Source organism: Lupinus angustifolius, chromosome LG06 (genome assembly GCF_001865875.1).
Source record: "Lupinus angustifolius cultivar Tanjil chromosome LG06, LupAngTanjil_v1.0, whole genome shotgun sequence".
NCBI classification, from domain to species: domain Eukaryota; kingdom Viridiplantae; phylum Streptophyta; class Magnoliopsida; order Fabales; family Fabaceae; genus Lupinus; species Lupinus angustifolius.
This window is the reverse complement of record NC_032014.1, coordinates 10,768,127-10,840,215: the sequence shown is the minus strand read 5'-3', so window position 1 is coordinate 10,840,215 and position 72,089 is coordinate 10,768,127. Positions and strand designations below refer to the sequence as shown.

Genomic DNA, 72,089 nt, shown 5'->3' with positions numbered 1-72,089 from the left:
TGAAAGTCATTTTAGTCTGCTTGACCCCTCCCTGAGTTTCAAATATCGCATAATTTAGTGAATGAATCAAATGGCTCTGACAAAACGGGATCATTTAATAAAGAATGTATCTTAAAAGCATGAACCAGACAAATATACGCATTGACTTAACAGAAGACTACAGACTATACTAAACAAAAATCTAATTGGCACTGGATCAAAGAATGATACGCATATCAACTTAAACTCACATAATTTTTATAGATGTCTGAATTATTGATATCAAAGGGATAGTTGAGGATAATTGTAGGTTATAGACTTATAGTTAATGTAGTTAACTCGTCAGACGAATTTCTAAGATCACATGAGAAAAAAGATAAATAATTCACAATACCATGACCGATATATCTTCAACACTTTTACTTCTCATGAGGGCTCCCTTCTGTCTGCTATCCATGATGATCAAAAGACTTTATCAGATTCGTAGAATTCTATCTTCGCTGCTTCTGAAAGCCTCAACAAACTACCCTTCTACCCTGCCCAGAATTAGATCCTGGCTATAAGACACAACAAGATAGTTAGCTTTTATCCCGGCATCATAACGAGATACCCCGTCCTCGATTTTCTATCAAGACTACATTCAGAGAATTAACAAGAGAAAGCTAGCATCAACTACCATATTTAAAGAATATAGTGATCAACAAAAATAACTGACGCATTAGTCCAGAAATGACTAAACACTAAAGTAATGTTGGACAAGATGAAGATTAGTCATAGAAAGGCTATGTAGTTGGTCAATAGAGACTGCAATTGATATATAGTACTGAATGCATCTACCCTTCTACTGTTAAAGCACCACAGCAAGGAGAATCTGTGCTTAGTGTGTACTTTTACATGTTCAAGGGCAAATCTAAATTGGTATAAGAAAATTGAACAATCATACCACAAAATCAATACACAAACTCATAAATCTTCCACAAGTCATATTAGCTCTAGAAATCTTCATCTTATAAATAAGCAACAACAACAACCAAGTCTTAAACCCACTAGGTGAGGTCGGCTTAATCTTATAAATAATCCTTTTTTTAATAAGCAAATGAATTAAAAAAGCACAAGGGTTGCCAACCCGTTTACAACTTGGGTTAATACAAGTAATAGGATGAATGCACCATTGTGCAAAAGAGAACAAATTACAACTAACAAAATTTGAAAACCAAACCCAAGATCTAATCTGAATCATATCCATAATCTGGATATAACTAAAACTTTCCCCCCTAAAATTTGCATTATTGCTTATATTCCAAATACACTGTATACAATAACATATTCCAAATACACTGTATACAATGATTTGGGACTTTCATGCTATATCATTAAACCAAACTGTAAAAACAGGAACCAAGTTTAAATCCCAACATGAATATCTAAGTGTGATAGTTATAATCAACATCAAAAGCAAACTATAGTGTTTACTGTATCTTCCAAACTTTATGACATTCTTGTAAGTTACCAAGTTCTTTTGAAACACATAAGTTAAGTTGAGGAGAAGTACCTCAGTTGAGAAGTTGAGCATATTTAAAAGAGTTATGCATGTAACTGGAGTGAATCCTAGAGAGAAGAACCAAGTTTAAGTGTGTTGTAGTTTAGTGGATTGTGTGTATGTGGATTCTTATCCACAAATATTTATCATAATAAGATTTCCGAGTACTTTTTTGAGGCTATCATAAAAAGGACAAATAGATGAGAAGATTACTTGATGAATGGATAGGCTAATGTTAAATTTAACAAAATATATGTATCGATAGTGTATGAGTTTTATACATTGTTATTATATTATTCATCATTCATGTTTTATTATCATCGATTCTTTAAAAAACAAAACAAAGTGAATGATGTATTGATTGTACATAAATCTTTACATTGATATTATACCTCAATGTATAATGTATCTACAAAAACATATAATTTTCATATCATATGACTTTATTCATCTTCATGAGATTATTACATTTCTCAAATCATTTTGAGGGAATGATTTCTTCTCCAGTGAAAAGAACTTTAGAACTGATTAAGAGAAAGAAAAATATTCCTTTTCGTTTAATTTAGACTATATTTCTTAAGTAAAAATGTTAGCGAAGTGTATACCAAAAATAATATATTTTTACTTTTCATATAAAAATACAGTACTAAACTGTTAACCAGTGTTCCATTATATAGTGATTTTTTCGTTTTCTTTTTCTTATTCAAATTCATCTTAACACTGATTCTACTCACTCTTGTCAATGACATTTTTCTACTATTTCTTGTGAATTTTTAAGCAGTTATAATCTAGATGTTTAATAATCATTTTATTTTTCTATACGAATTTGACAGAATTGTCACTTTCAATGTTTGATTATATAATGATTGAATTTAATATATATACATTGCTTTTACACTATCATCAACTCATCTAAAATCTATATGTTAACTATTGACTCTCAAATAAAAGTAATACAAACCAATTGGGGATAATACGTCGATAATGTAAAATACTTTATACTAACGTACATAGATTTTAAATTCATGTTAACATTTAGGACAAATTTTTATGAATTGATGATTGAATGCATCAATATTTGAGTGATATATTTTTTAAATGAATGTTAGAATAATATACTTTTTTAGATGAATGTTTGAATGATGCATTTTTTAATAAATGAATGTATGAATGATATACATGAATATGATATCTAATGATGTTAATGCATTTTGAAAGCCTATATGATCGGGAAATTTATTTCAGGGGTAATATAGTCTTAGTTACATATAGTAAAATGTCATAGTGAATTTAACATCAATTATATTGTTAAGGATAACTTGGGATTAAACGGTATAACACTTAGCTTACTAAGATGATGGAAAATTTATTCCTTGGGCATTAACCCCATCGACAAGTATGGCATGACTGCAAATCAATTATATCTTACAATTAAATAGTATAACTTCAGGCTTAATATTATGATATAAAATTTATTCCTAGAGCATTGAGCTTTCGAAGGGTATGCTATAGATGAAATTTATTCCTAGAGTGTTGAGTCTTCGAAGGGTATGCTATAAATGAAATTTATCCTATTAACGAAAATTATCCCTAGGGCATTTAGTCTATCATTGCTTATGCTATGGAAATTAGCTGTCATGTTGGCACATAGACATTAGAGTGCCATGACATCCTTATATAGCTTAAGCATAGTCACTTTTTAGGGACAAAAATCCCAATTTATGAATAATGATGAATATAATTTAGGTTATGCTTCTCATATCCTAAATAAGGTACATTTACAAGGTTTTTGATAGTGTAATTGTCACAATCCTATGGCGAAGAATAATTTCTTGTTTATAGTGAATTCAATAAAAATTCTAGACTTATAGGTTACCAAATTGTATTCAATCTTAAAATAAAGAGAGAAAAAATGGTAGGTTAGAAACAAGAAGATATTGATCATTAAAGTGACTAACTCACAATATTAGGATCAATTGGAGTGGTCCCTCACGTCAATACAAGAATTGACATTAGGCTAACACTAGTAAAACATGTACAAGGATATGTGTGCTAACTCAAGTATACAAAATTAGTGCATGAGAAAGTGTGTAAACTTTTATTAAAAAATAATTCCCACACCAAAAAAGAATCAACAAAAATAATGGTAAATGTGTGTATACAAATATTTAATTAAAAAAAATTAAAATTAGATCACTATTTTTTTTTAAAAGAAGGTTATTCAAATGATGCATCTAATGACTTTGGGTCTATCTCTCTTATGAAAAATATATTTCCAATAGAGTTGTTACTTGTTGTGACCCAATTTTTGGTTGAACATTGACTATGCGACTTAAGAAAAGGCTAAACCTAACTTTGACATTTCCCAAAATATTTAGGGTCGCCACTACGTTTTTGCAGTTTAAACAGAGAAAATTCTCTTTTAAGGCCAACTTTTATAATATGGTATTTTAACCCGAGTTCTGATCTCGAGTGTCGATTATATATCAGGTAAGTATTAACACCATATTCACCCCTATTAAAATGGAAACCTCACTAATTATATGGACTCTATTATTGTTATTTTTTAAGGGAAAATGCATAAAACCCCCTAAACTTTATGCCTTTTACAAGTAGACACCATGAACTTTGTTTCTTCCTAATTACCCCTTAAACTTTATTATTTAATAAAATTGATCCATGTATAAATATATTATTTAATTAGTCATAGATAATAAGGAAATTACTTTAAATGCAAATTAATATTAGGAAGAGATACTAAGGGTGTTGGGTATACTCATGAGTTCTTGTAAAATTGTAAAAAATAATGTGATACAAGGGATAACATGTGTAACAATTAATTTTAATAATAGCTCCTCTTTGTTTGTTTTTGTTTCAACTTTGAGTCAACAATTTCTTACTGGTTAGCACTTTTATTTTTCTTTCTGACGTTCATTCAATAGTTTAGAATTTAATGATTTATTCTTCAAATTAGAGGGAGGATACTTGCTATATTGATGTCCAATTAGTGAAGAAATTTATATAACGATAATCCTTCCTTTTCTATTTTACTTATACATTCTTATTTTTCTATTTTTTCCATATAATCGAAGAACACTCATACATTATAACTATTATGTATAAAATCATTAATCAGGTTTCAGCCATGCATGATGCACCTAACCCGAAGAAAATGAAAATAATTTCTCTACTTCAAGACAATATGGATTCTTAATCGTCCTAATTTATTTCTTCAAAATTTGTTATTATTACAATGACCATAAAGGTTGTATGATTAAACATCAGAACAACACTCAAAGTAACTTCCTTGTTATCTATCACTAATAATTTAACAATATGTTTATACATGATCAATTTCACAAAATAATAAAATTTAAGGAGTAATTAGAAATAAATTTGATTCCCAATTCAACAATCTTTATGTATGGTATACAAAGCAATATTACCATTAGTGATAAGTTTAATTATTGAATTACTAATCTATTGTGAAATCTGTTTAATAAGGTATATATGAGGATGAATTAGTTTTACATCAATAAATAGTTTTTCAGTTACATCAAATTGTAAATCGTTCTTATTATATTTAATATAGTAATAATTTATTTTATATTATGACCATCTCCTAATGGTATATAATAATTTTTTTTATAGATACATAATTTCTTTTACCTCATTCATATTTCATTATGGTTTTTTAAATTTGATTAGAATATAGATCGAGTTGATAATTTTTAAAAAATAATATTTTATGCAAAAGGAATACCTCACTTAAGCGGTAAAAATATAAATTCATAAATGGAAAATGAAGAAGAGTATAGAATTAAATTGATAGTTTTTTAAGTAGATTAGTATAATGTCTTTAAATGGGCTGATGATTCGGCCCATAATTTTCAATACAAATATATGAAAACCTAACAAATCGTTGCTCCTCACTTTGTGATCACAGAACACAACAATGTCCAAAAACCTACAATTTGTTCATGAACAATTTGTTATACTTCTTGCTCTATGAAGACACAACTTCTCACAAGGACAACAAAAATCAAGTTGATGGCAATGTATCTATTTACATGATGTCAACTTCCTTTTCTTTCTTTCAATATTTAAATTGATGAATTGATTCACCTCCAACCAACTTGCTATATCCCAAACCAAATTGAATCATAGAGCTTTATATTGACTTGATTTAACTCTGCTTTGATTGGATTCCTAATCTTGTGACTGAGCAATTTCAACAGTTGATTTAGCTAGTCTAGTCCTGGTTACAACACTGGTAAGAAGAATGAAATACAGTCCATTTTTATTTGAATTTAATAATTATATCACAAACAAGAAATGAACCATACCTTTATTTGCGAATGTAATTAGATCACTCTTCCTTGTATATATTTCAATTGAATTGAACTTGACCCTTTCATTTATAAACACAAGGCTCTCATTGTTACATATCACACCACATCATAGAATTGTATTATAGAAGTCAACAAAATCTAGAAGAGAATACAATGTCTACTTATGCAACCATCATGAGTACCCGCAAGAGACAACACTCGATTATTAAGCCACCTTGCCAAAATGTTGCACCCCCAAGTGTCTTATCACCATTACTAGTGGAGGAACTCATTGTGGATATCATGTCGATGCTTCCTGTGAAATCATTAAATCAATTCACTTATGTAGCCAAGCAATGGAATATTTTTCTATCAAGCTCCTATTTTATCAGGTACCACATCCAACGCTCAACCATTAGCTCTTGTCTCAATAATCACCAATTATTGGATGGTGGTTCATATGGTTCTATTTTCAGGTTGTCCGACCCTCTGTTATCCATAATCGACAATCCATCACCATATCCAACCTTATTTGGCCGCATATTGTAAGAGATAGGGCACGACCCTTTGATTGTGGGATCTTGCAATGGCTTGATATGTTAGATTGATCATCGTGAAAATGGTAATTATATTTTTTATTTAAACCCTGCAATAGGAACAAAGTCTAGGTCCCCATACTTACGTTACCCTTCCGGTGTAGACTCTTATAATTTGTTTGGTTTCGGCTACAACCATATCCATGATAGCTACAAGACTGTTGCTATCAACTCTGATCCTAAGGGTGATATAATTGACAAAAAGGCTTTAGTCAAGGTTTATGAATTAGGTGTTCCAACAACTTGGAGGAAGATACAAAGTTTTCCATATGTTCATAAGAAGTATGGTTTTTCTAACGAGCCTTGTGGTGTATTCATTAAGGGCACTCTTAATTGGTTGTGCACTCGCCCTAATGATTCTCTAGTGGTTGTTTCTGTTGATCTTGTGAATGATACTTGCAAAGAGGTTTTACTGCCTGGGTTTGTTGATACAAATAGATATGGCGCTGTTGTAAGACCTAACTTGTGGGTGTTAGAGGGTTGCCTTTGTTTCTCTTATGAAAACCATCGAACTCACTTTGTGTTGTGGCAAATGAAAGTGTATGGAGATGCAAGCTCTTGGAATGTATTGTTCAGTATTTCTTATAAGGTTATTGGGATACACCGTAATATTCCTAATTATCCTAAACCTCTCTTAATGTTGAACAATGGCGATTTCTTGATACAAATTACTGAATCTGGTGGTTTCCTTCTCTATAACCCGATGCATAATTCATTCAAATATTTCGAGTTTCAGAGTGGTATGTCTTTGTTTGAAAGTATTGTTCACATTGACAACTTAGTGTCACCATGCCCAACCCGTCTTCACAGAATTCGAGGTTTGCCTTGTCTTTATACATTTACCTAAGTTCATTTATCTATATTTATACATGCTAGACTCATGTTTTTTTTTAATTTAAGTCTTATTGTCATTTTGAGAACAAATGTCATAAAGATAGTTTATGCATTTCAACATTACACTTACTTCATCCATTATGTTTTAATGACAACTATGTGCCCATCAAATTTATCTTGTACACTGACTGAATTGATCATCAATATCTAAATGTTGTATAAGAAAATGAGAAATGTCTTCCTCCATCATTTTCCTCTCTTTTACCAACACTAATGTTTGTTTTCTAGTGTTGTTGTAACTAATTGTTATCATTTCTATACAGGACGTGAAAGTGCAAAGTGTCAAGGATAGCACTAGCAATGCTTTGCCTATATTTTGATGAAAATAAAGTTCAATTAAAGCTTGAAGATGACTCAACAATCAACATACCTAGAGCTCATTTGGTCATATCTAGACTAGGATATAAATAGAGTCATTATTTTTAAGTAGTCTGGGATGTGTGTCGTAGTAAGTGAGTATAAGTGAGGTGAACGTAGGTGCAAGTCTCTCAAGCCATCATAATTGTCATATCATTTCCATGAGACATATCATCTAGTTAATTGTATGTTCATGCATTAATCATACATATTATATGTGCATATTAGGCATAATATAATTGCTAAAACATGTGTAGAAGTTGTGCATAACATATAAGAAGTTTACCTTTTGAACCATGTATTTTAATATGCTAGTTAATCGATTAACGTGATGACTTAATCGATTAACACAGCTGCTTTTCTGTTAAATCAGTGTTTCTGTTACAACTCGTTTTTGTTTGAGTTCTGTTGCACTGGTTAATCGATTAACGAATTGCCTTAATCGGTTAACAAGCCTGTTTTGTGTTATAACTGATTTCCATTTTAACCGCTTAACTGTTTGCAACGAATCCAACTGTAAAAACTGCCTAGTATAAATAGAGGCAACTTCCAGAAATTGTAGTGTTGCATTCCATTGTATAGGATTGATTTTAGAGAGCATATTTCGTTTTGTATTTTGTTTTTGCAAGAGAGTTGCATGTGTGAGAAAGAGAGTTACCATTCTTCATTGAGTTTTGATTTGTATGCTGTTTTTCACATTCTTATGCTCATTCTTATATTGCTCACATGTTCATGCATTATTTGTAAAGATTGTTAGAGAGATATAATTGATTACTGTTTTTTATTAACTCACATGTTCTTGATGGCTTGAGTGATTTGTGAGTGAGTTAGTCTTAAGGTCTTTTACTTGTAATATTTCAAGCATTATTGTACTTATAATACCTTGCTGTTTTAATATGTTTTTTGTGTACTTTGGATTGATCTCTTGGTGTTGTACCACCATAGAGATTGGGATTCTTCACCGAGACTAGGAGGTCTTGATTTGAGAACAAAAATCTTGGTTGGGGCTGTTTCGCGAGAAAGGTTTTCTCAGGCTATAGGTAGAGTCAAACCAAGGGTTTAGGTGTTCTAGATTTCAAGAAAGAAGCGTCCTATGTTTTTGTAAGTTAAATTGATGTGTGTGATCATACGTATATTGAATATTGTGAAGAAGAAAATCCATCTTTGCATGTACCGCAAACGATGTAGTTTGCAGTGGACCGCAAACGAACCAGGATAAAAATCCATCTTTGCATGTTGTTCTCTCCTTAAATCTTCTTTACTTTTCTTGCTGTTTCAATTTGAATTAATAGCTGATATTTTGCATAATTGTTCACTGCCATATGCTTTTAAATAGCGCTTAATAATATATGATTTATCTATGTTCAATTGATTTTAAATAACTGTGCAATTTGCTTATCTGATCATTATGTTCTGTGCATGTGTTAACCGATTAAGACTAGGTGTTAATTGATTAATCGGGTTGTTTCCAGAACTGGGTTTTGGTGTGAAAAGCGGTGATTGAGAACCGCTACACCTATTCAACCCCCCTTCTAAGTGCTCCTAGGCCACTGATACCTAACAAGTGGTATCAGAGCTAGTACGACGTGCTAGCTCAACCGTATCCGCGTGATCTTTAGGGAATTTAAATGGGTTCCACCAACCCCTTTGGCGGTGATGGCGAATCCATTAATCGCCATCCTGTATTCAGTAGCAAGGGATACGCCTACTGGAAAGTCCGAATGAAGGTATTCATAGAGGCTATTGATTCAGACATTTGGGAATCCGTAATCAGTGGTCCTTTCGTCCCACTTCACTTAGTGGATGGTGAACCGAAAGAAAAGCCCAAAAGCTTATGGACCAATGACGAGTGCAAGAAGGTTCACTTCAACCTTCGTGCCAAAAATATAATTACCTCAACCCTATCTTACGATGAATTCTTTCGGGTGTCTCACTGTCAAAGTGCCAAGGAAATGTAGGACACTTTACAAGTGAGTCACGAAGGCACTAGCGAGGTCAAGCGTGCCAGGCTGAACACACTTACACATGAATACGAACTATTTCGTATGTTACCGAGTGAATCAATTGGCGACATGCAAAAGCGATTCACTCACATTATTAATCATCTTATTGCTCTAGATAAAATGTTTACTAGAGGAGAACTCACTAATAAAGTTTTATGCTGTCTTGATAGAAGACGGCAACCTAAAGTGACGACAATCATGGTGTCCAAGGATCTAGAGTCCATGCCTTTGGCAACACTGTTCGGAAAGCTTCAAGAGGATGAGATGGAGCCTAGGCGTCTGACCATGCATGAGGAGTCTGATCAAAAAAAGAAAGGAGTGTCTCTTAAAGCTACAACATCATAACCCACTGAAGAGATGGACAATGACAACTCTGACTCAGACATTGATGAAGAAACGCTAAACCTTCTTGTGCAAAAATTTGGAAAGTTTCTAAAGAAGAAAGGATGATTTAGGTTGTTTCAAAAGAAAGAAGCGCGAGAATCAACTAAGAAAGGCAATAATAAGGAGCGCTTCACTTGCCATGAATGTGGTAAGCCAGGTCACATGACATTTCAGTGTCCCGCTTACTTGAAGAAAGTTGATTCAGAGAAGAGCACTCCCGGGACTTCAAATCAATAAAAGCATACATTGTTTGGGATGTACCGGAGGAAAAACAACATCAAGAACCTCATATGAAGAGGAGACCGCAAAGCTTTTCCTACTGACCATAACAGATGATGCTTGCAGATCAGGTAGTAAGGATGCTACAAATGAGGTATATTCTGACACATCATCCTCTTCTTATGATTCTCCCTCATATGATGTTTTATATGATGCTTATGTTGAGATGCATGAAGAAAAGTAGAGATCCTACATGTTTCTATTGTGGCACACATGGCCACACCTCTCATTCCTGCTACATAAGGAGATATGGGATACCCAATGATGTTTATGTTTGGGTAAGAAATGGAGATAACTCCCTTGTTACTAACATAAAATGACCCAATATAATTTGGGTACCTGAAACTAGTAGGTGATCTATTTTGCAGGTATGTCTTCGAACACATGTGCAAAATTGGTATCTTGATAGCGGCTGTTCGAGACATATGACTGGAGACAAGTCGAAATTCCTAGACTTGTCACTAAAAGAAAAAGGTTTCGTCACTTATAGAGACAACAACAAAGGAAGAATCTTAGGCACCGGAAAGATTGACAACTCAACCCATGCTATAATCGAGAATGTTCTATACGTAGAAGGTTTGGAGCATAATCTGTTGAGCATCAACCAACTATGCGACAAAGGTAACCATGTGTCATTTGATTTTGGTTGTTGTATAATTCGTGACGTATTATCTAATAATGTAAAAAAATTCGGATATGGCGTAAATAATATTTATATGGTTAATCTGGAGGATGTCACTTCTTTGTTTTCAAAATTATTTATTTCAAAAGAAGATGACATATGGCTTTGGCGTAGACGAGTCGCTCACATTCATGTGAAGCATTTAGAAAAAATTATCTAAAAAGAAATTGGTTATCGGCCTTCTAAAACTCGATTTTAAAACTCAGGATTCTTGTGACATGTGTCAGAAATGTAAACAAGTAAAGAATTGTTTTAATAAAAAGAATGCAATATCCACTATTAGACCATTGGAGCTTCTCCATATGGACTTGTTTAGACCGTCGTAAATTATGAGTTTTGGTGGAAGTTATTACGCTTTGGTAATTGTTGATGATTTTTCTAGATTCACATGGACTTTGTTTTTAGCATCAAAAATCGATGCTTATAAATCTTTTAAATGTCTAGCTAAACAAATCCAAAACTAGTCTAACCTGAAAATTATTTACATACGCTGATCATGACGGAGAATTTGAAAATCATAAATTCAATAAGTTTTGTAATAAACATGACATCATGCATCAGTTCCCAGCTCCCCGTACCCCTCAACAAAATGGAGTTGTTGAGAGGAAAAATAGAGTTCTAGAGGAACTCGCGAAGACTATGCTAAATGAGAGCAAGACTCCAAAATATTTCTGGGCTGATGCAGTTCACACTGCATGTTATGTTATTAATAGAATACTACTCAGACCCACTTTTTCGAAAACACCTTATGAAATTCTTAAAGGTCGAAAACTGAATATTGCTCATCTTCATGCATTCGGGTGCAAATGTTTTATTTTAAATAATGGAAAAAGATCTTTTGGAAAATTTGACTTGAAGGTTGATGATGACATATTCTTAGGGTATTTCATTACATAGTAAGGCTATTCGCGTGTTCAATAAATATACCATGCAAGTAGAAGAATTTATTCATGTTCATTTTGACGAATCTTCTCCAAAAGAGAAGATAAAGGTCTTTTCTGATGACATTTCAGGTACACTAGAAGAAATGCAATCAAAGGACATGAATCAAATCCAACAAGAAGATGCTAAGAAAATAGTAGAAGAAGAACATCAGGACATGCCTATTTCATGGAAAACCAAAAAGGATCATCCACTCGATAAGGTGTTAGGTGACATATCTATGGGGGTGGTAACCCGTAGTTCTTTATGTAATTTCTGTAATTTTGTTGCATTCATATCTCAAATAGAGCCAAAGACCATCGATGAAGCCATCGAGGATGTACACTAGGGTATAGCTATGCAAGAAGAGCTAAACCAGTTCGAGAAAAATAATGTGTGGGACTTGCTCCCTAGACCAAAAGATCATCCCGTGATTGGCACCAGATGGGTCTTTCGTAATAAGCTAGATGAATCTGGCTTAATAATCAGAAATAAGGCTCGTTTAGTGGCCAAAGGCTACAACAAGGAGGATGACATCGATTATGATGAGACCTACGCTCATATAGCCAGACTTGAGGCCATTAGGATGCTCTTGACTTTTGCATCAATCATGAATTTTAAACTTTTCCAAATGGATGTTAAAAGTGCATTTTTAAATGGATATATTCAAGAAGAGGTGTATGTAGACCAACCACCAGGGTTTGAAAACTTCAATTACCCGAACCATGTGTATAAAATCAAGAAGGTCCTCTACGGCCTAAAACAGGCTCCCAGAGCCTCGTACGATAGGTTGAGTTCGTTCCTACTTGAAAAAGGGTTCAAAAGAGGCTTGGTCGACACCAATCTCTTTATCCGTAGATTAGATAATCATGTTTTACTTGTTCAAATATATGTTGATGATATTATCTTTGGATCTACTAATGACGTCCTTTGTAAGGAATTTTCTGAGTTGATGTAGGGGGAGTTTGAGATGTCAATGATGGGTGAGTTGACTTTCTTTCTTGGGTTTCAAATCAAACAAATGGAAAATGACATCTTCATTCATCAATCGAAGTATTGCAAAGAATTACTGGGAAAATTCGATATGGAGCAGTGCAAAGAAACATCTACACCTATGGCATCTGCATGCTATCTGGACAAAGATGAAAAGGCAAAAGCGATCGAGGTAACCAAATATCGTGGGATAATTGGCTCATTATTGTACTTAACTTCTAGCCACCCTGATATTATGTTTAGCCTTTGTATGTGTGCTAGATTTCAAGCTTTGCCAAAAGAATCGCATGATATTGCTGTAAAACATATCATGAGATATCTAAAGGGAACTATAAATATGAGATTATGGTATCCTAGGGATGTTTCCCTATCCTTGGTAGGTTACTCCGATTCCGACTTTGCTGGGTGTAAGTTGGATCGTAAAAGCACTAGTGGGACTTGTCACCTATTAGACAGCTCCCTAGTTGCATGGCATAGTAAAAAGCAAGCGTGCGTTGCTTTCTCCACCACTGAAGCGGAATATATTGCCGCTAGAGTGTGTTGCGCTCAAATCCTTTGGATGAAGCAGCAACTTAAGGACTTTGTGCTCATATTAGAAAAGATCTCTATTAAGTGTGATAACACGAGTGTCATTAACCTTTCCAAGAATCCCGTCTTGCATTCAAGAACCAAGCATATTGAAATAAGGCATCAGTTTTTGCATGATCATGTTCAAAAAGGTGATTGTATATTGGAATTTGTTGAAACATTTGAACAATTAGCATACATTTTCACCAAGCCCCTCTCATGAGATACTTTCTATGTTCTTCGAAGAGAACTAGGAATCATTGATGAAAAATATCTTGATTGATAATTTGTGATTGCCTTTAATGGGTACCTCTTGAACGCTTTATAAATAATGTTGAATGCTTAAGATTCCTTGTATAATCCATGATTCTGTGCTCAAAAGCTTTAAAATATATGTGATAGCTTAAAATTCATTTTCCAATAAGGTTGAAATCCATGCATACTTAAAAAAAAAACATCCAAAACGATGTGTCTGATGCATTTAATCGATTAAGTCAATCAGTTAATCGATTACCTGTGCCAACATTTTTAAACCTGACATTTTTAACTCAGGTTAATCGATTAAGGGATGCTGTTAATCGATTAACGACATCAGTATATCAGAAACAGAAACGTTTCTGGGCATTTTTCAAAACCACATTCATCCCCTTTTCTCTCAAATCTCAGAGGAACAAGTCCAACATTATCCCTAAGCTTCAACCTAGCCCCAAACAGAATCACCCCACTACATTTCCACTCCATAAACTGGCTTCCTCATCTCCCATTTCCAAGAAATTCGTTTTCCCCAAATTGAAAACCCTACCCTAGGCTTCCCTCAACCCTCCTCTAAACCTTCATCACAGTTTAGTGTTTGATTGCTATGGACATAGGACATGGTAAGAGAATCAAGACAACCGTGCAACGTCCACCGCGTGCTCCAAAAACCGTGCCACCTCAACAACCAAGGTAGGACCGTGGGGACCCATACTATTCACTAATTCTACAAGAAACCTGGTTGCTGAAATTTTAGGGAAGAAAACCTACATATATTCGGTTTATGAATTTGACTTGGCTAGCGGAACATAATTTCGATTTTCTGCATGGTTTGCAAGCTCAAGGGGCTGTCCCCTTCTTGGAATTGAAAGGTAACATTTACCCTGCTATAGTTAGGGAATACTATGCCAACTTTAGATATAAAGATGTGAAATATTGGTCGATGATTGCTGGAAAATTATTCGAGATTAATGAAGAAATTTTTATGAACGTGGGTGGTTTAGCTTGTTCTGGTGCTAGTTTAAGCGATTGTGGCTGGGCAAACAACAAATCATTTGATGTTGTTGAAATGTATAAGTCGTGTTTGCGTAGACCTCAACTATATGTTCAAGGCGAATTGACCAAAGTTGGGTCACTGTCCATGGAAAAAAGACTCCTACACTACTTGATTGCCTACATATTGATTCAGAGAAACACAAATCATGCACAACCTATCGTGAATGATTTGAGGTTTGTGTTTGCGGTGAAGTAGAACATCATGATAAATTGGCCTGACGAGATTCTGAAGGTCATGTATAGCGTCTTCACCTCTCAATCAAGACTACTTCCTTATAGTATCTTCATATCCCGAGTTATTGACTATCTACATATTGATGTTTTAGATACTATAGTGATGGACTGCTCAGACAAGGATCACTTGATTGGTGAAAGTCTGATTCACAAAATGGACATTTACAAGTATGGCAACTCATGGCACTATCAAGAGGACTTCAACAATGTGAACCTTGACCCTTCCGGTGAAGATGATCAAGATAATAACCAAGAGCCATTTGCTGCAACTCAGGGAGAGTATTTAGGACATGCATCACAGAAACCTGCTTTTGGACAAGATTACGTGGATGCTATAGAACAATGTCTCAACAATATGATGGATCTTCACTTTCAGTCTCTTAAGGAGTCATATCATACGGATTTGGAGCATTTTGAGGAGCGCCATAATGCATACATTGACAACCATTACCAATCCTTGTGGAACTATATTCAGACCACTACTGACTCGCATACTATAAGAATGTGTGCTGAGTTCAACAAGTTGAGTGTCTTCATCAAGGGTGGTAGTAGCTCGTCGATTCTTGACAACCAGAATCCTCCATCTCATCCTTAGATAGGAACCCTTAGAGTCTTAGTTTAGCCTTCCTAATTAATGGACCTTGTTGATCCTTGTTCCATCTTGAGAATTTATCTTTTATATTGCATATCTGCTCTTATTTGGATTGTAATAACTCTATAACTTCTGTTGAACTACTGCTTTACAACTTAACCTTTTGTGTTAAAATGATTTCGAATTATCGTGTTCATACTTGATCTTTAATTATGTTACATATAGCACTTTACTTTGTTTTAAATGGATCTTGATCATGATTGGTATATGTAATTATATTGAATGATTATGCCTATTGCTAACTGCTCCAATATATCCAATGTTTAATCATTCCATACTTAATTTGATTCTGCATAACCCTTCATGACATTCAAACCGTTCTGTCGGCTATCTGCTATCAATTTAATTGATTAAGATCTTCATTTAATCGATTAAATGATGTAAAAAACTGTGAATTTGTTCAAGCTTCTTACAGCTGGTTAATTAGTTACTTACCTAAAATTTAATTGATTAATTACAGTCTCTTATAACCATCATAACTCACCTAACTTTTGACTAGAATTGTATACTTTTATCTTTTTGATAATGTCAAAATGGGGAGAAAGGTTGCTTGTTGTGTTACATACATTTGCAGGTTGTATAATAAGTTTTGCATGTTGTTTTACCAAGCTTCTGTATAATGTTTTCTTACCTACAAGGAAGTAAATGCACTTCAACTTTGTTCATTGAAAAACAGCCATTAACAACCATTCTGCAAATTTGTCATCAAGCTAATCCATCAACAATTGAAGAATTCTTATGTAGTGTTTGTCATCATCAAAAATGGGGAGATTGAAAGTGCAAAGTGTCAAGGATAGCACTTTCTTTGCCAATGTTTTGATGAAGACAAGGTTCTATTAAATCTTGAAGATGGCTCAACAATCAACATTATTTATGCTCATTTGGTCATATCTAGACTATGACATAATTTGAGTCTACATTCTAAGTAGTATGGGATGTGTGTCGTAGTAAGTGAGTATAGGTTAGGTGAACCTAGGTGCTAGTCTCTCAAGCCATCTTAATTTTCATATCATATCCATGAGACATATTATCTAGTTAATTGTATGTTCATACATTAATCATACATGTTATATGTGCATATTAGGCATAATATAATTGCTAGAACATGTATATATGTTGTGCATAATATATGAGAAGTTTACCTTTTGAAACATTAATGTTCCAGTTAATCGATTCACGTGCTAACTTAATCGATTAACTCAACTGTTTTTCTATTAAATCAGTTTTTTCTGTTTGAACTGTTTTCTGTGTCATTCTGTTGCATGGTTAATCGATTAACAGGTAGTCTTAATCTATTAACTGGTCTGTTATTTGTTATAACCGATTTCTGGTTCAACCGTTTAACTGTTTGCAACGAATGTAACCCCCTAAACACCATGCTATAAATAAGAGGCAACGTTCAGAAAACCATAGCATTGCATTCTATTGTATAGGGCTGTTTAGAGAGCATATTGTATATATTGTTTTACTGATTTTACAAGAGAGATTGCATGTGAGAGAAGAGAGATATTATGCTATTCTGATTTCTGTCATTTGCCTACTGTTTTGCATAATTTTGTGCTCATTCTTATCTTGCTCACATGTTCATGCATTAAATAGATTGTTAGAGAGATTATCTGAATTCTGCTTTTGATTAACTCACATAAATTTTGATGGCTTAAATGATTAGTGAGTTGGTTAGTCTTTGAGTCTTTTTCTTTGTTATATTCCAAGCATTATTGTGCTTAGTATACCTTGTTGTTTAACGTGTTTTTTGTGTATTTCTGGATTAGTCTCTTAGTGTGAGATCACCATAGAGATTGAGATTCTTCACCAAGGCTAGAAGGTCTTGATTTGAGGACAAGAATCTTGGTTGGGGCTGTTTCGCGAGAAAGTTTCCTTAAGCGAAGGGTAGAGTCAAATCAAGAATTTATGGGTCCAAGATTTCAAGAAAGAAGCGTCATATGTGCTTGTAATTGAATTGGTGTGTGTATTCATACTGTATCTCAATATTGTGAAGAATAAAATCTCCCTAGATCAGAAAGGGAGGCTTGGATGTAGTTTGCAGTGAACCGCAAACGAACCAGGATAAAAATCCGTTTTGCACTCTTTTTCTCTCTTAATCTTCTTTAAGTTTCTTGCTGTTATAAATAGAATCTGCAACTAATCTTCTTGATATTTGTTTACTGCCATATGCTTAATATTTGTGCATAAAAATATCTATATTATATCTATTCAATTGTGTTTAAATAATTGTGCAATTTTTCTGTCTGATCATTCTGTTATGTGCAATAGTTAATCGATTAAAGCATGATGTTAATCGATAAACTGGGCTATTTCCAGCAGTTGGGTTTTGGTTCAAGAAGCGGTGATCGATAACCGCTACACCTATTCAACCCCCTTCTAGGTGTTCCTAGGCCACTAATACCTAACCAATATTCCTATTAATATGAGTGAAGTACAACCCAGTGTCTAATATTGCGCCTCATATTGGGGATTAGTCCAGATTTTATAAGCTTTATTTAAAATGGTTTAGATAAAAAAAAAACGTTGTTACAATTAGTCCTAAGTTTTAAGAAAGTGAATTGCAACCCTTATGTCTGATACATCATCATACTTTAAAATTATAGTGAATGATATATTTTTATTTCTACATTTTATTAATTTTATGGGGGAATTTCTAACATGTTAACATGCATTGAATGGACGCCTGAGATGTAGGTGATCAAATCGCATAGTCCAAAATTCTTCATCTGCTTCCATGTAGGCATGTGGTATTATAGAGCAGTGGAGAGATTCTCCAGATCATGGCTCATTGGGTGGCAAAGATTCTAATATATTGCTTGTGCTGTGTTTTCTGTTTTTTCTAGCTCTTTTGTGTGAAGATTTTTAGGTAGTGGAGATTGTGTTGAAAGTTGCTTTCTGATATAGTTTGTTTGATGGGAAATGTTTAAGTATTGTGAATTTTTTGTTTGAGAAGATAAAACTCTCAGTATATTTTACTATTTTTCAGGAGGCCTCTGTTTGAGAGAGGTCCCCCTTTTGAGAGAGTTTTATTTAGAGATCTTTTTGAGATAGCCTTTTTTTATGCTTTTGGAATTGATTTGTCATATGCTTTTTGGAGTTGTTGGAATCCATTTATGAAACCTAATACCCTCTATTTATAGTATAATCAACACAACCTAAACCCTAAAAATAATAGACTCAAAATATTTTTGGATTAAGTTGGTAGCATTTTTAAGGGATCCTAATTAACAAAACAAATTTGACTTCTTATTTTACTATAAGCATAGCCCAAAGAATATTCTACTTGATTATTATTTATTATTTATTTTCTGAAAAATCATTTTTCGGGAATTAAGTTACTTTAAATTTGAATTTTTTGTTAACCTAATCATTTAGATCGAGGAACATTAACATAACTGGTTTGACGTTTTTATTTTGGCTTTGTTATTTTGGTTAACATAATCACCTAGACTTAGGAACCTTAAAAACTGATTTAGTTTTATTATTTTTAGAAAACCATTTTTGAAATTCTATTATTTTTTATTTAAAAATGTTTTGGACTTTTTCTTGGACGCACATAAATGAGTGTTCACAAATAATATGGTCTTTTAACCTGAGTTCTAATCTCGAGTGTCGATTATATATCAGGTAAGATAATAACACCATATTCGCCCCTTTTAAAATGGAAACCTCACTAATTACATGGACTCTATTACTGTTATTTTTAAGGGAAAATTTCATAAAATCACCTAAACATTATGTATTTTGCAAGTAGACATCGTGAACTTTTTTTCTTTCTAATTACCCCTTAAACTTTATTATTTGATAAAATTGGTCAATGTATAAATATATTATTTAATTAGTCATAGATAATAAGGAAATTACTTTGAATGCAAATTAATAATAGGGAGAGATACTAAGAGTGTTGGATTTACAGATGAGTTCTTTATGTAAAATTGTAAAAAATGATGTGATATGGGGGATAACATGTGTAACAATTAATTTTCATAATTGCACCTCTTTGTTTGTTTTTGTTTCAACTTTGATTTAACAATTTCTTACTGCTTAGCACTTTTATTTTTTTCTTTCTGAAGTTCATTCGATAGTTTAGAATTCAATGATTTATTCTTCAAATTAAAGGGAAGGTACTTGCTATATTGATGTCCAAGTACTGAAAATTTTTATATGACGATAATCCTTCCTTTTCTATTTTACTTACACATTCTTCTTTTTCTATTTTTTTTCATGTAATCGAAGAACACTCATAACATTATGACTATTATGTATAAAATCATTAATCAGGTTTCAGCCATGCATGATGCACCTAACCCAAAGAAAATGAAATAATTTCTCTATACAAGACAATATGGATCCTTTATCGTTCTAATTTATTTCTTCAAAAAAATTTATTATTACAATGACCATAAAGGTTGTATGATTGAACATCAGAACACAATTCAATGTAAATTGCTTGTTATTTATCATTAATAATTTAACAATATATTTATGGAGGGACCAATTTCACAAAATGATAAAGTTTAAGAGGTAATTAGGAAGAAAAAAAGTAATGGTGCCTACTTGCAAAAGACATAAAGTTTAGGGAGTTTTATGTACTTTTTTAAAATTTAATTACTAAAAGAAATTATACTTTTTTATGTCTCACTAAAGTTTATTTTGCTCATATATATCTCTAGGTGCAATAGTGATGTCAAGACCATATAGTTCTATGTTTAAAAAGTTAGACCCTGTCAATATTTAGGGTCGAGTTCGGACCAACCATGATCTGACCTGACCCCTCCCGACTCGTGCCATGGTGACTCACTCATCTTGATTGTATGTGTCTCTATTCAAATGTATGTAGAGTAATAACATATTTTTGGTCGAAAGTATAATTGATTCTCTAATTTTTTTTATCATATATACATGATTAATAATATATATACATATATCATTTGATGTCAAATTATATATTCATGATAATAAATAATATTGCGAAAATTTTATCTAAAATGACTATACATTATATTTATTCGAGTCTATGGCTAAGTTTAGGTTTAAAAAATGACTTGGTCGATATTTAAAGTCGGGTAAGCTTTGGGTCTATGGTTGAGTCTGGGTTCAAAAAATGAATCGACCAACATTTAGGATCGGGTAGGAGACTAGCTTAACTCGTCCCAACCCGACCCATCAACACTCCTAGTTGCCATATATATTTTAAAAGATTGTGAATGAACAAAAGTGGCATGTTTTCACTTTTTTATTATATAATTATTAATCAAAATAATAAAATTGTGGGAAACTCACAAATTTTCTAACTAACGGTTAAAAACCAAACTGTAAAAGAAAATAAAATTGATTCTGCGACATCTAAATATTTCTAACTAGTAGTGAAATAAGTTTTCATAGAATAATTATATGAAATCTTCGATAGTGTAAAAATAATATATTTTGCTTCGAGAATTACTAAATAAAATCCCAAAAATTACTAAAATGTCCATAAATAGGTAAAAATAATTATTTGGTTCTATAAAACCAATGACCAAAATTCTCTTTTTTGCTATTTTCTGTTATATTGAAATTCATAATATTTTTCTTCTAAAAATAGGTGAAATAAAGTTTAGTGCTCACAATAATATTAAAAGAATTAGAAATAAAATTGATTCCCAATTCAAGAATCTTTATGTATGATATACAAAGCAATGTTACCATTAGTGATAAGTTCAATCATTAAATTACTAACCTATTGTGAAATCTGTTTAATAAGGTATATACGAGGATGAATTAATTTACATCAATAAATAGTTTTTTCAATTACATAAAATTGTAAATTGTTCTTATTATTTTCAATATAGTAATAATTTATTTTATATTATGACAATCTCTTAATGGTATATAATAAACATTTATTTATTTATTGATAAGTAATTCCTTTTGTCTCATTCATATTTCATTATGGTTTTTTAAATTTAATTAGAATATAGATCGAGTTGATAATTTTAAAAAAATAATATTTTACGCAAAAGGAATACCCCACTTAAGCGGTAAAAATATAAATTCATAAATGGAAAAGGAAGACGGGTATAGAATTAAATTATAGTTTTTGTAAGTAGATTAGTATAATGTTTTTAAATGGGCCGATGACCCGACCCATAATTTTCAATACAAATATATGAAAACCTAACAGATTGTTGCTCCTCACTTTGTGATCATAGAACGACAACAATGTCCAAATATCTACAATTCACTCTTGAACAATTTATTATACTTCTTGTTCTGTGATGATACAACTTCTCACAAGGACAACAAAAATCAAGTTGATGGAAATGTATTTGTTTACATGATGTGAACTTCCTTTTCTTTCTTTCAATATTTAAATTGATCAATCAATTCACCTCCAACCAACTCGATATATCCCAAACCAAATTGAATCACGAAGCTTCATATTGACCTGATTCAACTCCGCTCTGATTGGATTCCTAATCTAGTGACTTGGCAATTTCAACAGTCGATCTAGCTAGTCCAGCCCTGGTTACAACACTGGTAAGAAGAATGAAATATAGACCATTTTTATTTGAATTTAATAATTATATCACAAACAAGAAATGAACCATATCTTTATTTGCGATTGTAATTAGATCATTCTTCCTTGTATACATTTCAATTGGATTGAACTTGACGCTTTCATTTATAAACCCAAGGCTCTCATTGTTACAGATCGCACTACATCATACAATTGTATTATATAAGTCAAAAATATCCAGAAGAGAATACAATGTCTACTTATGCAACCATCATGAGTACCCGCAAGAGACAACGCTCGATTATTAAGCCATCTTGCCAAAATGTTGCACCCCCAAGTGTATTATCACCATTACTAGTGGAGGAACTCACTGTGAATATCATGTCGAGGCTTCCTGTGAAATCAATAAATCGATTCACTTCTGTAGCCAAGCAATGGAATACTTTTCTATCAAGCTCCTATTTTATCAGGTACCACATCCAACGCTCAGCCACTAGCTCTTGTCTCAATAATCACCGATTATTGGGTGGTGGTTCATATGGTTCTAGTTTCAGGTTGTCTGACCCTCTGTTATCCATAATCGACAATCCATCACCATATCCAACCTTATTTGGTCGCCTATTGTCGGACATATGGCACGACCCCTTGATTGTGGGATCTTGCAATGGCTTGATATGTTGGATTGATTATCGTGAAAGTGGTAATTATATTTGTTATTTAAACCCCGCAACAGGAACAAAGTCTAGGTCCCCATACTTACGTTACCCTTCCAGTTTCAACTCCTACAATTTGTTTGGTTTCGGCTACGACCATATCAATGATAGCTACAAGACTGTTGCTATCAACTGTGATCCTAATGGTGACACAGTTGATGAGAAGACTTTAGTCAAGGTTTATGAATTAGGTGCTCCAACAACTTGGAAGAAGATACAAAGTTTTCCATATGTTCCTAAGCAGTCTGGTTTTCTTGATGAGCCTTGTGGTGTATTCGTTAAGGGCACTCTTAATTGGTTGTGCACTCGCTCCAATGATTCTCTAGTGGTTGTTTCTGTTGATCTTGTGAATGATACTTGCAAAGAGGTTTCACTACCTAGGTTTGTTGATACAAATAGATATAGGGTCGTTGCAAGACCTAACTTGTCGGTGTTAGGGGGTTGCCTTTGTTTCTCTTATGAAAACCGTCAAACTCACTTTGTCTTGTGGCAAATGAAAGTGTATGGGGATGCAAGCTCTTGGAATGTATTGTTCAACATTCCTTATAAGGATATTAGGATTGATCGTAATATTCCTAATTATCCTAAACCTCTCTTAATGTTGAACAATGGCGATGTCATGATGCAAACTAGTGAACTTGGTGATTTCCTTCTCTATAACCCGATGCATAATTCATTCAAATATTTCGAGTTTGCGAGTGGTACGACTTTGTTTGAAAGTATTGTTCATATTGACAGCTTAGTGTCACCATGCCCAACTCGTCCTCACAGAATTCGAGGTTTGCCTTGTCTTTACACAATTACCTAAGTTCCTTTATCTATATTTATACATGCTAGACTCATGTTTTTATATTTAAGTCTTATTGTCATTTTGAGTACCAACTTAGGATAAATGTCATAAAGATAGTTTATGCATTTCAACATTACACTTACTTTATCCATTATGTTTTAATTATAATGATGTCCCCATCAAATTTATCTTGTGTACAATAATTGAATTGATCATCAATATCCAAATGATGTATAAGAAAGTAAGAAACGTCTTCCTCCATCATTGTCCTTTCTTTTTCCAACGCTAATTTGTTTTCTAATGTTGTTGTAACTAATTGTTATCATTTCTACACAGGACACAACTCTCATGCAAGACTTGCAGCTGGAACAAGTGGTTGATCAGAGAATGGAATTTTCAAATAAATAAGGGTCAATATACTTGTTGTATTGTAACTCTTTGACTATTTCGGTTTAATATCGTTTTCTATTTTGAATTGTGGGATGTACTATTGTTTCCGTTTTCTTAATTAAGACATGTATCTTTTGGACAAGTTTTGTTTTCTTATTTACTCTTCATTGTTAGGCCAATGTGCATGATAATATAATGGCAATAGGAAGACCATTAATGTGAAGAGAGCAGTTTTAGAAAATCTGGTTTGAGCCAGCCGGTTGGGTGAAATGGAGATATGACTGGTTTGAGCCTCTCATCCAATCAGTTTTACACTAAAATCAGGATAACTCGGTTCGATTCGATAGATTTAAGTCTAAAATCAGTGACTCAGATGATCAGACCAGTCAAGTCAACTAAAAAATAGTTTTTTTTTTCAAAACAAACAAAAAATGACATTTTGAAATGAAAAGACCAAGTAATTTTAACTCATTTATAGTTATGTTTGTTATTTGTTAGCATATATTCTAACAAAATATAAGTTGTTTAATTAAATTTTAAACATATTTGTGCATTTTTGTTGCTATTAAAGTATATATCATATATTGTTTGATAATGTTTTTAACTTATATTATGATAGTGACTGTTTGTTTAATTAGGTATAGTATAGTTTTTAAATTTACAGTATAAAATTATTAAATAATATTAGCTATCTAAATAGTTATTGTTGAATATTCACATCAATATATATCAAGATTATATGCTAATTTGCTTTATTTTTTGTACTTTTGTTTTATTTACTGACTAAGCTTTTAACTTTTATTGCGAAAATGTTGCGAAAACGTGAAATGAAATTTGTGAATATTTCTCATTATTTGATCAAGACATAAGACCTTATTTATAATACATGAATAGGTAATAAACTTACCTAAACAAACTAATAAAACATATGTGTAAAATGTATAAAATATGTAAAATGTGTAAAATATGTAAACTGTGGTAGTTTTGTTCTTCAATAGCCCCCTCAAGCTGGAAGGTAAATGACAATGACTTCAGGTTGATAATTCGATTTGATATCATGACAATGTAATGAATCGGAATCTCGATCCTAACGTGATTGAATTTGCTCAATCATTTGATCTTGTTGTTGTTGTTGATGTTGTTGATCTTATTGTTGTTATTGTTGATCTTGTTGTTATTATTGTTATTGTTGTTGATCTTGTTGATTTTGTTGTTGTTGTTGTTGATCTTGTTGATAATGAATAGTGAATAGTGTGGCAGGGAGCATGAGCATGAAGAAGAGATTTTGATTATGACCAACACCAAATCTAAAGATGGAAGAGACCTCTCTTCATTGTGAACAATTGCTAGATGGTGCATGCATTGAGGTTCAATAAGAAGAAGATGGTGCACTTATTGAATTAGATTGTCAAAATGGTTTCTCCGAAAGGAGAAGGGAATTTGTTGCACCGTACACTTGTGACAGATGCATTTTCGTAGAGGAGTAAGTTTAAAAACTTACTCTTCAAGTAAGTGGATTCACATTTAATAGAATAAATCCAAGGTTAACCGTGCACTTGTGGCAGATGCATTTTCGTAGAGGAGTAAGTTTAAAAACTTACTCTTCAAGTAAGTGGATTCCCATTTAATAGAATAAATCCAAGGTTAATATATAATGGTATTGGTATAGTTTTCAAAGAATCATTGTTTGGAATAGTTCCATGACAGTGAGTTGGAGCCTTTATATTGGTTAGTAACTAAAATGCTAATTTGGTATAGTGTTAGTCTTTATACAGACGAATTTGCTTTATTTTGTGCTATTATTTTATTTACTTAATTACTAAGCTTTCAACTTCTCCTTCATTGAAATGGTGAAATTGTGGCATTCTGATATACATATCCATGTTACTAGCTATAGACCATATAAACAAACACATTACCGAACTTTATTGAATTGTAGAATGATATTTTGAACATGATCATTGTTTTGAATGAAGATCTCTACCATAAAATGAATGATGAATGATGGTGTCTCACTATCCCTAACAAATAGAATTTTAAGAATAATATAAAAATAATAGTTGTATTTTTTATAACTTTGAAGTGTCATTTTTATCATATTTCATTATTTTGATGAATAACATATGTTGTTCAAGTTGTTGATTAGTTTATCCTCATAGAGTTTTTGACTGTTTCATTTGCGAGTTGGTTTTTGGAGAGCAATAGAGAGGAGGGAAGGGCTTGAAAGCCATGAAATGCACTTGTGAGGTAGCTCTCAAGCCTTTCCTTCTCATTCATGTCCCTCCAAAATTAAACTCACAAACGTACCCTTAAGATAACATATTATTGGGTTATGATTCAGTATATATTAAACTTTTTACATTAATTTTTTTAATTTGAACTTTTATTTTACCATTGGACTTGGGATGATATCTCTTGTCTCACTTTATATTTATATTTATATGTTATATATGTTATAGTTTGTACCATCCTTTTTTGCCGCTTAGTGAGATGATTGATGATAATTAAATATTAATAAAGAGTAGTTAAATATGATTAGAGATGTTGTTTTTTATGCCTAAAAGATTATATTAGATTGTGAAAGAGAAAAATGTTATAACATTCTATCTGACCATCATCAAATTGTTAACCTGCTACATAATCAATTTATATCATTGGCAAAGATAATATTGTGTTTGGAGACTCTAATCATACTTTTCAGTTTTTAAGCATGTAGTTTGTTAGTGTAATCGAGTTTGAGTAGGGTTGGAAACGAGCTAAACCAAATCGAACCAGAGTTCATCTCGATAAAGATTTGTTCAACTTAAAATTCGACTCAAATTCGATATAAATTATTTTTTAGTTCAAGTTCGGTTCGGTTAAAGTTCATAAACTGTTTATTCAACTCAAATGATTCATTTGGACAACTCAAATAATTATTAGATTATATATAATAACAATAAAATATAAAAAATAATGCATATTTCATGATATAATAATAATAATAAACATGAAAAATTATATATATGTGTAAACATCTTCTATCACATACTAACATGTCACTCCATGTGTCATAAGTTGTTATTAGTCAGAAAAATACTTAATAATTAAATTTTCAACTTAAATATATTTTTTTGACCAATCACAACTCATGACACATGGAGTGACACAAAATGTGGGACAGAAGATGTGCTCCCTTGTATATATATTGAGTTAGCTCATAAACCTAACAAGTTAAACTATGTTCATCTCAAGTTTGGAATTGTTTATTTAACAAACTCAATTTCAACTCATTTGGTCCATGAATCAGATTTATTGAATTAAATAACAAGTCTAGTTTCGAATGAATACTAAGTTGCTTTAGTTCATTATGAGTCATAAGTTTGAGTTTCACAAGAAGTGAAAAATATGAAATCTTTATTGTTAGCAAAACTCAAATTAATTTTTTTCAATACTATACTTGGTGAGTACATTATCTACCATTCACTTGTATTTTTATATATAAGAGTCGGTGATAATTAAATATAAATGATACAGTAACAATATAAAATCTCTTCCAGTGTCTGTGCATATATATTTTTTTATCTATCATAAATGTTTTTGTTGAAAAAGTACCTCTATGAAGAGTATTTGAGGAGAAAAACGGAAAAAATATGAAGGACGAAAAACCTGTTCAATAACCATATAAGAAAATTTTCAAATTATAACTATATGGACTAAAAATTTAATTTAATATTTAATAAAATAAAATACGGAAACAAAATTTATAACAAAAATTTAGCAATGTGAGTCCAACTTGCCCATACACCAAATCAGAATATTCATAGGATTTTTACATTGTTAGTAAATTATCCATCATTAATTTATTAATTATTATTGACTCTAAAACAAAAGTAATACAAATCAACAACGGATAATATACTTGACAGTGTAAAAAATATTACACTGTTAGTATATAGATTTTAAACTCATATTCATATTCTCCTATAGTATGTTTAGTTTGTAAATTTTCATTTTATCAATATATGTAGAAGGATTTAATATGTATATGTTGATAGTATAAGTATTTTCTGATATTATTAGTAAATCCTCACATTTCATATGTTACCTATTATTAACTTTCAAACAAAAGAATTATAAATCAACAATGATAGACTGGCCATGTAAAAAACTTTTTGTGCACAGATTTTAAACTCTAACCCATATATGTGACTTTGTTCACATTAGCAAAAGTGCTGTGTTTTTTATGGATGAAGAACTTGGTTGCATATAATCTCGTACACATAAATAATAAACATGGTCACCTATGGTTTTTTCTGGGCCGAGGCCTACTCGTGCAGACAAATAGGTGAAAATCAAAATCCTAGAAGGCCCAAAATCTTATGATGTGCCCTTGGCGGGTAAGTTCTATGTGTTTTCCAAACCTCATCTTATTATCTATTTCACTCATCTATCTTTAATCTCCAACGGTGGTGAATATTACACTATTACCATAACATAAACATGATATTGAAGGCAATGTGGACGTGGTACCAGAACTGTCTTTCACTTCACCCAGTTCAGACCCAAGTCATTAGTTCTTGTGTCCTTTGGGGTGTTGCTGATGTCACTGCTCAATACATCACTCATCATGCTTCTGTTGCTAAAACTAAAAAACTTCTTCAACTTTCTGTATGAAACTACTTTTACAACCCCATTACCATCTTTCTTCTTTATTTCTCAGTTATAGGGTGTCTGTTGTTATATGTGGAAAGTGGAAAAATCTCAAGCTCTCAACAATTCCCATCCCTCTATGTCTCCTTTATATGAATTTTCTGTTCAAGCAGTGCCTTTTAACTATAGGATTGTTGTTTAACTTGTTTTCTTACATATTGGCATATAAATATAACAATGCCATGTTGAAAGAGTTAAAGAAAGGTGAATATGGTAATATTTAGGTTGCCAATTGCTTCAATACTATCTATCTAATGATGATTTTTAATTATATTTGTATGGGGTAGTTAAAGATGCCAATTGCTTCAGTTAAAGATACCAATGATTTAGTTAAAGGTGCCAATTGCTTCATTTGGATTCCAGCTGATTTGAGTGAAAATATATATATATACCATCAATACCTATAAAGAGTACTCTTAGGTAGGAGAATCTCTAGTTTTAGGTTGCATGTGTTGAGATTAACCCAAATTCCTAATTTGAACATTGCATTGAGTGCGGGCAAGATTTCTAGACAATTTAAAATTATTATGACTTGATGTGGTAGGATTCAGATGTTAAATTTATGATCGATTGGAGGCGTGTTGCTGTTACAAGTATATTTGGTGCAGGCTTTGTTGGACCAGTTGGCCACTTCTGGTATGTGTTTCCTATTTTGTTTACTTTCTTTACCAGCTTTCCATTACTATTTACTTGTAAGATCAGATATATTATAATTACGTTCCTATTTTGTTTAGTTTCAATATCATGTCATAGAGATGTAAATTTTAATTTGCAAAGGAAAGAAACAAGTATGACTTTTGGAGTTGGGACTCTAGATCAGTTTGTTACAACTTGGTTTTGCATTTCACTCAATTTTTGAGACATGGTGTCATGGACTCTAGACATGTTTATGTATTTAGAAGCAATTTACATTATATCTTGGCAGCAACTATGTTCCTTTTTTATGATATGGAAATGTACATCAGCATGAACTTTTGGACCCATTGAATTTCACCTAGTTATATAGAGAAAATATATTTTCCACCTTTAAGAAAGTGAGACCATTTGATCCTTTATAACTTTTGCTTTTGTTAGCTCTTTGTTGCATCTGAATTTCATTGGGATTGTTTGTTCAAAGTTAGTTGTAATTTCCAAAAAACATTGGTGTATGCACTATATATGATAGTATTCAAGTTGATTGCTTTGGAATTTTAATAAGCTTAAAGATCAGTAATCAGTTCTTATGAAAATAGCTAAAAAGCAAAATTACAATTACATTCTCTAAGGATTTGATACTCAAGATTGAACCAATCTTCATGTCTTGTAGGTTTGAAAGCCTGGACAAATTTATAAGGCTTAAGCTTCATCTAATGCCACAGTCTGCACGAGCCGTAGCTACTAAAGTCGCAATGGATGGCATCATTTTTGGTCCGGTCAATTTGTTTGTGTTCTTTACTTACATGGGATTGTGTTCAGGCAAGACTATTCCTCAGGTGAAGGAAGACATAAAGAAGAATTATTTTGCAGCCTTGATTTTAGAAAGTAGTATGTGGCCATTTGTGCAAGTTTTTAATTTTAGGTATGTTCCTGTGAAGTACCAGCTTCTCTATGTAAACTTTTTCTGCTTGCTTGATAGTGCTTTCCTTTCATGGTTGGATCAACAGAAGGATGCACCTTGGAAGCAATGGTTTCATTCTTCTAGGGAAAAAGGATTTCATTCTTGATAACTAGATTAATGTTTCAGCTTTCTATTTTCTTTTGGGTAAAATATCAGGAACATGAAACAATGACTAATTGAAGTTTGAGTATTTTGCTTCTTTGATGTTCTTAGTGTTGTAATAGATGAGAAAACTTTGGAGATAGTTTTCACTCCCTAAAACCAGCCTCAATGAACATCAAACTCAAATTTTTGTTAAGGAGAAATAGAGATGTAGTATTTAAATCAATCATCCGTTGTTATTGTAAGTATAGTTTATGTTCACATAACATTATTATATTAAAGTTGAGTTGGTCTAAGATATTATGTCTTACTTATGATTCTTTATTTTTTTTTAAATATCTTATATGTAAGGCTATAACAATGGAACTCCCCATGATTAGAAACTCTTAGATTGTGGTCCTGTCCATCAATTAGGTCAGTCCATTATAATGCTTTAAGAAACTGAAAGTTTCTTTTGGACAAAATAGGCCCTTTTGGTACATTTAATTTCTTCATTGCTTAAGACAGATTCTTTTATATTCGGAAAGTGGAACACCGTGGACACATTTCGTGGGTAAGCAATATATGAAAAGATATAGTTTTTAGGGACAAGGATCCTTAATCCAAGAAAATCATGTTTTCATGTATTTAGTCAATCAAATTTTATAGAATAATATAAAAATATTAATTTATGTTATCATAAATTTTCTTATATAATTTTTAATTGGATGGGGACACTAAGTGAGACAGAAATAGGACTTTAATAATCTAGTCTTTAGTTGTTACCTTCTATAAATTTATTGTTTAGAAGAAAAAACTATAATTATAATTGTTAATTCAAAAATCAATATTTTTTTCCGAAATATCTTCTGCCCAATGAATGAGAGACTGATCTCTAAAGATTTGGTTACACGATAAAAAAAGATGTAATGACTGGAAAAATAGTAACGAATGATTGAAATTTTAATTACTCCATAACTTGCTATACTTGTGAGTGTATATATAATTTTTAATAATAATTACATTGTCATTCCATCCTTTGAAATACACTTATAATTGAGAGGAATGAAGCTAAACTCGAGAAGGATAAGCTATCCTAAGAAATATGAAGGTGTAAGTCTATAATGCTTGAATAATAAATCAAAAAATAAAAACAAATGAATTTTTTTTAAAAAAATATTATTTTTCTTTCATAATAATGATTGAATTGTTACTAGTACTAGGGTAAGAAAAAAGCCGACCTGAGTTGAATTAGAGTTTAGATCGGTTCAGCTCGATAAGGATTTGTTCCACTCGAAGTTCAACTCAAGTTTGATACGAGTTATTTTTTTAGCTCGAGTTTGGCTAGGTTAAATTTCACATACCATTCAACTGAATTCGAATTGGATTATTTGAACAACTCAAAAAATTAATTCATTTTTAGAGAAATACAACAAAATGTTATATAAGATTTATGTTTGGGCTCCTTGAACATGACGCCCTTAGAACTTTCTATTTTATTATATTGAAATGCCCAATGAATAGATATTTCCCTAGTGGGCTATGCCATTTTGGAGCAAGCAAATAATTTATGAAGAGGATGAGTTTCAAGAGAATGATTCAGATTTCTTGCATTGTGAAACACTATATAATAACAATAAATATATAAAAAATAATAAATGAGTCATAATAAACATGAAAAATTGGTTTATAATATATATATATAGTTAACTAATGAACATAATGAAGCGAACTGTATTGAGCTCAAATTCAAGTCGTTTTTCAACGAGTTTAATTTCTAGCTCAAGTTTAACTTATTCAATTCATAAACCAAGTTTATCAAACTAATAATAAGTCAAATTTCAAATATATACCATATTAGTTCAGTTCATTGTCACTCCTATGTCCTAAACAATAATCCACCTACTCTCTTTTTTTTACATGTGGTTTAAGGCTCATTCATTTGAATATTAGCTAAAAGACAAGAACTTTTTTTAAGTGAAAAGCATTTATGTACTTACTTATTGTGTAAAAGAATTTATATTATTATTGTATCATTCATTATTTACTTTTAATCATTACTGACTTATAAATAAAAACAATACAAATGATATATTAAATATATAAACTTTTACATTGAAAATGCATAAATATTATTATATTTTTTAATTATATTTAACGCAATATGCCTCCCCCATGACTTTTCTTACTCCAATGGTGGAAAGTTCTCTACTATAATAATTTATCAACAGATAATGTGAACAGCTAGCTTCACTCTTTTTCTTTTACCCAATTCGTACTATACTTGCAATAATTAAAAACTAAATTTGATTTAATTTGGATGTTAAACTGACTCAAATTAAAAGGATTGTAAAATTCAATTAAATTTATTTTATAAGTTTCTAAACAATATTTTTCATTTAAAATTAAATTACCTTTAAAGTTTGTGATTCCAAACATCGTGTTAATTACGCTGCATTTTTATGATTCACGCCCCAAAATCTAGAATGTCTATGCATCTATGTAAATTAATTGGTATCCAAAGTCAGTGATGACAAACACAATAATGAGAATATTGGACCACGGACTTTGATGGATAGCAAAATTCTTAATTTGCGGAGATATACTTTCGCTTGAAATATCCATTTGTGTTAAACGGATTATTCACTTCAAAGTTTAAATTAAACACCAAGGTATGTCCATTTTTGCTTTCTCTCTCTCAAATTGGGTCCACATGACATGACTATCAATATCATCATCATGTGCACCCCTCACAATTTTACCTTTTGATTATTTTACCCCTAAGGTGCCAAGGGCAGAAGAGATTATTAAAAATTATAATTGGATTTATAAAAAAAATAGTTATTTTCTAAACAAAATACATATCTTTTTTTTATAATGTAGGAAAATTTATATTGTATTATGATATATTGTATGAGTACTAATAGTGTAGGAAATTTTTATATTATCGTCGTTCACTCATCATTTATATTTTATTATCATTGATTTTTAAATATAAATATAAATAAATTATAAATGATGATTTGACTCTCCATAAATTTTTATACTAATATTGTATAAATATTATACTCTGTTGGAGACTACATGATATGTGACTAGATAACAGATAGGGTCACACATGTATTTGGTTGGACCATTGACCAACCACGACATTCTCCTCTTTACCAACGTAGAGTGAGTTGGCAAATATCTTCTTTCACCAAACGTGATAACCAGCTTGGCTGTAGTTGTCTTTTTACCAACTCCAATATTAATGACTTTGCAAAAACTGTTTCTTTCATTCTATTTCTCTTTCTCGCAATTAAGCCCTTTTAAATGTACTAAATGGGGTTATTTTTTTACTAAACTTGTTGTATTTTTCCTTTTGCCTCTTCTCTTTCCATGATTATAAATTCTTTTAAACTATTTACATAAATTAGAGGAGAGGAGTATTAACTAAGTAAACAAAAAACGATAATTAATCCATTCTTAAATTATTAAATAGGATAGATAAAGAAAAAAATATTTTTCTAAGGCAATAGATAAATAGGAAAAAAATATAGTCCATGTATCTCATTATTAACTGGCTTGTAAGTCAATGAGGAATTGACCAAATATTAAGCAACTAACAGTTAGCTTATGATTTTGAAAATCAACCAAAATGCTTCACAATATACTCATAAATAAAATGAGGATCATGTTAGCCATTTCTTATTTTTTAATCTATAATCATTGTATTAAGTTCAATGGTTAATGTTTCTAATTTGGATATTTAAGTTGTGTATATTAAACCAGCCACTTCAGTGATTATGATATTAAATATGTAACTATGATGATTATTCATAAATCAACAAATTTATTAACATAATACATCCTGCTAAGTACACCAAATTTATTTACTTATGAACTAGAGCAATGTGGAATGAAGGTGCAACTTTCCTTTTCATTTTGACAAATCAAAATGAGTACCTAAAAGACGAAAGGTCTAGTGGTATGAGGCCCCGCTAGATTCCAAAATGACTAAAATGTTAAGGGTTTGATTCCTGGGACCCAAACTTATGAGACATATAACCACATGTCCCGAAAAAGATTAGTTCCTGAGTCAATAAGGATACCCTTGCTAGTACAAAAAAAATGAAAATGAGTAAGCAAAATTATGTTGATGCATCCCAACTATCAGCAAATTGACTCACGAACAACATTGAAAAGCAATAATGTTGATGCATTCCAACTCTAAAATTGAGTGAAAAAGAATGAAAGAATATAGGACTCATGTTTATATTATTGTACAACCTGATAAGTGATAAGTACAATTCAAAAGTTGATCATTTCTGAAAGAATAAAGTTGGCAAGGCCACTCAAAAATATGGCAGTGAAGAAAATTAATATAAAATAAGCTTGAAATCAAGGACATAGATTTATACATGATAATGTAAATAATTGTCAATGCTCAAGAGCTTCCCTTGAAACCTTGATTGTTCTTCATCTTTCTCATTTCCATTTCCCTTGTTGTCTGGCGGTTATGGATTTCACCGCTCGATTCAGATGTGTTTAAACCATACTCACTCGTAACTCCATTGTACTCGCTGCTGGCGTCACCATGCTCTTGGGTTTCCAATGCTAATTTTCTGAACTTACTCATGTCCTTTTTGTATTGTGCAGAGTCATAATCTGAGTTTCCACGAGAACCGTAGGCACTGCTGTTTCCAGGTTTAGCACCGTCATTAAGATCTTCTAAAGTTGCATCTCCTTCCAGGGCACGAACAATCTGTGGAATAACATTAGCTGAGTCAAAAGAAAAGTTTCTAGTATAGAATAGGCACTGGTATGAACTCAACATTCTAAACATGGCACTTAAACCAACTAGGATTTTAAATTAGCAACATAATGATATTAACCTGCATCATAACTGTTTTATGTCAAAGCAACTTTAGCTTTGACACTGACTCGAAAGCTATATAAAAACTTCACAATTATTGGCAAATTTTCAAGATTTACCATTTCAATTAAAGAACCATAAGTTGTTTACTACAATATCACAAGACATTAGGCTTGGCATATTCATACTTGACAAATGATAACAAACTTTATTACTTTACCTGGCTCATCTTTGGTCGACGCTTCGCTGAATATCTTATGGCTGCTGCAGCGCATGCCACCATGCAAGCCATCTCATTCCGGTCATACTCATTCTGGAGCCTTGGATCAACCAGAGAATCAAAATTTTCATCTTCTAAAGTTTGTGTGAGCACAGGCCTTGCCTGAGATGACAAGACAAGTAAATACCATTAAGAGCGGTTCTTGGCACCTTGTTCTCCGCCAGAAAGAGAAAGTTAACGCAGAAACCTTTATTTTATGAATATAGATGAGTTTCTGAACTTATAGTTGCAAATATAATTTTAGGCCAACTAAATAGGAGCTTGATAACACTTACCCAGTCTACCAAACTATCCTCCTGGAAAGTATGGCTTGAATCAACTGGTCGGCGACCTGTAATTAATTCCAAGAGCATAACTCCAAAGGAGTAAACATCTGATTTGTCTGTAAGCTTTCCACTTGCAGCATATTCTGGAGCTAGATACCTACAACCAGCAATCTCCGGATGAGCTTGAAACAAAGTTATCACTTATACACATGATGCCGGATAATGGAATTCATGCTGGCTTTGTTTATAACTGTTGGTGACACTAAATAATCCTAAGCATTAGAACTGAAATCACACAATTATAAACTCTTATTCCCTCCATTCCAAAACTTCTGATGTTTCAGGTTATGCACACGGTTTAAGAAGTTAATAAATGATTGTAAAACTTGAATACAATAATCTCATTTAATGTACATCAGAAACTGAATTAAAATGAAATGGAGAAATATGTGGTGAAAAAGAAGAGTAATAAATAAGGATATAATTAGAAAGTAAAGTATAAATGTGCATTGAGTTTTTAAAACATCAAGAAATATGGAATAACAAGAAAAAACTGAAACATCAAAAGTTTTGGAACAAAGGGGGTAACAAATAGTACATGTCAAACTGCACAGCACATTTCACTTGAAATTTTCAAATATGACCTACTCTCTTTATTAAATACATTGACTCCACCTATTAAAAATGAATGAGAACAAAGTACTTATCATTGCCACTTCCACCATTCTTTAAAAGATTAAAAGAGACTGTTCTTACCCAAAAGTCCCCATCACTCTAGTAGAAACATGAGTGTTGACATCAGAAGTAAACTTTGCTAAGCCAAAATCTGCAACCTGCCACATAAAACAATAATTGTCATGCAAAATTTACATTGTTTTATTGATGTTAAACAATTGAACCACAACTTCTACAACATATTAAAGGGTGCATCCACCAATAAAGCAAATGAAAAGAAAGAATGACTGGAGCCCATTGGCTTCCTGGGGCAGGGGAAGGGCAGATAATTAATATTAATCAGGCAAAAAAATTGGCATTTATTTCATTCAATTCAGCAAATGCCGAATTGCTGACAAGTATGAATTCAAAGACAACATCGACCAGAACTTACCATTGCTTCAAACTTGAAGTCCAGAAGTATGTTAGCAGCTTTGATATCACGATGAATGATCTTAGGATGACCTGAAAATGCATATCATTAAAATGAACATTTAAATTGATATAGTTTAGTTAAAGCTAATGAAATCACAATCAAATGCATAGAGCATACAATCCTCATGAAGATACGCTAGTCCTTTTGCAGCTCCTAAAGCAATTCTATGTCTTGTGGACCAATCCATAGTAGGTTGCCCTTTACCTGCAGTTCAATCGACCATAAGATCCACTATATAGGAAAAAGTTGCTTCTCAAATTCAGCTCGCAAAAGAGATAAACCAGGTAGATTGGTTTGAATATTAGAAAGAATATTCAAACAGAAAGCTAAACAACAAATGTGTCATACCATGCAAATGGAACTCCAATGTATCATTTGGAACAAATTCATAAACAAGCAGCCTTTGTACCCCAGTGGTGCAGTATCCAACCAAAGAAACAAGATGTTTGTGATGAACCCTGCTAATTATCTCTATTTCAGCATGAAACTCACGCTCCCCTTGCCCACTTCCGGCCTTAAGCTGCTTGATTGCAACCTCCTTGCCATTTGGCAGAACACCTTTATGCACGTATCCAAATCCACCTTGTCCAAGGAGGTTGGCATCAGAGAAGCCATCTGTAGCTCGAGCCAACTCCTCATATGTAAATGTGCTCTTTGAAAAGCTCAATCCCATGCCTGGAGAAAAAGGCGGAAGTGGATACGCACCACCTGAAAAGTTTGAGCTAGACCCACCACTGTTATTTATATAAGGTGGAGTTTTAGGTGGATGTGGTGGTGTTGGTGGCACTGCAGATATTATGTGATCGGAAGGAGGCGGAGCATTGTTTTGCCAATTTGCTGGGGATCTACCATATGGATCAACTGGCAATTAAGAAGAAATAAGCATAAAAAAGTAATGATTATTCACTAGGCTCAAATATCATTGATTAAACATTGAACAACAATAATATTCAACAAACAAGGTAACAAAGAAGTCATTTCTTCAAAAATAAGAGCCACTTCACTTAGGAAAAAGAGTTTTGTTGTATCCTTCTAAAAGATCTTTCAAATAATGCAGCGATACTAAATAAAATAAATACATCCAATATCTCACTATATAAACAGAATTCAATACTTTCTACATTTAGAATTATTCTATCAAATATCTGTCTTATTAATCTGTGGATTCTATATGGTTTTATTGATGTCTAAATCTATGGAGAAAAAGTTGGTGGGAGACAACACCCACATTCACATTTGGAGACACTCAATTATAATTTGACAAATGATAGAAATTATGGATCACTCTCAACAATGTGTTTGGTTTAGAGAAGAAAAGTAAAGAAAGAAAAGTTGAGGAAGGAAGACTTGAAAGAAGAAAATGGGTAGAAAATGTGATGATTTTTTAGTTGTTTGGTAAGATAGAAAACGGAAAGAAAGTGAAGAGAAAATAATATAATTATTATTAATAATGATATTTTCTTTGTACTATCAAAAAGATATATCTCAAAGTATGTCCCAAATTATGTCTTAGACTAATGAAACATACTGTGTGAATTAAAAGAATAAATATTTGTTATTTTTTTTTTCTTGTTTTCATTTCATCTTCATTGGTATGGAACCTGATTTAATTAAGATATATTTTGATACAATCGATTCTGGTACAATTTTTCTATATCTTTTCCTCTCAATAATATAGAGAAAACATAATACATGGGTCCCACCAATTTTTTTCTTTACTTACTTCTTTTCAATGTAACCAAACAATGAAATTTTTTTTTTCCTTTCTCTTTCATTTCTCCCATTTTCTTTCCTCCCCTTTTCAACCCAACCAAACATAGCCTTAAAGATTTGGAGCAGTGGTATCACAATTTCTATGGTTTGTCAATTGGATATCTCCAAATGTGGGACACATATCCTCTATCCCACAATCTGTCCCTAAATCATTTCTCAGTCCAATCAGCTTTAAACAAGTAATATAAAAATGACACATTTTGTTTTTTAAAAATTCGTGTTTAGTTACGTGTCAATTTTTAATTGGTGGAGATTGGGACATGGTTTGGAATAGAGGATACATGTGATGTGATGTGCTGAGGTTGTGTCTAAACAAGTTTTTCTAAAGTTATGAATGCGAATGAGAAACATAAGTGAAAATTTAAAATGAAAAAAAAAATTGTAACTCGGCTGAAATTTGGAGTTGCAATTGGATCGAATTTCATAATTGAAACACAAAAACAGAGAATTGAAGTGAAAGGTCTCACCTTTAGGTCCTTGTGGTGGTGGTGGAGGATAGTATTGACTTTTACGTCTTTTCTTCCTCTTCATAATACAAATGCCCAAAACACATAACAGAATAACCCCCACCACCCCCGCCGCGATTCCGGCAATAACTCCTGTCGAAATACTTGACGACGCCGACGGAGTGTCCCGCGGGACTGGGGAAGATGGAGGAGGAGAGAGCCGAGTGACTGGAGCAGGTGGGTTTTTGCCGGAAGCCGGAAGCGGCGGAGAAGCTGAAGGGGTGGCCGGATTCGGTGGAGGATTTGAAGGACTGGTCGGCGGCGGCGGATTTGAAGGGGTGGTCGGCGGCGGCGGAGAATCCGGGGGAGATTCCGGCGCGGGAGAAGGTGGTGGCTTCTCTGGAGAGGGAGGGGAGGGGGAAGGGGTAGTTGGTGGGGGAGAAGAATGGTTAGATGGTGGCGGTGAGGAAGGGGTGGGAGGTGATGGTGGAGGAGGAGAAGTGGCGTTGGTCGCCGGAGTTGAATTTGGTACCGGCGATACGCCGGGAGAAGCGGTGGTTGACATTAGTTGAGAAGAGAATTAGTTAAGGAAGCGTGTTTCTCTCTCTCTCTCTCTCTCTAATAAGAGTTGAGAATTTGAGAGAGAGACATAAAATCAAAGTGAGACAGCATTTTTGTTTCAAGTTTGACAACTTGTTTCATGCTTTTATCACTCTCTCTCTTTCAATAGCAAGTTATTATTATAGAAACAAATAAAGGTTTCAACCAACCAGCGACGACTATACGATTGCCCTATGCTTTATTAGTAAAGTATTTCATAATTTATTAATTAATATTTCCTTTCTGCACAAATCTGAATAAATTAATTATTTCTCTTTGATTTTTAAAAATATTATCAGATTACAGTATTATATTCATTTAATATTATACTGTATTAAAGATGCGTATAAAAATATCAGTTTTTAATATAGGGGAATGGAGGAAATTAAGAAATTTGGGTAAAAATGTAAATATTTATTAACAAAATTATTGAAGCTTTTTAGATTATAGCTTAAAATAATAATAATTAAATGGAATATATTTTTTATTGAAATAAAATGTACACTCAAACAAAATAAACCAATGATTTGAATATACCACACCAATTTGTTATGTATAATGATGAGATTCTATTTATACAAATTGAATCGTTCTTTTTTCTCTGATAGATGGTGAGCATAAATTGTTGAGGAGTTTATTTCGTGGTATATAAGGCCTTATGGATCATTCTAGAGGTGAGCAAGACATGACCTTACTCGCTCATATGGTACGGCCTAATTATAATTGAGTTTGAATAAAGTCGAGTTTTATAGGATATAGGGTCGGATTTAGGTTCAAAAATTAAACTCGATCAATATTTAGGGTTGGTTAGGGACCAAACATAATTTGGCTCGACCCTTCCATGATCACTCACTCATCATGTTTGTATGTGTTTCTTCCAAGTGTATACAACATAATGACACCTTTTTGGTTAAAAGTATCATTGATTTTCTAATTTTTCATCATGTATACATGATTAATAATATATACATATATCATTTTATATGTCAAATTACATATTCATAATAATAAATAATATTAAGAAGACTTTATCTAAAATGAGTATGCAATTCTATTTAATCAGGTCTAGGGTCGACTTCGAATTTAAAGACTAACTTTATTGATATTTAAGGTCGATTTAGCTTCGAGTTTAGAGCTAAGTTCGAGTTCAAAAATGATTCGACTAACATGTAGGGCTAATTAAAAACAAGTCTTAACTCGATCTAACCACCTGACACATACTCACCCTTAGATCATTTAGGGAGTTAAAAAGACATACTCCATCTCTAAAAAATAATTAATAGGAGGAATAACTATACCACTAAAATAAATTGGTGAAGATATTTTCTTAGTTAATATACAAAAATATCACTGTCCTATTTTATGTATTAGTCGTTAATTTGTACCAAATTTTTAAGATCGCTAAAATAGAATAGTTTTAATTAATAGTCTAAAAGAAAACATTTTTTTTGACTAATCATTATTCTTTACAAATGACAGTGACATGTGATTTTGTGTTGAATTATCTAAGTTTTTTCGAAATTATTTTCTATTTTTCAAAACGGGGATTATAAATTATTTTCTAGTGGCTCCGAAACTTAAAAATTATCCCTTGATTGTAGTTTTTTTTAATATTGTCAAAATTAAATTTAATTACAAGTTCGGATATTTGTGAGAACAACTCTACCAATTGAAATACAGACAAAAAATGTTGGATTGAATTAAAAAATGAAGTTAATTTAGAGGACCACTCAATTAGTTTGAACAGAAAAACGTTTTTTCTGTTCGTACATTAAATTTTTAATAATGTGTATTATATTCGGCACTATTTACTTTACATTGTGAATATGTTATCTTGATTACTTTGTCACTATTTATTGAGAGAAAATAAGGTTTGAGATGGCATAAAAATGTAATAATAAATTTCATATTCTAAAATTCGAAATCCAAATGTTACTGAAGAAAAATCAAAGTAAATTGGATTTTAATCAACTTGGGGTGAGCGAGTAAGAGTCATTTAAAACAGCAAATTTTCTTCCATTTAGTAAATTTTTATTCAAGACCTTACTTCAAAATAATCTAACTATTTTGGAATTTCTAACATGAGAGAAATGCCATTGAAAAATTTCACATCGATGAATAATGAATAATGAATTAGTTAAGTCCAACAAAGGCTCTTACAACTTGGCCCAACAAGTTGCTGATGGTTTGTAACCTGGTTCATCCAAACTGAGACGATATATATTCATTAGTTACATTCCTCATTTGAAAGATGATGATAGAAACAATATTAATAATTGTTATGACGTTTTAACTGGAATTAGAAAAGAAAGACATGATTCTATTTATTACCGATTTCACAACCTTGGTGTGATTCATTTTCACTGAAATTGTGAGAAGGAATCAACTTTTGTCATAAATCACCTTTCTTAACTTCAAGAGATAAAAAAGGTAATAGTGGTGAGTGCTATCATATCTAACTTTAGGAGGATAGAAAAATACCATCTTAATCTTTATCCTCTGTTTATTTTATCCATAATTTATTATCAAAAAATTCATATTTACTTTTATCTATAATTCCATTATTAAAAGAATTTTTATTTATTTAGTTTGAGATTCATTGTTAATTATTTATTATTACAAGGATTTGATATTTATAATTCCTATTAGTTATTCATTCTTAAAATATTTTTTATTAATGAAATGATTCTTCATGAATCATAATTAAAATGATTTTCTAATTAGGTGGTTCTTCATTAATAATTTATTATTAAAAAAGTTGATTGATTACTCATTGTAGACGATGAAGATTAGGAGAAAATAAATTGATTGAACTATTTCCTTAAATTTGATAGAAGGAAGAAACATTACTATTGACTGCTGCCACATCATTTAAAAAGGAAATGAATATGGGACACTAGTGGCTACTGTCTCCTTAATAATATCCGAAAGATTAAATATTTAAAATGTTATTTATTTCTATTTAATTACTTTTATTAATTATTAAAAAGGTAATTATCATACGGGGAATAAGAAAGTGTTCTGCATAAGCCATCAAACTCCAAAGATGCTTATTAGCTTAAACTTACGGAAATAAGGCAAAATGAGCTTATTTAGCCAGATATTTCTATACACATGATTATTTATTATTTAGTAAGATAAGTTCAGATAAGCAAAAAAAGTTCATTCTATTTAATCAGGTCTAGGGTCGACTTCGAATTTAAAGACTAACTTTATTGATATTTAAGGTCGATTTAGCTTCGAGTTTAGAGCTAAGTTCGAGTTCAAAAATGATTCGACTAACATGTAGGGCTAATTAAAAACAAGTCTTAACTCGATCTAACCACCTGACACATACTCACCCTTAGATCATTTAGGGAGTTAAAAAGACATACTCCATCTCTAAAAAATAATTAATAGGAGGAATAACTATACCACTAAAATAAATTGGTGAAGATATTTTCTTAGTTAATATACAAAAATATCACTGTCCTATTTTATGTATTAGTCGTTAATTTGTACCAAATTTTTAAGATCGCTAAAATAGAATAGTTTTAATTAATAGTCTAAAAGAAAACATTTTTTTTGACTAATCATTATTCTTTACAAATGACAGTGACATGTGATTTTGTGTTGAATTATCTAAGTTTTTTCGAAATTATTTTCTATTTTTCAAAACGGGGATTATAAATTATTTTCTAGTGGCTCCGAAACTTAAAAATTATCCCTTGATTGTAGTTTTTTTTAATATTGTCAAAATTAAATTTAATTACAAGTTCGGATATTTGTGAGAACAACTCTACCAATTGAAATACAGACAAAAAATGTTGGATTGAATTAAAAAATGAAGTTAATTTAGAGGACCACTCAATTAGTTTGAACAGAAAAACGTTTTTTCTGTTCGTACATTAAATTTTTAATAATGTGTATTATATTCGGCACTATTTACTTTACATTGTGAATATGTTATCTTGATTACTTTGTCACTATTTATTGAGAGAAAATAAGGTTTGAGATGGCATAAAAATGTAATAATAAATTTCATATTCTAAAATTCGAAATCCAAATGTTACTGAAGAAAAATCAAAGTAAATTGGATTTTAATCAACTTGGGGTGAGCGAGTAAGAGTCATTTAAAACAGCAAATTTTCTTCCATTTAGTAAATTTTTATTCAAGACCTTACTTCAAAATAATCTAACTATTTTGGAATTTCTAACATGAGAGAAATGCCATTGAAAAATTTCACATCGATGAATAATGAATAATGAATTAGTTAAGTCCAACAAAGGCTCTTACAACTTGGCCCAACAAGTTGCTGATGGTTTGTAACCTGGTTCATCCAAACTGAGACGATATATATTCATTAGTTACATTCCTCATTTGAAAGATGATGATAGAAACAATATTAATAATTGTTATGACGTTTTAACTGGAATTAGAAAAGAAAGACATGATTCTATTTATTACCGATTTCACAACCTTGGTGTGATTCATTTTCACTGAAATTGTGAGAAGGAATCAACTTTTGTCATAAATCACCTTTCTTAACTTCAAGAGATAAAAAAGGTAATAGTGGTGAGTGCTATCATATCTAACTTTAGGAGGATAGAAAAATACCATCTTAATCTTTATCCTCTGTTTATTTTATCCATAATTTATTATCAAAAAATTCATATTTACTTTTATCTATAATTCCATTATTAAAAGAATTTTTATTTATTTAGTTTGAGATTCATTGTTAATTATTTATTATTACAAGGATTTGATATTTATAATTCCTATTAGTTATTCATTCTTAAAATATTTTTTATTAATGAAATGATTCTTCATGAATCATAATTAAAATGATTTTCTAATTAGGTGGTTCTTCATTAATAATTTATTATTAAAAAAGTTGATTGATTACTCATTGTAGACGATGAAGATTAGGAGAAAATAAATTGATTGAACTATTTCCTTAAATTTGATAGAAGGAAGAAACATTACTATTGACTGCTGCCACATCATTTAAAAAGGAAATGAATATGGGACACTAGTGGCTACTGTCTCCTTAATAATATCCGAAAGATTAAATATTTAAAATGTTATTTATTTCTATTTAATTACTTTTATTAATTATTAAAAAGGTAATTATCATACGGGGAATAAGAAAGTGTTCTGCATAAGCCATCAAACTCCAAAGATGCTTATTAGCTTAAACTTACGGAAATAAGGCAAAATGAGCTTATTTAGCCAGATATTTCTATACACATGATTATTTATTATTTAGTAAGATAAGTTCAGATAAGCAAAAAAAGTTCTTCCCAAAATCCATAATATCTTATTATTATATATATATATATATAAAAGAATAAGAGTGTAAAACGTATGTATGCACTCTCAAACGAAAGTATAAAAGTTTATACACAATTAATATATTATCTATTATTTATTTATATTATTTTTAAAGAATCAAAGTCTTAATAATAATTAAAAATAAATGATAAATAATAGACTGACAATATAAAAAACTCGTAATGACTAACGAATGCAGACATTGACAAGAGCACAAGGCCATGGTTTGGTCCCCCTAAGCCTTTAAGAATTTCTCCAGTATTTATTATTTTAAAAAATATGCAAATAATTATTATATAATTTAATATTTATCTTCTCCGAGAGAATAAAATTAGCAATTATATTCGACTCCTTACCTTATGCAAAATCACGTCTGATTTTTTATACTACAACATATACGTGTCTCTAAAGAATATGTACTGCATAATACATTTTCCTTCACTGTTGTTATTTTATACGAACACATTTATGTGACTTTTCTATAATTGTTGAGCATTAAGAACTGAATGTTGTTAAGAATGCATGTATTTTTAGTTTGACCTTTATCAATATTTTTTTGGTGAAAAATTAAAGTAAGAGGAATTTGTTTCAAAGAATTAAGGGTTATTTTTAAGAAGTTTTGAACGAAAATAGTGACTCACTTCAATTAATTTGCTATTTAGGTAAAAAATATTATAAACCGTCATAATATGCTTTTATTTTCAATTAAAATAATAATTTAGTAGATAAATATAAATTGTAAATAAATTCAAAAAAAATTAATTAAGAACATTTTATCAATTTACAAGATTGCAAAGCTCTTCCTTTGAAAAGTCTATGAGAAATAGACGAAAAAATGATAATATTATTCACCAATGAGAATTTTAGTATTTCAAGTAGTTTTTAACTTTGTCAGTAAGCTACTATAGCCGTTTGATAAAACAAATTTAAATATATTATTTTAATATTTTTATAAATAAATATTTAGAATATATATAAATGATTATACTATTTTTATTTATCAAATTTTAGAAATATTTATATTAGAGAATATAAAATCTAATAGAATATTTATTCATTTTATAATATTTTTTAATTTTAATGAACCTTGTAAAACTAGTTTTTAAAAGATACTTCAAATAACTTTTCAAACACCATAATAACTTTCAATAATTTGTTAATCAATTTTACACTTACAAAACTTATCAAATTACATTAATTACTCTACACTAAAATAACCACAAATAGTTTTAAATAATTATAATATAATGATTATTAGAAATACTTATTAATAATGTTTATTTAATTATATAATTAATTACTACTTTATAATAAAAATAATTATTATATGTTTTTTTCATTTAACAAATTTCATTTAATTTCACAACTAATTTTAGTAAATAGTTCTAGTTTAATAATTTATATTCACAACTACTAACTCAAAGTTATGATCTAACCTTAAAGTTATACATCACAAAAGTACAAATACAAGCTAATTTTTCCAAAAATGCCACACAAACCTACACAAGTCATCATAAACAAAATTCTCTTTAAAGAGTCGTTGGTACAGTTAAACCTTTAAGTACACCCTTATATCTCTTTAAACGGAAGTAAACAATAGAATATGTTACATGACACTTCACACTGAGAAAAGTGGCCTATTGCATGTGCAACCGAAGAAAATGAGGTAGGACATCATCAAATTATTTTGTTTTTATTCTCTTGTCCACAAGTCACGGATAACAAAGAAAAAAATATTAATAAATTGTTCTAAAAGGACGATAGCTATGATAAATATAAAAGCAGAATGCATATAAAATTTTGAATATGAAAGCTAGTTGTCAAACCCTTTTATAATGTTAATATACATCCACCAATACTACATAGGAGATAAGATATTATTTCCCTTTGATTGGTAATTGAGTGAGTCAAAGATAGGTAACCATTTTTAGAAATATTATCTTTTACTTTATTTACATATTATAAGTATGGTAGTTGTTAGCAAATACCAAAAGAGTTATATTGACTAGCTGGATAGTAATAGCTATTAGCTATAACCATACCATAAATTAAATCAGAGTATAAGGAGTGACATCCTTCCTCAAAATTCAATATGCCAACTACAAAGGAATATTTAATATGCCAACTTGTATTATCTATCTGTTGCTCAATATATTATTGTAATTGAGATACAGTTACGTTGTTTTTTGTTGAACCAATTATTTAGATAATGTTTTTTTGGTTTCCTACATGTATCCTCGTACTGGAAGCAATCATGTCCGAGTTAGGAACATTCACATGTACGTGAGACTAATTCTCCCAGCGGACATTTTTTCCATCCACAAGACTCGAACCCGAGACTTTGCTTAAAGAGAATCAAACATGTACAACTTGAACCAACGCCCGTTGGTAATTATAAATAATTTACATAATTTGATATAAAATAAAACTCTCTTTAAAACAAGTTCTATAAATCTAAACTCCTAACTTTAAAGTAAAGTTCATTTTAGATACGGCCCACTTTCCACAGCATAAGATCCCGTTAACTCTTTTTTTATAAGTATATGATCACGTTAACTAATTTATGTTTTATTATTATTATTATTGCATGTAGATGAAAGATATATAAGAAGCTACTTTTTCACTAAATCACCTTAAGAATCAGCACCAGCATATTATTATTCATGTTTAATTGATTATTTTTAACTATATAAAATGTAATTTAACCTAGAGTCATAAAATTGTTCGATAGTTATAGTGAAAGGTTTAAGGAATAAAGTAAAAATGAGGTTGTGGGTTTAAGTCTTACCCTAACAAATTTAAAAAATAAAAAATGGAAGTTATAAGGTGATTTATGGTTAGGGTGAAGAATGTTGAGAGTTTTAGTTTCACCCCCAACAAATACTAACATGTTAATATTTACCCATAAAAAGAAGAAGTAATTAAACCGATTTTTAAATATGAACCAATACTCTAAATTTGTTGAACTAAAAACATTAAGAATTTGAGAATTTGAGAGTTTTGAGAGAAAAGGTATGAAAATACCTCAAGTTGTATTGAATATCAAAATACAAAAACATATCTAATTCAAATGTATATCATCTATATAAAGCTTCCCAATAACCAACTAACTTGACAAATGAGGAAACTTAACTAACAACTAACTAACAGATTTGATTATCAATTATCTCTGTCATTAATCGATCATACATCTTGTTAATCGATTAACGAGTCTAGCAGGAAGAATTACACTTTATTCATCATCCTCCCTTAATTCAAACTAGCTAGATTTATCATTCCAATCTTGTTCATGAGTTCTTCAAATCTTCTCTTCTTCACTGTTTTGGTAAGAATATTAGCCAATTGATCTTCAGATTTGCAAAACTCTAACTTTACCTTCCCTTTGTTCACTTGATCTCTTATGTAGTGAAATCTAGTTTCTATGTGTTTACTTCTTTCATGAGCAACTGGATTTAGTGCCAAGTTGATTGTAGATTTGTTGTCCACCATCAGCAATATCGCACTGTTTTGCTTCAACCTTAGTTCTTCCAACAGTGCCTCTAGCCATACAATTTGGCAGGAACACATACAAGCTGTTATATACTCAGCCTCACATGAATATAAGGCCACTACATCCTGCTTCTTAGAACACGAGCTAATAGGAGCATCACCATAGCAGAATAGGTAGCATGTTGGTAGGAACTATGTTGTTGCTTCCATGACTATTTTTCATAGTAGGGAACATGATTCTCAAGCCAATTGTACCTTTCAAGTATCCCAGTAACATTTTCACTGCATTGAGATAAGTTTGTTGAGGTGCCTCCATGAATCTACTCACTAAGCCAACTCCATATGCAATATTTGGTCTAATGTTGCATATGTATCTTAGTGAACCCACCATTTTCCTAAACAAAGTCTTGTCAACATCTGGTTTTGTCACATCTTGGTTTGCAACATCACCAACTTCAATAGAAGTTGTAGTTGGATTACAATCCATCATCTGAAATCTCTTTAACACATCAGTGGTGTACTTGCTTTGATGCATGAATATTCCAAGCTTAGTCTTCTTAAACTTAATGCCTAGAAAACATGTCAGTTCTCCTAGATCAGACATATCAAATTCAGATTGAATTTGTTGTTTGAAGGTTGAGATGTCAATGGAACTCCCACTTGTTATTAACAAGTCATCCACGTATAGGCACACAATGAGAAGGTCTGATTTGTCATTGCCTTTATAAAGACTCCATGTTCTATGATGCATTTCATGAAATCAATTTGCACCAGAAATGTATCAATTCTCTTGTTCCAAGCTCTTGGAGCCTGCTTGAGTCCATACAAGGCCTTGTGCAGCTTGTACACCCATCTTTCTTTACCATTTGCCTCAAAGCCCGGTGGTTGTGTCACAAACACCTCCTTTTCTAGAGGTCTATTCAAGAAAGCACACTTCACATCCATTTGATGGATCTCCCAACTGTTGTAACTTGCTATAACAATTACTAGTCTAACTGTTTCTAGCCTTGCTACTGGTGCAAAGACCTCATCATAGTCAATGCTTTGCCTCTGCAAAAAACCATTTGCAACAAGTCTAGCCTTATGCTTAGCTACATCTCCATTTGGATTCATTTTAGTCTTGTATACCCATTTTACAAATACGAATTTCTTTCCTCTTAGTAATTGAACTAGACTCCAAGTGTCCTTCCTTTCAATTGATCTCAGCTCCTTTTCCATTGCCTTCACCCAGTGTGATTGATTCAAAGCCTCTTCTAATCTCATTGGTTCCATCCCAACAAGAAATTCCATGTGCACAAAATCACCTTCTATTGTGATGGTTGAATCAGGGAACACCTCATAGTCACTCAACCTTGAAGGTGGTTATCTATGCCTATGAGATGTTGGAGGATTGCTAGTGACCACAACTACATGATTGTTTTGTATCATAGGCTCATCAATGACTCTTTCTTCATTCTCCTCAAACTGCAGTATAGTTTCTTTGCCATTTCCTTCACATTTGAGGTTCCAATTCCAGCACTGACTTTCATCAAATTTCAGACCTCTGCTCATCATTATCTTGTTCTTCTTTGGATCATATACTCTATAGGCACCAGTAGAGTGATAACCCAAGAAGATCAATTTTTCTCCCTTGTCATCTATCTTCCTCCTCATTGCTTCAGGCACATGCTTGTAACAAATGCAACCAAATATTTTGAAGTGGCTTACATTTGGTTTGAGACCTGTCCAAACTTCTTCAGGAGTTTTGTCATCCAATCTTCTAGTTGGACATCTGTTGAGTATGTGCACTGCAATGGAAACAACCTCACCCCAAAACATCTTAAGCAAACCCTTTTGTTTTTATCATACACCTGACCATGTTGAGTATGGTTCTGTTTGCCCTTTCTATTGTTCCATTGTGTTGTGGTGTGTAAGGTGCTGTAATTTCGTGGGCAATCCATTCCTTCATGCAAAATTCATGAAATTTAGTTGACAAATACTCTCCTCCTCCATATGATCTAAGTTTTTTCAGCTTTGTGTCATTTTGATTCTATGCTTGGGCTTTGAACTTCTTGAAGATATCTAGCACTTCACCTTTTCTCTTCATTAGATATATCCATACATTTCTAGTATGGTTATCAATGAAGGTCACAAAGTACCTATTGCCTCCAATGAAGTTTTCTTCAAATGGACCACACACATCAGTATATATTACCTCCAGTGCTTTCACGGATTTTGTAGGAACATGGGATACAAAGGAATTCCATGTCTGTTTGCTAGAGATGCACTCTTCACACAACTGTTCTGGCACTCTAGTGTGTGGTATTCCATTTACCATGCCATTTCTAATCAGCATATCTAAACTCCTAAAGTTTAGATGTCCATACCTTTGATGCCTTAACCATGTGTCTTTTACAATTTTTGATTGGAAACACTTCTCCTCATCAACTTGTATACCAGTCTTGAAGGTTCTATTGGCTGAAAGTGGAGCCTTCAATATACTGTGCTTGTTCTCATCAAACACCTTCAGTATACCATCATTCATCTCCATGGTATATCCTTTTTCCAGCAGTTGCCCAAGGCTGAGCAGATTGCTCTTTATCTTAGGTACATATAGGCCATTTAGATATATGTTTTCTTCCCATCTTTTCTTTGAATCATTACCTTGCCAATTCCTTTAGCTGAGACAACATTATGATCAAAAAATTTGACATTATTCTTGATTGTTTCATCAAGAGAAGTAAACCAATCTTTCTTGCCTATCATGTGGTTAGAACATCCTATATCCAGATACCAGAAATCCACATTCCCTTCACTATCTCTTACAGTAGCCATCAACAAGTAATGATCATCTTCATCAGATTCTCCACCTTGTGCCAATCTGACATCTTCCTCCCTTTTGGCCATATGCTTGTTGAGCTTGCACTTTGCTGCATAGGGACCATAGTTTCTGCAATTGTAGAATTGCACTTTGATCTTATCAAATTTCCTCATATTTGATGTGTTCTTGTTTGAGCCTCTTCTTTGATCATTCTCATGAGCAATTGAATTGGCAGATCTTTGAGATGTTGAACCTTGTTCATACTTCACTCTTTGACAGTTCTTCCACTTCTCACTCTGCCATCTGTCCTTGCTTCTTTTGTTCTTGTTTCACTGCCCAACAGATTTCTTGGACTGTTGAGCTTGAAGTGCTGGATCATCATTCTTTTCTGCAAGTATCTCTTTCAGCCTTTGTTCACGAGCTTCAATAGAGCTTTGTAGTTCTTCTACCTTGTAGCTCTCAAGATCTTTAGACTCCTCAATTGCTACAACTATGTGATCATATTTTGGATTTAAAGTCTTGAGTATTTTCTCTATAACAACATGATCTTTTACCTCTTTTCCATAAGACTTCATCTGATTGATAAGTGAATGAATATTGGTAAAATATTCTGAAATTGTTTCATTCTCCTTCATTTGAAGGAGTTCATACCTTCTTCTCATGATTTGGAGTTTCACCTTCTTAATCTTTGCAGCCCCTTCATAGCCTTTTTCCAAACACTCTCATGCATCCTTAGTTGTCTGGGCTCCAACTATTTTTTCAACGTTTGCCCCATCTACACATTGATGGATCAAGAAAATAGCATTGCAATCCTTCTTCTTGGATTCACTATGGATTGTTCTTTGAGCTTCACTAGCATTCTCTCCAATCTCTTGATATCCATTCAATAAAACCTCATACACTTCTTGGAAACCAAAGATGGTCTTCATTTGAATTCTCCATCTATCATAGTTCTTGGAGTCAAGGATTGATAGTATCATTGCAAATCCATTACCATTTGTCATCTTGGATTCACACTTGCAGAGTTCTTTTCTTCTTGTTGCAACACCTTCTTCCCTTCCTTTCTTATTTGACTCCCCGCACAAAATCCATATAGAATCTTGTTCCCAGCTCTTGATTCCACTATTGAACTTGGAGAAACTTGTTGAACTAAAAACAATAAGAATTTGAGAATTTGAGAGTTTTGAGAGAGAAGGTATGAAAATACCTCAAGTTGTATTGAATATCAAAATACAACAACATATCTAATTCAAATGTATATCATATATATAAAGCTTCCCAATAACCAACTAACTTGACAAATGAGGAAACTTAACTAACAACTAACTAACAGATTCAATAATCAATTATCTCTGTCGTTAATCAATTATATATCTTGTTAATCGATTAATGAGTCTAGTAGGAAGAATTACACTTTATTAAACAAAATTAGCCCATGAAGTGAATAGCCAAGGAAAGAACAAAATTTTGATATGGTAACAACAACATATTTAATTAATTTGTTTCAAAATAAGAACATTTTAAAATTTGGTTTTTAAAACATGAGTATAGCTAGTGGATTGGTGGATTCTTCTTTGTTAAGACTATATATCCAAATGCAACAAAAGGAGGCTGTAGGCCTCTAGGTCAATTATGAAACTTCCAACACCATTTGGTCAAAAAGGATTTCATGGTCTTCCACTAATTAACTTCCAACTATAATTTGTTTTTTTTTTCTCCATATATATTCCCATCCAACAACATCTCATTCATCTATTCTCTTGAGACATTCCTAGACCCTAAAGCTAAATTTGGACAAATGGATAGTATATATGTTGTGTTTGGTAAGTCCATAAGAAGATTATAAGTTAGTTTTTTTATTATAAGGAAAGATAGATTAAAAGTCATAAGGGGTGTCAACCCGATTACAGGTTACATAAGAGTTCAATGCAAAAGAAAGGAGCAATACACCATTGTGCAAAAGAAATAGAACTAACATGAATAACAATAAACCACAATATTCTCCAAATAATAGTAAACCACGACATTCTCCAAATAGATTTCCCCTTCCTCAAATTATATAAAGCATCATGATACTAAACAAAATCAATAATAGTAGATGAGATGAGAACATCCTTTTGGAGCCATAAATAAAAGCCACTCCACACATTAGCCACAAAAGGACATGAGTAAAAAGATAGTCTAAACTTCGTCATTCAACAAACACAGATAACAAGTTAAGTCACCTTCACTCAAAATATTTCTCTTAAATAGCTCCGCTTTTATAGTCACTCTACCTTTATGGACTTTCCAGATAAAGCAACATACCTTAGAAGATACACCAGTAATCTCACTCAAATTAAAAATATTACTATGACTGAAGACTCAAAATTGAGTTGAGCAAGATAAACATATTTGACCACATATCAACTAGATTCGTATAGATTTCACTTATCATTGTCTCCACTAGTGCAAGAATGACCCTGGAGGAGAGCATATAACCTTGTTACTAATTTTATCTCCCGATCAAATATATTTCTCCTCCAAGGCACATTCCAAGACCAGATTCCATTAGATCAAGAACCACAATCAGTCACCGTTGCTCTTTTGCCCTATGATAACATAAATAATTTCGAAAAAGTATCTTGAAGCTTTTGTTTCCCCAACCAAAACAAAGCCTCTGAACCATCTCCAATTTCTCTCCACAAATTCTCCTCCAGCCAATTCCCATCCTCTCCCTTCAAATAACCAACTTTAGACACGACCTTACATCATTTCGAGGCATATGCCAAAGAGGAAAAGACACCATCAACGCAATATTTAGAATTAATGTCTTTAACTCACAGAGCATCTGGATCCACCAATATTATCCACCGCCATTTTCCCACTAAGGCATCATTAAACCAAAAAATATCTTTAACCCTTAAACCCCCAAACTTTCTCGGTTTACAAACCTCGGACCAAGCTACCCAAGGAATATCTTTAAGGTTTCTCTTATTTCTCCTCATGAAGGACCTCTGAAGATAAGTTAGTTTAGAGACAACTTTCTTCGGAGCTTTGTATAAGGAAAACATATATATATATATATATATATACATGTTAGAAAGAACAAAATTTAAGAGAACAACTCTCCCTCCAAAAGAAATATGCTTACACTTTCACAAAGCCAATCTATTAGCCACCTTACCAATAACATCATGCCACATCGAGTAGTTACTAGGATTAGCACCGACTGAAATTCCTAAATAAAGAATAGGAATGGAAGAGATCTTGCAAGATAAAAAGGAAGCAGAATCTGCTAGAAAAGCATTTGAAACCCTTATGCCAATCAAAAAGCTTTTGTTGAAATTAACCTTTAACTTAGAAACCAAGTCAAAGCAACATAGAATACTCTTCATGCACCATCTATTACTAATAGTTGGTTTACACACAAAGATAATATCATTTGCAAACTGAAGATCCATAACTACCACATTTTCTCTCCCGAATTTATAACCTTCTACAAAACCTCCAGAACACGCTTTTCTAACCAAACTAATAAAACCTTCAGCAATCAGTAAGAAAAGAAAAGGAGTCATTGGATTCCCCTGTCTAATACCTTTAGATATAGACAACTGCATGGAAGGGGAACCATTAATCAACACAGACATAGAAGTTGAAGCCAAGCAAGCATTAATCCACATTCTCCATCTAGTGAAAAGCCCATTCTACCAAGCTATAATCTAAGAAATTTCAAGTAACTGAATCATAAGCTTTTTCAAAGTCCACCTTAAAAAGTAAACAACTAGAACTGTCTTTCTTAGCCGAATGAATAATCTCATTAATCATTACAATTGCGTCAAAAATAAATCAACCCTGAATAAACACTTATTGAGAAGATGAAACGAAGGAGCTCGCCACCTTCTTCATCCTCCCCACCAGAACTTTTGCAATTTAATCATTTTGAATGATAAAAACCATCCTCTTTAACTTAAATATCCTAGGATTATATAAGTTCTAATTTAAGAATCACTTAAAATGATTTGTCTTATAATCATCTTACATATCCTTTATCAGTTTTCAAAATTTAGCTCCTTACTTTTTGGTCATACAGTGATTTTCACTCTTTTCCCTCCTCCATGGCCTCTTTGGGAATAGAGTGGCGATTCAAGCAAACAATGATCATCTCTATTAACGAAGAGGTAAGTGCATATTTCTTCATTTATTTTTTATAATAAAAGTATAATTTTATTGTAACGATAAATGTATCATTAAACTTAAGTACATTTTATTAGAGTAATTTTAAAAATGATGTTATTGTCTTTCTAACACAACTTTAATGAATCTAATTCACGTACCAATATTGTTTATATTCATCGGATAAGTTTTTAGCAGATGTTGGTTTTACTTTTCAGTCAATTGTGCTTATTAGATATATGCACAACACTGGTCCAAGTAATAATTATGCTTATTAGATATATGCACAACACTGGTCCAAGTAATAATTATGCTAACACAAAGAGTTCACGGTTCAAACTACTCAGGTCTCGCTTAATTTGTGCCAGGATTTTACTAGGCATCACTAAAAATCGAAAGTTACTTATTCATGTTGAATTTTTTATTTATTATCAAAGGTATCCCTTACTTTTAAGGAACTAATCTCTTTTGGGTACGTGACTATTTCTCCTAACAAGTATTATTCTCAAATATCGAACTCTTGTCCTTTTAATCATCTCATAAATCTAACGATACCTTACACTACTAGATCAATTTTGCTCAAACTTGTTGAGAGGCCATTTGCATAACATATGTTTGAAGAAGGTTTTTTTGTGCTTTGTGCAACCTGACTTGTATATCTACTGGGTTTGGACTCAACTAAATCCAACCAAAACTATTGAATATTTATTGGGAAGTGATCTACTTACTTCAAGAGTGAATTTTTAAATTTATTTCCCATATTAGCCGACAATTCTAACGAAATCTAATAGTTTGAATTAATGAGTAGATCTAAACCATTAAATTTTCCTAAAATTGATGTCTAGGATATGGAGTAAATTTCAAAAACTTACTCTTGGAGTAAGTGGATCTCACTAATATTTATTTGTAAGAGCTTTAATATGTCTACAACTCTAAGTTCACCCATTTATTGTATGGCTTAGGTTGAGTCTAGGGGTGAGCAAGATCCGGTCCGGTTCATAGATCCGTCTCAACCTGATGACTTAGGGACGAGTCTAACCCGTCCAAATAAATAAAAAAGGACATACATGATTAAAAGGGACAAACTCGTCGTCAAAAAAGGACAGATTCGAGTCTATGTCCAAGTCACCTGGCCTGTTCCTTATAGTTATATATCAAGAATAGTTGAATAATTACTTATCAATATTCATTATGTTCAGCCCACATAACTCAAATACTTACAAGGTCATGAATCTTGATTGATAAAAAACCAATTAATTTTTAGTTTTTGTGTACTTTGTGTGAACTCTAACTTAAGTTTCATTTTTTCAGTTAATAGCTAGTTATTGTATTCATTTTTATGTGAACTTTTGAGTATTGGGATGTTGTTATCATTTCAGTTCTCATGTGTTTTTTATCATTTACAAGAACACTTTAACTTATGTTAACACTTGACAGTTTAAATTGTTCTGAATTTTTAATGTTTTCTATAATTTTCAGTCATTGTGATAATGTTTAGTTTGAAGAATGCAATTTACGGTTTGTAGTTTATATACTGATGTATGTGAGATGCAGATTTTAGTTGAGTTTATATATAGATTGAGATAATTTTGATTATGCATGCTTAAATATTTGAGTAAAAAATCTACGTTTGTCATTTGTCATTTTCCAACCCGGACTAGTCCATATCTTGATCCGACTTATTTTAGACTCATCCCTCACGCTTCCTATCCTAATTAGGGACGAGTTCAAGTTTAAAAATTAACCAATCAATATTTAGAGACAGGTGATGAACATACTTAACTCGTCCAAACTCATACTATTCTCACCCTAAGTTGAGCCAATTGCACAATCCATTTTGAAATCTGAAGACTCTACTTGTTTTTAGGGGGAAAACAAGATCAATTACATATTTTACAAATATTTAATTTATAAAAAAATATGTTTGAATGACACATGATTTAATTTTTCCCAAAACTACCCTCATCTTCTTCTTCACCTCTATCTGTTTACCTACCACTCCAAACCTAAACCCAAAATGCAAATTTTAGAAATCTATAGCTTACCAAAGTATTGAAAATCAAAGGGGGTTCATCTTAAAGAACGAAGAAACGTAAGAATTGGCTGGTATAAATTTTTGAATTTGTTTATTTTTAATTGACTTGAGTTGAAAGTTATTTTCTTTGGGATTCGGTTTAAATTGTAATCAATGATTGCATTGGTTTCCCTCCTTTAATAAAGATATGGTGGCTTTGTGAGTTGCAGAACACGTGTGCTTTATTTCACGTTTAGTCAACTCAAAATTTAAAAGTAGATGTTCGAAAATTCTGAACTTTACCCCTCTTGTTTACCGTGAAATTTGCAAGTTTTGTTAAAAGCTTCATGTGATTATCATAATAATATAATATTTATGTGCTCTCCGTATAAAAATTTGTAAAAATCACTATATCATTCAATATTTATTTAGATTATATTTTTTAAAGATTCAATATTTATTAAATATAAATAGTGAGTGATATAATAACAAAGTATAAAATATATACTCTTTTAGTATATGCATTTTTCTCACTTATCATAAACCCACTAAAACGGAATGAATTATATTAAGATTAATAATATATTCTCTTATAAATATACAGGCTCCTATATATCATTTTTCTTGTATGAAATATTGCATATGGCGTGAACCTATTGCGGTTAATATGAGATCGAGATATGATACAATTGAAATTTATATACGTGTCATAGATTTTTGCTCTCCAATTAAGGATTTGGGCTGAGCAATCTATAATTAGAGATTTAGTTTTGATGTGTATGAGTAAAGGTAGTTTTGGAAGAAATTAAATCAGGTTTCATCCATGTAATTATTTCAATTAATAGTTAATGGTAAAAGTAACATAATGGTGAATTACACATTTTTAATGGTACATATAACTTACATATGACCTAAAGATAAATTATATTTTCTCATATTTAACAATAAAAAAGAAGAGGCATGTATATTTTTTATTTAAATCATCTGCTTTAATGTGTTTGACTTTGAATGCTTCTTTTTGTTCTTCTCTAAGAAAGCCACAAGCCACGCAGCTAATTATTCAACTTCTAGAAAATTGATTATAATATTATCTTTTTTTTGTTACCAGATTATGAGATTGTCCTTACATGTAACAGTTTTAAAATAATTTTCTCTGAAACAATAGAGATGTTTCTCTTCAAATAGTAACAACTGTTTTGTTATCCAACGCCCCTACAGAATCTAAACGGACAAACTTTGTTTTAAGCATTATTGTGCTTGCCACTTTTTTCTTCTTTGAAATACTCAATAATTTTTTGAAAAGTAATACTTAATAATACATTAGTACATAGTTAATTATAAGAAGAATTTACATTTTTTAAAGGTGATAGAATTATTTGAATACATACAAGGGGTGGTTACTGGGCTACTATTGTTTATTTTGATTCCAAGCTCTCCCATATTAGTGGCACCGTCACTGCTGTGTAATTCGCCTATAACTGACTCATTGGGCCAAATATATTTATGCCCAACCAATATCCGGTTAACATGTAGACATTTCTTGACTTCTTGTTTATATTGTATTAATTGATATATTGATTCGTGATAAAAAAACATTATTATTGATCAAAAGTTCATATGTTGATCGCTCTCACTTCCTTGGCAATTGAAAATTCATGCTTTTAAAATTGGATTGTTCATTGAATCGTTTAAGATTAGTGTTGACTATGGGATGAATTGAGACATAAAACTTGTTTTTAAGCATCCCTTCTTATTAATCAGAATATTTTTTAGACTTAGCTCGTCCATACACCAGAAGAAATAAAAATATATAATTAGGATGAGTCTTAGTTGACTTAAAAAAATGACAAGTCTAAAATAAAATTTATTTTTAGAATTTGATGAGGAGACTAAATTTACTTTGAAAATTGAGAAAGTATGCCTAAATGAAGGCTATTTCATATAAAAATGTTTGCAGACAAATATATAACAATGAAATAAAAAATGATTTATGTAAAATGTGATAATACTACTTCTTTACGAAGAAATAGAGAAAATGTAGTGAGATCAAATATGGTAAAATTTAAGGGTAGATTGCTATTCTAGTTGGGATCCAAAATGAGAACATATCATTTAAAGGTGTGTGATAAGTTGAGATGAGTTAGGCTTGTTTATGTTATGTTCCCAAATATTCATCAAATCTATTTTTAGACCTCAACCCTTCTCTTAGTATGAAGGATAAGTTTGGCCCTTACTAAATCGTTCAAGTAAAGACAAATTTTTAGGCTAAGTTGAATTACACTCAAACTTAAATCAATCAAATCTTACCTTATTCATACCCCGTTCAAATTTCAAACCTTACTCCACTCATATTAAAAAAACTACATCCATTTAAAATAACTGTGAGACATCTATATTGACCTTACCGACATACAGGAGGGGAAAACTATTGTATGTGTTTGCCCTAGAAAAACACTTACGTTGCCCTGTTTTTCCTTGGACTGTTTGGATGTTTGTCATTTTTTGGGAAATGACATTTTCTGTAAGAAATTTGAGGTGTGAAGCATGTAGTGTGGGATGTGAAAGTGGTTACATACTCATTATTGCACTAGGCCCAAGGTTCTATCTAGGCCTTTGCAGTAGCAGATTGGTGAGTCCAGTGGGATGATGTTCATGGCATTCCTGGATCAACTAGCATGACAAAATGAATTATATACATGTGGGGGCATTTCCTTTAGAGAAGATTAAAACTTTGGTTTATATACATGACAAACTAGCATCACAAATCACAATTCTTTAAACCGATTCCACCCTCTCTTTCAATATACCTTCCACAAGCTGCATCACACCCCACCTTCCTCTTTACGTGTGCACCACCCTCTCTTTCCCACTAAGATTACTCATATTTTGGTGAATGTGATCATGGGCCTAGCCATGAATTCGTTTGTTTTACTTTCAGCTTTACTTGGACAAGTTTGCAAGAATTCTCCTTTTGTTGTTGGGCTCATATGGCATGGTGGTGCCATTGTCTGGGCCAGGTATTGGGTCTAATTTCGTTAGAAAGCTGAAACGGCCGTTTGGAATATTGTGTTGAGCATTGTGGTCGTATGGGCCGATACTTCTTTATTTTCCATTGGGCATGGGCCCATCACATGGTATATACCCATATGAGATTTTTCAATGAAGCTTCATGTCCAAGATTCAAGCCTTGCAATTTGAGCACGACCTATTGGATTTTTTTCCATGTCTATTTCTTGTTTTCATTTTCAGAAAATAATTTCTATATTCATATTTTTATTTGCTCAAAATATATTTGTTATTTTTATTTTCATTATTAAAATGTTTCATTCTAAACTTCGTATGACAGGTCAATTGCTCTTTTAAATAATTCAATTCTAAATTTTAATAAGTAAAGTAATAGAATGAGTGATTTTATAATAGGTCTCCATATTTAATATTTATGTTTTCTTTTCAAATGAACTTTTTATCAACAATGTATTAAATACCTTTAATTGTTAAACTTAGTCATTAGCTATCATAAATACATCTAAAATATCATAACAAGACCAAAACATAGATCACTAGATGTGACATAATCAATGTGTAGTTGTGTAAACCAAATAATGAAAACTGGATAGTTATTAGGGGTAGAATAAATTCTACTACACTTTTGAGATGAAAAAAAATTAAAACAAACCAAGATGAAAATGTATTGGATTGATTTGGATGTGATTTTTAAAAATCAAACATTTCACTTTCATTTTTTGAAAATTAACAGTCGAAACAAAATCAAATCGAGGCTATTATACACAAATGTCCTCACTTCGATAACATAATCTTTGAAAGTTTCATCCCATTCTCCTCTCTATTGAAGAACTAGTTCATTATTGATCAACAAAGATGATTTTTCCCCCTAATAAGTGTCTGCGCTCTGCACAAGTTATGAAGTTGGTCAAATGTTATGCATTTAGTTTCCACTGTCGAATAATTTTAGCATCTATACATCTAATTACAAATGTTATGCATTTAGTATCAAGCAAGAAGATGTTTTAGTTTAGCTTCTACTTTCCAGTTGTACACTTTGGGGGTATGGTTATATGATGTTTGTGTGAAAAGTTACGTGTATAGTATAGTCAAACTACACTATTACACATTTAGTATATGTTTTAAAATATTTATGGAACTATTGTAGTTTTTAGGGAAATCGTGGATGAGATCTACGATATTGAGGAAGTCGTGGATGAGATCCATGACTTTGGGGAAGTCGTGGATCAAAAGTGCGACTTCCCTGACATATTCTCTCTCCTCCATGGAAGTCGTGTTTTCCATCTACGACTTTCATTTTTTTAGAAGTGGTGTACCCGAAACAAGATTTTCATTGTATATTAGAAATACTATGTAGCCTAGTGGTCCTTGGTTTTTATGGGAACCTAGAAGTTAATGGTTCAACAACCTCTAGGTTAGCATATAATCCAAGAACCACTAGGCTAAAGCACAATTCTAACCTTTATATACAATGGAAATCGAGGTTAGGGTACACGACTTCTAAAAAAAAAGTGAAAGTCGTGGATGGAAACACGACTTCCATGGAGGAGAGAGAATATGTCATGGAAGTCCCATTATCCACGACTTCCCTAAAATCATGGATCCCATCTACGACTTTCCTAAAAAGTACATTACTTCCGTAAATATTTTGAAACATATACCAAACGTGTGATAGTGTAGTCACCTAATTTTTCCGATGTCTATGATCTAGTTATGCACTTGCTTAATAGTACATTTTATTTGTTTGAATACTTAACTTTGAAGTTAGTACTGCATCTCATCATTTTTATATACTTATCCAATCTTTAGAAATTAGATTAAATCCAATTTGTTTTGATAGGATAGTTTGTTACCCCCAAACCCTGCAATGACCCTCTCTACCTTTGGGTCACGGTTGCTAAATCCTTTATAAAAATTGAGTGATCTTCTCCTCATATCACACGTACTCACAGAACATGCGGGTTGACATTAATCTAAGTCATATGGCCAAGACAGTACCAAATTTATGTTACCAGATCACCTTTTACATTATGCAGATCCTCAAAATATAGATGTTTTTATCTTTGCTACATCTTAGAACCACTGGTTTGTACCATATTTTGAAAGCCTAAACCCCCACACTTACTTCACTTGTGTCAACTACTGAGTCTAAATTTTAATAACATTATACTCCACTGTTTGATGAGGCATCAGTGTCTAAACTTTTGCACACGGTGTCATTTTGGCCCATTTTCATTGTCTTATACCGCTAGAAGTACTCGGCTACAGTAATTTGTTGATACTAACTAAACGCTGATGATTCAAAATTCTGACCTAATGACATGTACATACCTATATATATATACCAGTAGGTTGTATTGTGTCGATCCTACTAGTAAATAGCATTGCCAAAATGGGTTGTCAGGCCCACCCTATCTGCAAAACTAGGCAGTTGTGGGCTTTCCCAGTTATCAAAGAATCATGAAATTTCATGCCCCTCTAATTCTAATCATGAGCTACCTACAAAAATAAAATAAAATAAAAATATATCAAACAGAAATATGAGTTAAATTATCATAGACCACAATTAAGAACCGTTATAATTGTATTTGATCGTGTTTTTTTTTTTGTAAAAGTTAAGGATGATAAAAATTGATCAAACTCAAATATAAGTTAGTCTTAATAATTTATTATATAGAGAAATGTCGTTACACAAATAATAAATAAATAAATAACAAGATAGACACAAACTTTAGATGAATTCAAATAAAATAAAATAAACTAAATCTTAAATAAGATAATGTTCTTGAATGCAGATATCATCTAGCACGCCATATCAAACTAAAGCTTATTATAAATAATTCCTTGAGAAATATAAATAATGACATGATTATATAGGCTACACAAAGATTATTGGAAATGTGTTGTAAATTGTCAAGTTTGCCGATAAAATCACTATTAAAATGATTGTCAATGAGAAAAGAAGTAGTTATCAGTATAATTCATCACTTGGGAAAGGCGTCATTGAGTTTATTGTTGGTGAGAAGAGAAATCAATGACATAATCATCATTAGAATGTTCGTCAATGAGAAAAAAGTCATTCTTGAATAGTTCGTCAAAGAAAAAATGCATAATTAAAATGAACATCAATGAGAATAGAACAAAATAGTATAATTATCACTAGATTGGTAGTCGGGAAAATAAATCAATTCATCACGAGGAGACAAGGTAGCCCAGAATAATCATTGGTGGGTAATAATATGACAAAAATACTTTCAGCTTTCAATTTACTTCTTCAACCTTTTTTTACAGCAATGGCTCGAAAACATTGCCCAAATTAACTTTCTTCATTAAATGGTATAGAGCCGTTTAAATGCTTTATTATGACCATTTCTAATATAAATCATTTTTTAGGGCTATGTGATCTTCAGAGTCACTATATATCATATAACCTAACCAATTCTAGAATATAAGGAAATTGAAAACTTGAAAACATAATAATGCATGTTAACGGCTCTTCAAGAGTAATAGAAAAGGTTATTTACCTTCGATTTTTTGGGAAAGCGAAGTGTATTAGGCACGAAAGATTCAATTTTTTGGTGTAGCCAAAGATTTCAAATCTCCAATCTGGCCTTCTAATCGCTGGACTAGTGGAGCAAGACACGAGCATGTTGACAAAGTTACTAAATAATGTCCATTTAAATAGGACATGAAGTGACAATAACACTTTTGTCCTTCACTTCCATATACCACCACACTGAAAATAAAAAATAAAATATTCTCCAATTCACTTTTTCTCTAACATGAACTAAATTTTGAAATAATGCTCCTACAAATACTTTCTTATGTATTACTTTTTGTTATTTTGCCATGATATGCTTTTGGTGCATAACGAAGCTATATCAAGGTATAAAAATAATGAGATATTACGTCTTGAATTAAAACCTTAAGGTATTAGTTTTTCATTCTGTATATAAACTATTTCACTTCTCCTTTTATATCTAATATGAGACTTTATATTTGAATAAACTCAATCAGCTCCCATTATGTTACCACTATTTTACATTAAGTATCAATTGTTGAAATATATATACAGAAATCAGAAATGGAAACTGTCTGCCATTTAGATTCAAAAGATTTGGTCAATAGTCGCTATTCAACAATTAGTTATATAGAATGCTTGGTTCCTTCAGTTGAGTGCTATAAATATAGGTACTAGGTAGAATTAGGTAATGCACCTTCCATCAGTTTCATGTTTCCCACCTATAAGCAATAAGCATAATTGCCTTTCCTTTCCTGAAGCATATTTTGAAGGTGGTTGAGCTTGCAAAAGAGCCCACTGCAAGAAAATGGTCCATTTCCTTTCTTTAATAAATCAATGTCATAATATTACAGAAATGTGATTTTTATAGCTTTTCCTATTCTACTTGGACAAGAGGTTGGGTGGAAGATTGAGACAGGAAATAAAATAAAAATTGTGTTACATAGTACCCACAGACATTATATCATGTGAATATATATACTTCTCTAATACAACCATTAATAAATCATAGACTATAACTCTTAGGGGAGGGGTCAAATCATTAAGGAACTAATTTACCATTTTGGTATATTGTCACTATGAAGCTATGTGTGAACAATCAATTGACGTATCCAGGAAAGTTAGTGAAAAGCTTTAATTGCTTTTCGATTAGAGTTTGTCTTAAAGGAAAGTGGAAAACAATGAAAACAATGGGAACTCCAATGTTTGCTTAATTGGTTAATTACAAATCAAATGATATATTACTATCAATTAATCACTGGACTATGTGGAAGAAATCAAGTTTAGGTAAAGATTCTTCAATTGTGGTTGAAAAGGCTATGCTAATGGAGCACTTTATCTTATTTTATTTTTCTTAGAGCGTATTACTCGGAGATATCCGTGTCCTTTTTCTAGTATTTGAATTTCAAATATCATTAAGCGCTTTTCAACAAGTTCAATGAAGTAAAGTCCATTATAATGTACCACTGCCACCATATATATGTCTTGGCGCAAACATACCCTGAAATTGGTAATTTATTATATGCTTTGTACAGCTGGTCAATTTTTATTCTTTTCGTGGTTTAGTTAATAGTATTTGTTTACCTTTTTTTTCCATCAGCAATACATTAATGAGATAAAGAAAAATTAGGAGAACAAGTGATATTCCTATCCACTAAATCTCTACAATTAATAAAGAAGAATACAATTTGAAGGGTTCCTCAACCAATCAACTAAAGAAAAAGAAAAAAGGGAAGCAGACATTGATAAGACTTCAAGAATGTAGTAAAATAAGCTTCATCATCTCATGAAGTTGAAAACGCTTGTTTTCAAAAATACATTTGTTCCGAATGGAATTAGTTTCTTCCCATAAGGTAAACAAATATACAATCACATTTCCGAATGGATAGTTTCTTCCCCTTCGAAAATGTGATTGTATATCTCAAAAAATGTTCTTCTCATGAACTAAACCATTAACTTTTTTGCTAATATAAAAATCTAGTAAAATCTTACATCACTAACTCAACACATTAGTGGTCATTTATTATTCTAGTAGATAAGCAATAATTCTATTCATTAGTTTACTAAGTATGATAAAGTACCATATGTTTCTAGATCAATAATCTCAATTACACTTTTATTATGTTTGGTCAATTAAATTAAGTCAATAATGTAATATCAATGGTGTTTGGGATGCTTGAAATATGTTATTGTGTTAGTCTTATATTGTCTAGTATTGGAATAGAGTAGAGTAACTAATGTTATATATTGGACTCAAGTTCTTTGTTATAATGTGCACGAGATATAAACACAAAATAGAAACACCCCATGAGCAAGTTGGCTCATGAGTGTGCTAGGGTTTGTAATCATTATTCTCTAATAATATTTTGGTACCCGTTCAACGCTCTTGGGGACGTAGACACAATTGGCCGAACCCTGTTAACAAATTCTCTTGTTTCTTCTCTTATATTTATTCTATGCACGTTATTTTATTGTTTGTGGCCAACGCTGCACAACGATCACTTCCCCTGCACCAACAATTAGTATCAGAACCAATTAGTAGATGGCTCTTAACCCAGACGTTAGATAATGGCTAAAGATGGTGAAGGCATGATGGCTAGACAAGGTACGTTAAAGGTACTAGCAAAGATAGAGTAGATGAGTTGAAGGAGAAGAAAACATGGCGAAACTGTGGTGGGGGCGATATATGTTGATCTAGAACCCTAGAAGTTCATGTATTGGGTTAGGATCAAGGTGGAGATAGGGACTCATGTGTTGAGTTTGACCTAGAGATAATGCTGATAATATCTCTCTAGATGTTGAGAGAATTTTCTCATTTGAGATGAGAAGTGAAATATCCTAATGACGTGTCTGAGACATTATAGTGAAGGATGTTAATTGTTAGAAAATCTACAAAAGCACATATGCGTTGACTGACTTTGATGTAAGGTGTAACATGTGCATTAACTTTGATGCAAGTTGTAACACGAGCATTGGTAGGGATGCAGGGGTGTGACATAAACATTAGTTACCATTGACACAAGGTGTGTGTTGTGGGTATACTCCTTATGGTGGAGTATGATAGTTCTTTTGAACTAGGATTGTTAGAGTAGACAATGGTGGTAGCGATTGAGGCTTTCTAAGGAAGCTTCAAGCTTCAGTTTGACTGAGACACTGAGTATTGAAGAGGACGATTGTTGGTGAACTGTTTTGTAGACATTCCAATATATCGAAAGACTTCCTAACAATAGGTGGGTAGGCGGCATGTTCCATTTGATGGCAATACAGGAAGCTGCACTACAAGTTTGGAGAGCTAGGCTCTTGGTAAAATCGTCAAGGATACTCAGAATGTTTATGTTATAGGGGAGCAAACTCTTATGTGGAGGAGTAGTTAAAGAGAATTAGACATTGAATAAGGTGGAGTCATATATTCGCTAAGGTGGAGATTCTTGTGTAGATTTCCTAAGGAGCGAGATATTCGTCTATTTCAATCAAGGTGAAGATTATTGGGGATGCTTGAAATATATTATTATATTAGTCTTACATTGTCTAGTATTGAAATAAAGTAGAATATATTGGACTCAAGTCCTTGTTATAATATGCACCAGATATAAGCACCAAATAGAAACACCTCATAGGCAGGTAGGCACAATTGACTGAACTCCGTTAACAAATTTTCTTGTTTCTTCTCTTATATTTATTCTATGCACTTTATTTCATTGTTTCTGGTGAACGCTATGCAACGATCACTTCCGCTACACCAACAAATGGCGCGGATGTAATTGCAACTGTGTAATATTTGCTCGTCAAGTATAATGAGTAAGAGAGCATATCTACAATTCTACAAATTGTAACATTTATGTGGTATCGATTGAAAATATATATTTAAGTTAAAAATTTAACAATCGAATATTTTTTTGACCAATCACAACAGTGACATATAGAGTAACACATTTTTGAAACATAAATTTAGATATTCTTATAGTTTTACTCTATTTTATTTGTGTACTTATTACTTTTGCAAGATTCTTTTCTATTTAGAATTAGCTCCCTTTTCCAATCTATTATCAATACTTAACTCGAAGTCCCCACTCAACTTCTACAAGAAGAAAAAAAGTTCTTTTAAACTTAAGCATAACAAAAGCACTGTGAACCTTCTTCATGATGCTACCTCTTTTTACATGGTGTTCAAGTGACAAACTTTTTTACTTGTGGAAAAGTGAGAAATGAGATTGTCCAAGTAAGCCTCTTTATGCCCTCGTGTATGTACTTAACTAAGAACCTTTGCACTTTTCAGAGTTTCACGTACTCCTACCCACTTGAAGTTAAAAGCTTACATATCTAAAATAAAAGGACATTGTACCAATCATCAATAAATTAACAAAAGGACAGAGAAATTTTCGTTAACAAGAAATTTGAATTCTCCTATTCAACACCAACAAATGTTCCCTTATTCTTGAGTAATATCACTAACATCTTTATAATACCCAATAACAACCTAAATCCATGAAAACATATTTGTTTATATTGATTAGATTATTATTATCCTAAAATCAAATCAGAGGATAATATGTAAACATATTTATTTAGATTGTTTATGTTGTTATTATCCTAAAATCAAATCTGAAGATGATATGTAAACATATTTGTTTAGTTTTTAGGATATTAACAACTTAATCAATCTAAACAAATATGTTTACGTATCAACTTCAGATTTGATTTTAGGATAATAACAACCTAATCAATCTAAATAAATCTATTTACATTGATTTGGTTTGTTATTATCGCATTATGTAAAGAAATAGATTCTGATGTATTATTCCTCAATATTGCATTGTTTATATACACAAAAATTGTTTCTAAAAACTAAACAAATATCTTTCATATCACATTCAGATTTGATTTTAGGATAATACCAACTTAATCAATCTAAACAAATCTGTTTACATATCACATTCAGATTTGATTTTAGGATAATAACAACCTTCAAATCTCATGGTGCTTCAGATCTGTTTACATAATCACCTTCAGATCTGTTTACATATCACCTTGAAATCTTTGTTCATGGTGCTCCAATCTCATGGAGTTCAAAGAGGCAAGAAGTGGTAGCACTCTCAACATGTTAGTCCGAATACATTGCAACCTGCAATGTTGCTTGTCAAGGTCTATGATTAACATCATTAATGGCAGAATTAAAGTGTGGAGAGAGCATGAAGATTAAGTTGAGAGTTGACAACAAGTCAACTATAAACTTAGCTAAAAATCCAGTTAGCCACGGCAGGAGCAAACACATTGAGACAAGATACCATTTCTTGATAGATCAAGTTGGCAAAAAGAAGGTGGAGCTAGTTCATTGCAAGACATAAATTCATATTGCAGATGCTATGACAAAATCATTAAAAGGAGATAGATTTGAGAAAATGAGAGCAATGCTAGGCTTGGTCGAGGTTCAATAAAGCATGATTTGGCTCTTTAAGAGGAATGTCGTTTCTTTTCATTTCTGTTTTTGTATTGACTTGGTGTTGAAAATTCTTTGAATTAAGGAAGGATGTTAGAAAGTTAGTAATTCAAAGGATTAGTTAGAAGTTTCTATAGTTAGAAAGTGGTTATAGTTTGTTAGTCTAAATATAGCAATGTGTATAATTGACTCATTGAGTTGTGTATTGGAATAACAAGTCAAACATCAATTCTTACAACTAATTCTTCTACACTTTTTCTCTAAACACTCTTCCATTTCTCTCTTACTCACGCTTATCTCTTCTTTACTTTCTTCATTATGTTTCTCTGAGTTTCATAGCTTCAACAAATCGTTGTACGACTTAAAGCAAGCTTTGCATTGCTGGTTCACTAAATTGTCTCATGCACTTGTATCTTATGGATTTAAGCAATCATGTCTTGATTATTCTTTGTTCACCTTGCATCAATAAGGGGTTCAACTTGTTGTTCTTGTTTATGTCGACGATCTAATCATTGCATGTAATGATTTATCTTCTATCAAATAGTTTAAAACCTACCTCAACGAATGCTTCCATATGAAAGATCTTGGCACATTGAAGTATTTTCTAGGTATTGAGGTTGATCGCAATCTTATAGGTATTTTTCTTTGTCAGCGTAAGTACACGCTCGATATTATTTATGAAGTTGGCCTCATCGGTGCTAAACCTTTAGGCACCCTATTAGATCAAAATCATCGTCTATCTCTTGCTACATGAACTCTTCTCTTCTTGTCAACCCTAAACGCTATCGTCGATTGGTTAGACGATTGATTTATCTATGTTTCACACGTCCAAAGCTTTCATTCAGTGTTCACACGCTATCTTAGTTCATGCAGGAACCACGAATTGAACACTGAGAAGCTGCCATTAGAGTGGTTCGGTTTCTCAAGGGCAATCCTGGTCAAGGCATATTGCTTTCTCGCAACTGTGATCTTCAGCTTCATAGATGATGCGACTCCAACTGGGCTAGTTGTCCTTTTACACGCTGCTCCATTACTGGTTGGCTGGTCCAATTTGGTCAATCCACTATCTCTTGGAAAACAAAGAAACTATGGTTTCTCGATAATCGGCTGAAGTTTAGTATCGGTCCGTTGTAACTACTACATGCAAGCTCAAATAATTATAATGGATTCTTTTTAATCTTGACATCGCTTATACCAAACCTATGATTCTTCACTGTGATAGTCAAGCGGTTTTGAACATCGCTAAAAATCTGGTATTTCATGAACGCACAAAGTATATAGAAGTTGATTGTTATTTTGTTCGTAATGAAGTCCCCCACCATAATATTGTTCCAACCTATGTCTCTACTACTGCTCAACTCCCAGATCTCTTCACCAAAGCTTTGGGAAAACCACAGTTTGAATCCTTCCTGGGCAAGTTGAGCATTCTGAATCTTCATGCTCCCGTTTGAGTGGGTAATTTAGTAATAACAAATCAAATTCATATAAACAAATTTGCTTAGATCGATTAGGTTGTTATTATCCTAAAATCAAATCTGAAAGTAATATGTAAACAAATTTGTTTAGATTGATTAAGTTGTTATTATCCTAAAATCATAACTGGAGGTAATATGTAAACAAATTTGTTTAATTTTTAGGAATAATTTTTGTATATATAAATAATATAGTATTGAGGAATAAAACATATGAATTCATTTCTTTACAATACCCATAACACATTAAGCTCTCTACCTTTTCATCCATCCCATTTGAGTTATATGGTTGCATCTTCATCAGTTTCATTTTGTGTTGTATGAGTGATCCAAAATTCTTAAATCTAATGATTTGTGACATGGTTTTCAATATTATATTCATGGTAAAGTTTGTCCACCTCTTACTAAATTTATGCTCAATATACTATATTTTACTTCGACTTATACGAAAGTCACGTGTTTGTTAAGATTGTCTCCATATCTCTAACTTCTTGTTTAATTACTCTCCCGATTCTCTAAGTATGACAATATCATTGCAAAAGTATACATCAGTATCATCAGTTAATGGAAATGCTCAATAAGCACATCCCAAATCAATGTAAATAAGGATGAGCTCACTATTAACCTTTTGTGCCATATAGTGATAGAGGAATATTTTCATTATAGTTTTTGAGATGAAATTAGACCAAATTATTAGTATAACAATATTGACATTTAGTGTAACCCTATAGCCATTGTGGGATTTTGGTGAGGGTGAGAGAAAGACGATAAAGTGTAAATCGAGGAATGACAATGGGTTAGGGTTATACAATGGAGGAAATGGGGCGAAGATGAAGGAAGTTGTAAGGAAATGTAACCTCGGTGAAGGGAAATGTTGCCGTGCTGAAGGAAAATGAAGTAAAAAAAGAACAAAATTGAAGAGAAATGGGGTCGTTGTGAAAGGTGATCATGACTTCGGTAACTATAAATTTGGTTATTGGTCAGTTCTTTAAAGAAGACATGA

General features: G+C 31.9%; 4 protein-coding genes across 8 annotated transcripts in view; 2 read left to right on the top strand and 2 right to left on the bottom strand.

The window, feature by feature from the left end:
* LOC109349798 (pentatricopeptide repeat-containing protein At5g21222-like) overlaps positions 1 to 1,640 on the bottom strand; it is a 4,268-nt gene extending 2,628 nt beyond the window's left edge. The window contains exons 1-3 of one of the 5 annotated variants that reach the window (XM_019590786.1): positions 1,532 to 1,632; positions 507 to 536; positions 374 to 474 (exon numbers count right to left, since the gene is read on the bottom strand). In XM_019590786.1, the coding sequence (XP_019446331.1) occupies positions 374 to 436 (63 nt within the window). In that variant the 5' untranslated portion in view covers positions 437 to 474; positions 507 to 536; positions 1,532 to 1,632. Of the gene's footprint in view, positions 1 to 373; positions 1,038 to 1,531 lie in introns of those variants that run through there. The other 4 variants (XM_019590787.1, XM_019590788.1, XM_019590785.1 and 1 more) reach the window with 4 other exon arrangements.
* Positions 21,919 to 24,268, top strand: LOC109349799 (F-box/kelch-repeat protein At3g23880-like). The gene is made up of 3 exons (XM_019590790.1): positions 21,919 to 22,245; positions 22,420 to 23,717; positions 24,065 to 24,268. The coding sequence occupies exons 2-3, from the start codon at positions 22,478 to 22,480 to the stop codon at positions 24,106 to 24,108; spliced, it is 1,284 nt and encodes a 427-aa protein (XP_019446335.1). The 5' UTR covers positions 21,919 to 22,245; positions 22,420 to 22,477; the 3' UTR covers positions 24,109 to 24,268.
* Positions 28,380 to 30,726, top strand: LOC109350820 (protein sym-1-like). The gene is made up of 3 exons (XM_019592124.1): positions 28,380 to 28,768; positions 29,355 to 29,446; positions 30,117 to 30,726. Exons 1-3 carry the CDS (start codon positions 28,601 to 28,603, stop codon positions 30,511 to 30,513), a joined length of 657 nt encoding a protein of 218 aa, XP_019447669.1. The 5' UTR covers positions 28,380 to 28,600; the 3' UTR covers positions 30,514 to 30,726.
* LOC109349797 (proline-rich receptor-like protein kinase PERK1) lies at positions 34,882 to 39,996 on the bottom strand. Its single transcript, XM_019590783.1, has 8 exons — positions 39,283 to 39,996; positions 37,391 to 37,903; positions 37,160 to 37,246; positions 37,001 to 37,071; positions 36,649 to 36,725; positions 35,902 to 36,049; positions 35,567 to 35,728; positions 34,882 to 35,235 (listed from the first exon to the last, which is right to left on the bottom strand). The coding sequence occupies exons 1-8, from the start codon at positions 39,824 to 39,826 to the stop codon at positions 34,918 to 34,920; spliced, it is 1,920 nt and encodes a 639-aa protein (XP_019446328.1). The 5' UTR covers positions 39,827 to 39,996; the 3' UTR covers positions 34,882 to 34,917.

Bases quoted from the DNA above. Each gene is read 5' to 3' on its own strand.
- LOC109349797 (XM_019590783.1), bottom strand. From the start codon at position 39,826: ATGTCAACCACCGCTTCTCCCGGCGTATCGCCGGTACCAAATTCAACT. The intron at 37,247-37,390 runs GTATGACACATT...ATTGAACTGCAG, and splicing joins ATTGGAGTTCCATTTGCATG to GTAAAGGGCAACCTACTATG. The intron at 35,236-35,566 runs GTAAAGTAATAA...GTTATTCCACAG, and splicing joins GTCGACCAAAGATGAGCCAG to ATTGTTCGTGCCCTGGAAGG.
- LOC109350820 (XM_019592124.1), top strand. From the start codon at position 28,601: ATGATATTGAAGGCAATGTGGACGTGGTACCAGAACTGTCTTTCACTT. The intron at 28,769-29,354 runs GTATGAAACTAC...TTGATGTGGTAG, and splicing joins AAAAACTTCTTCAACTTTCT to GATTCAGATGTTAAATTTAT. The intron at 29,447-30,116 runs GTATGTGTTTCC...CATGTCTTGTAG, and splicing joins GGACCAGTTGGCCACTTCTG to GTTTGAAAGCCTGGACAAAT.
- LOC109349799 (XM_019590790.1), top strand. From the start codon at position 22,478: ATGTCTACTTATGCAACCATCATGAGTACCCGCAAGAGACAACGCTCG. The intron at 23,718-24,064 runs GTTTGCCTTGTC...ATTTCTACACAG, and splicing joins TCGTCCTCACAGAATTCGAG to GACACAACTCTCATGCAAGA.